Source organism: Gastrolobium bilobum, unplaced genomic scaffold (genome assembly GCF_033153095.1).
Source record: "Gastrolobium bilobum isolate Gb01-03AN ecotype WA unplaced genomic scaffold, APGP_CSIRO_Gbil_v1 utg8088, whole genome shotgun sequence".
NCBI classification, from domain to species: Eukaryota; Viridiplantae; Streptophyta; class Magnoliopsida; order Fabales; family Fabaceae; genus Gastrolobium; species Gastrolobium bilobum.
Window position 1 is genome coordinate 107,736 of NW_026898843.1, and position 72,089 is coordinate 179,824.

The window sequence follows — 72,089 nt, forward strand, 5'->3', positions numbered from 1 at the left end:
TTTTATTGTTACAATAGTATAATTTCATCTTCTCATTACACTTAACCACATGTAGCGTTTGGTAGATGGGAAATTTTTTTTATCCGGAAATCACGATTTTCAAGAATATAACGGGAAGATGAGTTTTCTGGGAATGTTATCAAAAAGTTATTTAGTAGACTAAAACATTCCCGGAAATATTGAGTTAATTTTTTTGATACTATGTTAAATTGTATTAAATTTTTTCTTGCCATAGAAATCTTAGAATACCACCTCCTGAATGGTATTTTCAAAAAAATTTACACATAAAATAAAATTCCGAAAAAATCAGATTCCCGAGAAAATTTTAAAAATCTTGTACCAACCGTGAATAAATACGACGATTATCACTTTCAGTTTCTCCGGGAATCTTAAAACAAACCTTGTAACAAACGCCCAGAAAAGATTTTTCTGCTTTTCCTCTCACTGACTTATGTTGATATAAATCCCGATCCAAGTTCACTTGATCTTAATTCCTCCAAGAAAATAACGTATACATACTCATATACACATTCTGATTTCTGCTTATATATAAAATCATATGTGATTGTTGCCTACGGAGCTTGGGTTATATATTTTATCTCATACAAAAATATGTATACCAGATAACAACCGGCAAGAAATTAAATATGAACTTACTGATAACTGCTTAATTTTGCAGTAAGCATGTTGAAACGCAGTTAGACGAGTCCCTTGGAAATTAAACTATCAAACTAGAGAGACTAAACATTAGACATATAAAATCGTTGAACAAGTATCATGTTAATCTAGATTCAAGATTTGGACGTAACTACAAAGACGCTTAAATTACTTGGGGCCCGCTTTCCCTTGTAATTGAATAATAACTATTAGATATAGTTTTTGTTTTGTATGAGTGTCAACCAATACCTAGCGTAGAAATTTGTAATTACCACCAGAACCTGACCAAACACCAACGTTGATGATATCACTGACGTATGAATGGAATATCATCAGCTAGCATGTCGCTTACTCGCAAACACTAAAACTGACTGAAAAATATTAATATCTTTTGAATGAGAAAAGAGGGAGAACTAAGAACTAAATGATAGTAGCTCAGATGACGCATAGGAGTTGAGGCATATGTTCGATCTTTTCCAGTATTATTTTTTGGGAAGAGTTTAAAGTCTTAATGTTAGACATTTCCCGAACTCCAGATTAGTCCACAAGAACCTATGGGATTACCGAGAGATAATCTAAAAAAAATAGAGAAAAAGGGAAAAGCAAAAAAAAAAAGGAAAGAAAAGGACAACTTGTGGCAAGTGGAAACCTACAAAGTAAAAAAGCAAATCTGCCAGTTATTTTCAGCTGAGGAAGCTAGAAACATGAAGCACTAACCGGATCACTCAGGAAGAAAGGATAATGGTCATGTTTTCCTATAAGAAGTTGCAGAACACGTTTACCACTCTGGATAGTGGAGTGCATCTTTATTATATATGATATGTGTCCACCGCAGTAATTTTGTGCCATTATGTGCAATAAAAATCTTAAGCTAAATTAAATGAGAAATAATGTAAGATGCAAAAGTACTAGCAAAATAACATGATCATAGTCATAGATTTTTTTCCCATACTCATATAAACGACAACAACAATTCACTTTGGCCAGAGGCCTATACATACATTTATTGGATACCTATCATAGTCTATAGTACTAGGCATGATCATACTGAAGAACATAGCCTGCAGTTGAAAATACATCACAAACAAGGACTAAGAGAAAAGAAGAGGAGAGAATACAGTACAGTACATAATAGTGATGTTGCCATTTTGAAAGCACCCTCTAGAGCTCAAATCACAAAGAGTGAAGTGAGATGGAGGAATTGAAAAATGCCAAAGGATCGAAGTTGCCCTTTCCAAGAGAAATTGCCTTCAACAAGGAAGGTTTCATTCCCGGATAACTTTTAACTTATTCTTTGAAAGAAAAGGAGGATATATGAAGATACCATCATACCCACCATCCACATGATCTCCACCACCACCACCCACTGCCAAGTTTTCTGATGGAAGGTGGTGCCATGGGGCAGTTGGAGGTGGCTGAGAGCTTTGGAAGTGATGTTACATGTTTGGGATGGGGTGTACTTCAAAGAGGGTTTGAAATGGTAGCTTGAATTGGTTGTTATAGGATTTGCTTGTTGGGTCATTATGGTGTGAGATGACTTAAGTAGCTTGTGTGGTATTGGGGGTGACTTTAACAAAAAAGGGGACAGAATTAAAGTGAAAAAGAGGGATATGGAGGTTCTTAATTTAGCATCTTCCAAAGGATATGCCATTACCAATTGTTCCACATATGACAAACAGTAACACCTTTCTGTTTCTCTACTCACGTGAATTCATCTTTGCTACACTAAGAGTTATATATTTTAGTCTTGATCAAATTCGCCACCCAACTGTTGTTTAAAGAGAGATCGTTTTATTCCTCACTGCTCAATTTCTTGAAGGATAACAAATATGATGTTGTTATTAACAAATCCTTTGAAGCAGGGGAGTCCTGGGCTAACAAAATTGACCCAATATGATAAACTTCATTTTTGGATGGGAATGACTTATTATTCATCTGGAAATACAAAGTAAAAACAACTAGATCCAATTTATTAAGAAAAAAATGTGTGTCATTTTAAAGGATGTAAAATTATGTCATTTTAAGAGAGAGAAAAAGATAAATAAAGGAGGAGAGAGAGTTGACAAAAACATAAAGATGTGAGACCCACGTCTTTGTGAGAGTAAAAAGATATAAGTTGTGTCATTTAGAAGGATAAACACTTTTTCTATTTATTAATTTATTTCTTTTTCTATTGTTGAGTGTTAATTTTAATTTACTTAATGTTGGAAGTAAAAAAAATAAGTATCTTTCCCATTTATTATTATTTATTTTTTTTCGTTTTTGTGAGTAAATTCAGGGTATCCCTACACCTTAGAATAAGACGACCTTTGAGCTGCAGTGTGTTTACCAACTGAAGTACACCTTGGGGTTATTATTTATTCTTTATACACTAATATTAAAAGCTTGTTACTAAAATATTAAGTTGTCATAGGCAATTCTCTAAGGAGTGAAATTTTAAGAAGGTTGGGTATTTTTACCATGTTCCTAAAAGACCAATGCATAACTCAAGAGTTATTAATCTATAGGCATCTCAGGATTTGACCTACCAAAGGGTACTGGATTCAATTTATGAGAGTTGTAATAACGGGAAAGTGAGGAGGGTAAAAGGGCTCATCTAAAATCGGATTAGTGAATCTCGTTAGGGCTTTGACATAAGTTGATATTAAGAAAAATAAAAATAAATAAACAATGCATAGGTAGCTCACCGAACACCAATCAAATTTTTCCTTTTTTTTTCATCATATTATGCTTGATATATAACCTTCCCAATTTCCCTTACCCTAACTGGAAAAAAAAAAAAAAAAAAAAAACATAGAACCTAACGAAACTAACTACTATACAACTGCACCTGCGTCTGCCATGCGCCACTGAATATTTTACCATTGATTTGGGCAGTCATGGTCTCATCCTTTACTAGGAAATATTACACTATAAAACCTTAGGTTGTGTTATAATAATATTAGGTAACTAGGCATTTCGCTTTAAGCCGCACCGTGTCAGCCTTTTATATAGCTTTTCTTATTGTATGGGTGATATTTCATATTTTTAATGACAACACTCACCATCATTCTTTGTCTTGTTGCCCCACCTTTAGATCAAAGTTTGATAGTCTATTTGCTTGCGTAATGCTTGCCTTCGCAAGAGGATTTAATCTTTGAAGAGCATTTTGAGACCAGTCTTTATGTAATTAATTTGGGGGGTTTAAGAAAGACTCCCTTATCATAAGTCAAGAAATAAGTGGGGTTTACTCATAAATCAATTACCTGATCCTAAGCAAATGAATAGCACCGATAGAGCATAAGCTGGCCTCATTTATTTCTTTTAACCTTTGCCTTTTCCCTTCATCTGTGTTACTAGCATTCATCTAGGTAAAGAAGGGTGAGAAAGAAACAAAAAAACAAAAAAAAAGCAAGAGATATTTCGAAGATGCCAATTACATGAAAAGGTTACAGCTTATCTGAGATAAGCATGTGTTTTTTATTTCCACAACGAAGGAATTCTTTTGTAAAACAAACAACGGTATTTATGCCGGTTGGTATTAGTGGAGACTTTGAACAACCGAAAAAGAAGAATATTATTTGATGCCAAAATAAACAGCATGATACTTCAATTCTTGGATTGATGTTAGATTATTATTATTATTATTATTATTATTATTATTATTATTGGGGTAGGGGAGGGGGTCCGTTTGGTAGAAAAAGGTACTTTGAAAGCATAAAATATTGTGGAAATGGAGATCTAAACAGCCACCATTGTAGTCGGTGGTAGATATCATGGACAAAATTATAAAGTTCTATTGTTATTTTTTGTCTAGAATAAAATGTAGCTATGAAAGGTAAATGACCCAGCAAATATTTCACCGATAACATTTTGATTAAAAGTTTATTTTGACTTGTTAGTCAAATAAATTAATTAGGTACACATAGCTAATAAAGTGTTACCAAGGAAATCAACAAGTTTGACTTAATTCAAATAGTTATAAAAATATATAAGACTTGACTTGGTCAGGGACGGGGATTTAGTATTCACCATTCAGTTTGATTAGGCCACCTCTTTTGATCAATATACCCCTCTTTCCAATTGCCTAGGTCATCCGGCATTTTGGATGATTGCTTGGGTTAGCTCTTAATTTTGTATTGTCTTTTTTTTTTTCTTCCAAAGATGCTAATGAGATTTTATCTATCTTTGGCAACAATTATGTGTTTGTTATTTGATACGAGTTGTTTCAAATCGTATCAAATGCTTTTTAAAGTGGACCAGGACAGTGCGCAAACGAGGTAATTCTATTGCTTGCTCTCCTTTGTTAGTGGGATGGTCACCTGGCACTATGGAAGAGACATTTTCATTTTATATGTTCCTATTTTCTGTATTAAAAAATAACAGCACTTCAAAAAATGAAAGTTGCATGATAGAAATTATGTAATGGGTCCATCCTGTAGATACAAAAAAAGCAGTGTAAAATGAAAGGGCAACTATTGACCGCTAACATCATCACCTGCTGAGTGTAATTCTACCTTCAAAATTTCTGATATTTACAACAACGATTATAGTGATTCTCCTAATCAATGATTCGTTTTAAAAAATACATCCTGTTGCAGATTGAAAAATCTGGGACACTTCAAATTCGTGTAACAAGGTACCTGAGATTGGCAGCCTCAAGGAAGAGTCATTGGACTGGTCGTAGACTCGTAGTTCTATGAGAGCCATCCTTTTTTGTTTTTGGCCACCTTGAGCTTCATGACAAGTTCTTCACGCTCAGCTTCTACCTCAGCATATTTAAGGCTCATGTGGAAGTAGCGCTCCTGAATATCACTTAACTCTGCCTCTAGCATTGATTTGGTACTTTCAAATCTTTCTTTGGTCACTACTTCTCCTTCAATCATTGATTTTACTCGGCCATTAGTCTGGTTGTTTTGGCCTTGAGATGGTGACCTGCAGGACAAAAGTACAAGGAATTTTATAACACAAATGACTTTTTATGAGTAATAAAGCATGCACTAAAACAATACACAAAGGTATTTAACTGGCTGTTTCCTTCTAATGTTTCAAACTCCTACTTTTATAGGTAGATCTAAACCAAAGGTATCATAAGGATATATCTTGTTAACAAAAATATTGGCTTCTAAAATTAACAGCAGAGTAATTACGACTTCTATGAACAATGTACCAATCTTCTAGCATTCCTAACTACTGCATGTTGACTTCAGCTGTTTTAATCGTGGTTCCAACTTCCAAATCCAGTCGATTGCTAAAAGGAAAGCAACACAAGCCTCAATAGTCTAACCAGTAAAAAATGGATCCTTTGCTTTAATATCAAAAACATGTAATCAATTACCGAGGAATTTGACATCATTTTGTAGACTTGTCCTTGACATCAGGGGAAGAATGAGAACACCACTGTTCTTTTTTTTTTTTTTACTCTTTTAATTTTTTCTTTATTTGTTTTTCTCTCTCTCTTCTTTTAAATTTAATAAAAAAAATAGTCTTTCTTGGTTGTAAGCGGACACCCAGCCTTTCATCCATCCGAGGCCTTTCGACCCATTTGATGCAAAATGGAAAAAAATTTAGCAGAACCAAAAGATTTTACTAAAATAATATAACGAGATGCGCATGAAATCATGCAGATGACTTGCACTTTTCGTGTGCGATTTGCCATGAATGCTAAGTGAGAAGTGATATTAGTCACAAGAAGTATGGCATCATCTTCTGTGTAACTCAGATTTTCTTGTATTTCTAGTAAACTTTATGTGGTGTACTTAATCTCAACTGATAATGAATGTTGTGAGCCAAATATCCCACAGATTAATCTCTTTAAGTCTGAACATCGGAACAGTCAAATATGTAAGAAGTTATAAACTTGTCATCAGCAAAATTAATAAAAATAAAGAATTCACACACATAAATTTGTCCTAATCTGTTCAAATCAATCAATGGTATGAATATATTCAAATTTCAAACATATTATATTCTAGGACAGAGGAATTGTCCTGTTCAAATAGTTCAAAATAATCCACCTTGTGGGAAAAAAGCTTTTGTTGATATTTATTAAGCTCAAAAAAAAAAAAAAAAATTCAAACTAATAACTGAAACAGCATAAGGGGTAATACACACAGATTAAAAGCTTTTTCTTTTTTCTCTTTGAATGCATAATGTGTTCCTCTAACCTGTTAAGTTGAATTTCACAGTTGTTATTTGCTTCTTTTGTTTTTACTTGTTCAGGTTGAATCTTCGATGCTGGATCTACTTCAACAACATGAACACTTTCATCAAGAATTCCATGTTCACTCTCCACCTATTAAGAAAAAGGAGACATGAAACAAAAGAAAAATTGAAAAGTACGGTGTCATTTCCAGTGAGACAGCAATAATTTGATGTAACTTTGGACCATACAATTTGAATATAAAATATACTTTGTCACGTTTGACACGGAGGTAAAATTGAATGAAGATAATATTCAAAACATATCACCTCAGTCTGATGTTTTTTGATGTAATAAAGGTCCTCTTGATCTTTCGTGACTTCTCTGTCATTCTTTAAGGATGGTTTTTTCCTATTACTGCGGTTTTGATTGGAATTCTTCCCCACAGGATTCTGCTAAATCAAAAAGAGAAAGAAAGATAAAAAATTAATAGTCCAGTCTTTACAATGCTATCATGCATCAATGAAAAAGAGACACTAACTTTTGAGGCCTTCGGATCTTCGTGAACGGGTAAACATTTCCTGTTTAACTTCAAGACTTGATTTCGTTTTTGTTCCTTAATCAGTTTCAGTTCTTCTTCAAGTGCTCGGGCCTTTGTCTGAAACTCAGCCTTTTCCTGCTCAAGCAGTTGTATGGTCTGTTGATGCTGCCTATTTATTCTTTTGATGTGACTGAGCTCAGTATCCTGGACACATCTTGTTTCTCTTGCCTTCAAGTCATTCTCCAACTGCATAAGCCTTTCTTCTAGGGATGCTCTAGTTCTGTTGCAGTCCTCCAATTCAGACGCAGCCTTCTCCAAGGTTAATATCTTCAGTCCAAATGATGTCTTCTCTGCCTTCAGATCTTCACATAGTTCAGATGTCAGGTGCAATGAGGATTCCAGTCTCTCTTTCTCAGAATTGGAAGCAATGAGTTCATTCTTGAGAACCCTAATCTCATTCTCAAATTGATGTGCCTGGTGCAACTGAACCTTTAAATTTTCAGATTCGTCCATGAATTGCTGTCTTTCATATTCAGTGACTGTAAGTTTTATTTCAAGGGCATTCATAGTGCTTTTTAATTGCAGTTCTCTTGATTTGTAATCCTCCACCAGCTTCAACAACTTTTCATGTTCAGCCATCAGCATTTCCTCCTTAATTTTGAAATCAGCAAGCTCAGTTGTTAGGTCTTTCAGCTTTTGTTCATATTGAGTCTGCATCATATTAACCTCGGTCTTAGACAAATTCAATTTAGATTGAACTTCTTCAAAAGCAGATTCCAGTAGGGCTTTATTAGCGCGCAATGAGGATACTTCAAGGGAAGCATTGGAAGCTATTCTCTCTTTTTCATCATAAATTGCTGAAAGTTTCATGGTGAGGTTCTCAATTTCTAGTTCAAGGTTCTGAATTTCTACCATCTTCTCCAATTGCATCTGATTCAACAAGCTTTGACCCTGCTCCATATGTTTCCTATTTTCATCAATCAAACCCTCTAAATCTGAAGTTAGAAGCTTCTCTTTTGATGCAATATCTTCCAGCATCAAAACAAGTTTCTTTTCTAAGAGTTCCACTCTTTCAGAGCAATCACCAAATCTTTGATCTGACTCCCTCAACCTGGCTTCCATGAGGGAGCAATGCTCCTTTAAATCCAGCTTTTTCTGCCTCAAATCTCCATTTAGCTTCTTACAAGAACTGCATTCTTCTGCAAGATTCTTATTGGTAATTTGTAACTGCTGATTAGCTCCTCTGAGATATTCACATTCTTCTTGTGCTTCTGAACATTGAAATTGTGTCACCTTTAATTTTTGTTTCAAATCTTCTTTCGAAGAATCCATCTCAGACTGCATCTCCATAATCTTCTCTTGAAGCCTTTCAGCTTCATATCTAGAGTTCTCTAGTTCTGATAAACGGGACATTTGTTCATTTGTCAAATTTCTCAGTTGAGCTTCTAAAACAGAAACGTGCCTCGACAATTGTTCTTTTTCTTGTTTTATCTCTGATATGTGGAGGTCCAGTTCATGCTTTCTTGATTTCATCATGACCTCCATGTGTTCCTCTAGTTGACTATTTTCTTGTTCAAGATGATAAACCTTGGCTTCCAACTTACTCACGAGCTTCTGCAGAACCCCAATCTCCTTTTCTTTAGATGACAAGTTAGCCTCGAGATTTTCTGTCTCGGATGTTTTATTAGTTAGTTCCTTATTCAGATCAGTGATTCTGACTTCTAGAGCTAATTTTTCAAGCTCTTGAACTGAAACATGATCATCACTGCTAATCTTCTTGGTGTTTTCCCCATGGAGCTTGTCTTCAGAATGGAATATTCGAAATAAATTGTTGCTTGCTTCAGACTCAAAGCTAGCAAAAGATTGATCTCTGAGCTTGTTCGACAAAAGATCTTCACATGCCCCTCCATCTTTTGAATTGTTCTTTGCTTCTTTTAGCTTGAATAAAAGCTCAAGGTTTTCATCTGTCAGCTCATTGCAGTCCATCTCAAGTTCTTGAACTTTCTCTTTCAGCGCTTCGATTTCCCTCAAAAGATCTGCATCACCTGCATTTCTGGACACAGTCTCCGCATTACAGCTTTCTGGAAGAGATTCAAACAGCTTTGTTTTCAAATTTAAAATTTCTTCCTCTTTAGTAGATAATTTGCTTTCATATTCCATTTCAATATGCGAAAGGGTTTTGTTGTTTGGAAACTTTTTATGATCAGTGTCTCGCCTTTTGTCCTCCAAGGCATCTTCCACCTCTTGCACCTTAACCAGCAGATTTTTCTTTGATTCCTCTAAGTGTTCTAGTTGTTGCATTAAGCTCCTGTTTTCTTCTATACTCAGTTGGAAAGAATTATCCAGATCACTGACTTTTGAGGGCAATGATGAAAGGTTTTCTATCTCAATTTTCTGGCGTTCTATGGTCTCTTCCAGCTCCTGGAGAACAGAAACAAGCTCAACATTTGCTTCTTGGCTCCTATTCAGTTGCAAAGACAAGTTGGCATTGGATTCTTTCTGAAACTTCAATTCATCTTTTAGAGCCTTTTCAATTTCTGGAATACATTCACCTTGAGATATTGAATCTTCCAATGCTTTCTGTTTCACTATTGGATTCTCGAATGACAATTTTAACTGTTCAACTTCTTTTTTCAAACTATCACGCTCTACATATGCTGCTGAAAGGTCCATTTCCAGATCTGCCAGTTTATTGGACTGATCTGAGAATTCTGTCCTTGATATGTCCAAATCACCCATTAGCTTTCGGGCATTCATCTCCCACATCTTTGCTTCTGCGCGTAGCTCTACACTTGAGTCTCCTGCAGCTTCCAGACGGTTATTAGAAGCATTGATCATCTTAGAAGATGATGCACCAACGTCTTGCATACTCTGGGAATTAAATGATGAATGATTTGACTGAGAAGATTTATTCACAGGGTAATCGTGATGGGATACACTTTTCTGGGAACTGGTTGAATCTTGTCTTCCAGTAGGGCTCTGCCCATCACTGACACATGGGGAGAAGTTTCCCCTTCCTGTGGAACCCTCAGCTGAGTTATAGCTGCAATTTGATACAGATCCAGAGAAGCTTGTTGCCTGCAGCCAAGGTGCAACGTATCACTTGTATCATGATAAAGACAGGCCAACAGTAAATTACGTCACAACTGAATGTATGACAACTATGTTTCCTGGACCCTGAATGAAGACAACTATGTACAATGGATGACATATAAAGTAACCATTGGGATGAAATACAGCTACCATCTCCACGCAAAAAAATTTCAAAAATAGTAACGTATGCATACTTGAGGCTCACAAAAGGGCATTTAATTGGAATTGGTGGAGATGGCGCAATGTCTTCTGTGCTAAGTTTTCAAAGTATAAACCTAAAGAGTGCTTCCTGGTACACCAGGAGTCCAGGAGACCGTAAATCTAAACAAACTGTTAAACTAGATAATTATTTTAGTATGGAAAACTAATCCTGATAATTGATTGAAGATTTAGATCAGTATAAGCACAGTATTATATTTATCAATATGCATGCATGGGCAGAAATCTATAACCATTTGTGCAACAGAACAGACATGAATATATGGGGGAATTTTTTTAATTTTACCCTAGCCTCAACTTCTCCAGTGGATAAGAGAGAATCCAAATCGTCAACAGAGGAAGATTCAACACTCTGTACATATGAACAAACAGATCCATTTGACTTGACAGCCACATCATGATTATTTTCATTCTGGCCCTTCAAATTGGTATTTGTCTCACTTGATTCTTGACCCCTGAAAAAGTGTATGAGATAAATACTTACTAGAATAATAGACATTATAATACAAAAGAGTAACCTCCAATACAAACCTGTGTTTCGTTCTCGGTGTAAGGCACTGCACAGTTACCTGCAAAATGCATAACCACTGAATTCCCAACTCTGAAGTTCAATGACATTTTGCTACAGTAACACTATTGGTAATAAGAGCCCATAGTTTGCCTCTATATTGGGAGAGAAAAATCACAGCGAATACTGCTTGAATGAGCAGAGATGAACAAAAGATATCGGGTTCTCAACAAAGCAGGGTAAGGGGGTAACAAATACAATTTTTCATGTAGATAGTTAAAATGAAAGAGCGAAACACATGCCTTCAAAGTGAAGAACCTAGTAGCTGTCTTATAAAAGGAAGAAGTGAAAAACCGTTGCATATGTGATCGTCTAATACTTATGGGGTCATGATCTCCATAACGAAGACCTAAGTCTCATGCACCACTCCTCCGTTTAAGAAAAGTTGAATGAAAATTAAGTTGAAAAAATAACATTCAATCACAAGAAAAAGAATCAAAAGACAGTGCCATCATCATGTGGTGTAATGTTAACGAAACAGAGATTTGTCACAAAGGAATGATGCATTTGCAAGAAGGAAATAAACTATTTCCCAGCGAGGGTAGGAAAGAGGGTAAAGAAGAGAGTTAATTGTACGCATGTTGTATCTTTGCAAAGAAGTTGTTTCTCGTACTCGAAACCGGTGACTTCTAGCAGGTTGTTTATTGTTTGTCCAAGATTACTGTATTAAGTGAATTGGTAACATCACATATCATAATTCATAAGAAAAGGAAATATGTGAAGAAAACCACTTTATGCATATTTCAAGCATCCAAATATTTTATTTGTTGATTCAATTCCCCTCAGCAACATATTCCAGATTACCGACGTTATATTTTCCCTCAATTTGACAAAAATCAACTTCGAATCTAATCCAAAATGACATAGAACTATCCAAGAAATCACAAAGGGAGTGCTTTTTCATTTTCTGGAGTCAGCCAAAAATAAAAATATAGATTCAGTTGTATAACTCACATGCAAAACTGTCCCATGGTTGCACTTTTTCAGTGGGACTGAGAGTGGAATAGCAGCATCTGAACTCATATAGCTGGTCATACTAACAGTGGCCTCCCCCAGGATGCCAGATTTTGATGATCCCTGTCAAGTGATACTATTTATTTGATAATCCAAACAGAGAAATTTCAAACTGATAAAGCTGATTATGATAAAGGAACAACACAATAACAAAACGGACTGCAATGATGATAGTACCATGGCAACAGTGAGCTTGAGGAGACAATCATCAATCTCCTTAGAAGAATTATCTCTTGAAACCCATACAGATTCTGAAAAAGCATCCGACCACTGACAACTTCCATTACGCACGGGCACTTTGCTTGACTTTGCAATTGTTTTACCATTTCCTACGGAGACAACAGAAACAAACAGCTTATCCCATCCCTTGGGTACCTGCTAACATCAGAATCAGCATTTGTTATTTACCGAACCAGCCTTTTTTTTTTTTTATGGCCTCAGACTGAAACATCATTTGAAACTTGAAAGCATTTGGTTATGCAATTCTAAAACAAAATTTTTGCCATGAAATCGTGGAATGTTATAACACTACCTTTTCTCATCCTTAACCACTTGAACACTACACTGAAGACATTTTATAAATTTAGCTTTACTATTAATCCTTGTGACAAAAAATTAATCATTATTCTGCATTCCACGAGAACAGAGACCACAAAGCAGCTAATGCAGTTGTTCATAACAAAGCACCACGATCCGCAACTTAGATTTCATAAACTTTCGAACATGTTCTTTCCATTGAAAATTACCACTCCTTGTTCTTCCCAAAATATTGAAGTGCTTCATATAACAATTTCTTTTTCCAAAATAAAAATAAACACCTTATCAATGTTGATTATTTCCAAATTAAGATCTAAGATTTTCAGTTGCATCAATGAAATATCATTGTGATTAAGCAACGCAAAAACACACACAATAGCTAGTTAGTTAGTTACATTGATGGAAGAGGAGAAATAGTGAAGGGAATGAACCTGAGAGGCCTTGAAATGAGAGATTCTGAACTCAATTCTGTCATCTGATTTCGGAGACCTGTTCTTGTGCAGCTTAAACATTCTCTTTCGCTTTCAATTTTCTCACTGTGTTTCTCTGTGTATCAATGTGTGTTTGTGTTTGTGTTTGTTTGTGACTTATTCTTTCTCAATCACTCTTTCGTGATTATTCAAAAACCACCACATTCATGATTTCATCATCTTCTCCGCAACCACCATCACCAACTGGAGAAAGAGACCAAGAGAGAGAGAGTTAGCTAAGTGGTCATTGTAGCGATGGGTGTTATTTTATTGTTACTTCAAACCATTGCGCACTGTAGCGAGAAAAAACAGAAAGAGGCACAAGAAGGAAACCAACACCCCCCAAAAAAGAAGGGCACAATTGTTATTTTAATTATGCGTGTGTTTCCGTAACATGCAATTGGAGTCTCCGGTGGAGTGAAACTGAACGGAAACAGCTATGACCCAATGCACGTTTTTTGTTTTTTGTTTTTTGTTTTTTGTTTTTCCGTTTAAATGGTATAATCAGCGAAACGATTCTATTTGCTGACGCGTCGCAAAGTTGTTGGCCAAGAACCTAAAAGGTGTTACTTTCCAGATAGGAGACGTTGCAACTTATTACTAATTCCATGTGAAGCAATAACAAACGAAAAAAGGAATACCCTGTTTCCAAAGGTTGATAATATAATGGAATATTTGAGATTCAAGATTCGGCACTCAATTCAAAGAAGAATGAATATATACGTACATATATTACTATGTGAACCAAAAATAGGATACCTAGAAAATATTGATACGAAAGAAAGTGACTTTCCCTAGACGGTATCGCGATTTAGTGATGTGATACCCATGGGAAATGGGAATATTTTGATACAACATGGGATATGTGTTGTGTTCAGCAGTTACAGCGTTGCAACTTCCTCTATAGAACGGGGGAATGAATCCTCTCAAACGAAAAAAATATCATGTGGTCATATTATTTGATCACAATCACTTATTTAAATATTATACACTTTCATTTCTCTTATCTTATCATCAATAAGTGTTTGTGATTGTAACACCCCGTTCTAGAACTGGTTTGTTAACATCGCATTATGATATTAAGCGCAGTTACAATCACACGAGTTCAATTAAAATCCAGTTAAATTTTTCATTTTAAAACATGCCGAATTATAATGCCCAATTGCGTGATCATAACCATATTACATTGCGGAATAAAATGAATTAAGCTTAACATCATACTCTTATATCCTTAGACCAAAGGTTATTAAATGTCTTCTTCTAATCATTAGCTACGCGTGGCTTCGAACCGCGCCTCGTTTGGAGCACTCTAGCCCAAGTTATGACAATTTGAAGCAACACAAGAGGGTGTTGAACACAGGCCCCGCGCACTTCAGCGCGCTACCGGGCGCTCAAGCGCGCGTTATCGGGCGCTAAAGCCTCCATCTGGGCGCTTAAGCGCACGGAGGCAGAGAGCATCAGGTCTTTCAGTGTAAATGGGCGCTTAAGCGCGCACCAGGGCGCTCAAGCGCGATATCTTGGGCGCTTAAGCCCCCATTTGGGACGTTTTAGCGCGCAGAGACAGAAACATCTCCTCCTTCAGTGGCTAAGGGCGCTCAAGCGCGAACCAGGGAGCTCAAGCGCGCAACCCTGGGCGCTTAAGCCCCCACTCTGGGCGCTAAAGCCCGCGGAGACAGTAAGCATCCCATCTTTCCGCAGCGAAGGGCGCTTAAGCGCAAACCAGGGTGCTCAAGCGCGTAATCCTGGGCGCTTAAGCCCCCACTTTGGGCGCTCCAGCGAGAGGAGGCAGAGAGCATTAGCTCTCACAGGGGCAGCAGGGCGCTCGAGCGCGCTCCTAGGTGCTTGAGCGCGCTGCCAGGGAATTCTCCCTCTCTCATTTCTCAAGTCCACAACTAGGGAAAGGGCATCCCCATGGCAAGCCTCAATGGATCAAACCTCTCCTCATGGATTATACTAAAATTTGGGCAGCATAACCTTTGTTTTCTCAACATTCCCCAATTTAGCAATAGGTATATAATCAAGTTTTCCAGCTCAACAATCCAATACATAATGGGCATGCATATAATGAGCTTAAGGTAATCATCAATTACAAATCATGTTCATTACAATTCATGGAACTTAGCTTACAAAACACTATGATCACTCCCTTGGCTCCCATCAACGAAGAGATAACCAAAGGCATGAGCATAGGCTAAGTCCATTCCAAATAAACAGAACATACATCTATCAATTGTCTATTAATTACAATCCTATACATGTGAGCTACAAAACAACATGTATAATATCAAAACACAGGATCCTCATGCATCACTACTAGTCCAAGTATGGCCACTTGCCACTGGTGGCTCCTGCAGCATCCTTACCTGAAAGGGGGTCCCCCATAACACGGGGTGAGATATACAAATATATCCAGTAAACCAGGGGTCCTTGGAGCATCTCTCCACCACACAGTTCCATATCAGTGTAATAGCAATAACAATAATAATGCAGTAAATACATATCTATGCAAAGTGCAATCACATCTCCAGGAGAAATCCCTCGAGCTCTCAAGCTGTCCTAAGGAAACTCAGATGCAAATAGTCCTACTAGCCAGCTAAACTACCAAGTATGATTTACGCATCGTCATGCAACACACCAACATAAGGAAACACCATCCTATGCCACACCAAACACATACACATACGTATAACAAAGCATTACACTATTTCATTGCATTATATACACTATCAACAACCACTACCCTTTCAGGGCTTGGTGGAACAATCAAGGGAATTACACCCAAGGTCCGAAGGTTTACCTCAATGCTTCAGTCAACCTTTGTTTACCACCAACAGGTTCCACAACTAGTCAACTTTAATTCCAACTATTATTTGTAATTTCACCTACATTAAGGTGCCATAGTATTAATCATGCCATCCAATGAATATTCATATATACTCATTAATACCACAACAACTCTACATCACAACTTAGCATGAGCTTACCTATTCCAAGGAGCTAATCAAGCTCCATAGCTTGCTCCAATGGTTGATCACTCACGGTTGGTCCAAATGTCTCAATCCTAGACATCACAGGGACACAATCATCAATCAACCAAGCCAAACCATTGAGCATAATTGCAAGAAAACTCACAACCAAGTATCATATTCTTGCAATATTCAAGGTATAGTCATATAACTATCTAAGCTCATTTTCACCGATTAATCATCATTCTTAGCATTTCTCACAACATAAGCTAAGCTCCAATACGCCTAGAACATAGCCAATCTATCAACATTTCATAAAAACCTTAAAACACTATTCATTAAACCCTAACCATGAAATTTTCCAAGAAAACAAGGTTCAAGGGTTAGAATCTTATCACCAATGGTCACACAACCAAGGATTGATGGCTCCTCAAGCTCCAATGGAGGTTGAAGCTCTCAAACACCTCAATTTCTCCAATGGGCCGAATTTTTGGAGGAGGATATCCCACTCCACAATGCTCCCCACTAAAAACTAAGCTAGGATTATGAAAGAGGAGAAGATTTGGAGTGGTTTAGGCTTTGGAATGAGTTGATTTGGCCAAGGTTTGCTCACTCTATGGTTTCCTCTCTCTCTTTCCCTCTCCTTCTTCTTCTTCTCTTCCCCTTTCTGTCGACGGGTTTCTTGGGGGGGGGGGTTTGGGTTTCTTTTTTGTTTTATCACTTAACATAAGTTAAGTGGTAACATGTGGGTATTAGTTCGTCTATCTATTCGACTCCATTAATTACCAAACTTTACCCAAAAGTCTGGAAGGAATATTTCCACTTTTATTTTTTTATTTTGGGTACTTTTGCCTACACCCATTTATACCCCTTAATTTTCACTGAGTACACTTTTTAACTCCAAAGTGACTCGGATTCATTTAATTAAGCCTTATACTTAATTTTACTCACTAATACATGCATAATTATTTAATTACATGTAATCTACTAATTAATTAGGTGAGGGCTATTATAGTGATCAAATAACATGACCACATGACCACTTTTTCACATGAGAGGATCCACTCCCATAGAATGGATATTTGTTTTTCATTTTTTAAACTCTCATGTTTGACATATATATATATATATATATATATATATATATATATATATATATATATATATATATATAACTAAATTGTTATGGCATTAGAGAAAGGTAAGTGCTAATCAAATGATGGTAGCTCATTTAGCAGATAAGAAGTAAAAACTGAGTAAATGGTGGTGAAAACATGTATTTGATCTTCTTCAATATTATCTATCTTTAGGAGGATTTAAAGTCTTAATCTTGAACCCACCGCAAATAGAATTGTCTTCCTGAAGGATAGCTGTGGTTTATCAAAAAAGAAGAAGAAGATAGGTACGCCCTCAAGGAAAAATACTTTAAGTGCTATCTCATGTGAGACTCACAAAAGGGAAATGTGAATAGGTACAATCTATAATACACTGACACTGACACGGGACACGGGACATGACACGCCAACACGTTAATTCTAAAAATATCATATTTTGACACGGGACACATTTTGATATTAAATAATATTTTTAATATATATAATATAATTTATATTTAATACATATAACAGCCCATAATAAATCATATAAACAATCAAATATTCAAATTTCATAACATAAATATAAACAAAAATAATTTTTCATACCTTGTTAATTTTTCATGTCAAATTTCATGACAGAAAAAATTGATTTATAAATCATTTTTTTATGTTTAGTTAATAAAATAAAATAGCATACCAAAAAATAAATAAATAAATAAAATTTAGAACTAAAAAAAAATGTGTCGAAACATTGACCGCGTGTCGGAAAAAGTTGACTGCGTGTCGGAAAAGCGTGTCGGAACGTGTCGGAGCGTTGACTGCGTAACCCAAAATGTTGACCACATGTCGAACGTGTATCGGAACGTGTCGGTGTCCGACACGCACAAATTTAAAAAAAAAAAAATTGTTTCCGTACTTGTTAGGGTACAATGGCTCTATATTTTGGAAGAGTAACCACCTATAGGAGTGATTGGTTTTAGATGCTTCCATAGACGGTGAGGAGAGAAATATATATGTGGAAAATATTCGCCGACAATGAGAGATAAGAGCCATAAACATTTTCTCTATACCTTATTACGTGCGTGAGGACTATGTGGATGTAGTGATATCTGGAAGGAAGTGGAGGATCCTTGGCATTGAGGTCCTCGTATTCATTATATAGGGTGATAGAGATATGACCATGGTTGTCACACTCGAGATTCTATGCAAACTCGGAAGGGTGAACCAAAATCATAAATAGTAGAATCGTAACACGGATCGTAGACTCGTAGCACAAGATACAAATTATATTTATATATATTTATGGGGAAGGATATACTTACCACCAAAAATTTTTACAACCTTTACAACCAACCTAATCACCATTGATTTCCGTCAACCTAGCGGTTCTAATTTATCAAAAATTATTGGGTCGTATTTATTAATTAATTATTATTCTCAATAAATTAGAACCGTTAGATTGACGGAAATCAACGGTGATTAGGTTGGTTGTAAAGGTTGTAAATTTTTTTGTGGTAAGTATATCATGCCCCTATATTTATATGCATATAAAGTAATATAATAAAAAAATTTAATTCAATCAACCAGCAAAATAATGTCATACAATAGTCATAATCACATAATGTCTCAAACACATAAAGTCATAACACAAAAGATCAAAATCCAACACAATATATCAATCAAATCTCAAAGGAGTGAGATGGAATGCCATAATCATCCTCAGCATCATCATCTTCATCATCTCTTTCATCATCATCATCATCTTCATCTTCATCTCCATCATCTTGCATGATGTCTTCTCTATCTTCCCCACCAAGTTCAGAACCACCATCATCTTCAGGAATCATCACCAAAGCATCTTCATCTGTAGCATCTAAGTTAAATTCAGGTATATCCAAATCATCTAAATCTTCAATGTTGGATGGACTTCCCTCATTTTCCATAATCCATTCATCATCAAATGAAAGATTATCTATGCTATAAGACTCATGCTCTTTCCCAACACTTTTTTGTGTTCCTTCTTCTTGGCCAATTTTAAATTGGCCATCACAAATACAAGATCATTTATTTTCTTCTGTTTCAAGCGATTTCTTTTCTTGGTATGGACCTAAACAAATGCAAACCTAATGAATATATAGCAATTAGCAAGTAATAGGTAGTGATTTTAAATTTGAACTATAAAACAAAAATCATTTACCATCTCAAAAGCACTCCAGTTACGCTCACACCCAGACCAACTGCATGTCAAGCTTGATATACGAATGGCAAATCTTTGTAACTCTGGATGCTAATATCTATAAGATTCCCACCATTGTGCTGGAGTCTTTATTTTTAAGCCTTTTTGAGCTATTGAACTACCAAACAAATATTCTTGCATCTTGAAAATTTCAATTTGCTTATCAATGTGACTTATTTCTTCAATTCTTGTTGTCATCCTATCCAAACACTCATATAGTCCATGCATAACTTCAAAATCTGCTTTAAAATTAGGACCATAATGAAGTTGAGGATTAAGGTAATAGCCTACAGCATGCAAAGGTCTATGGAGTTGTCGATCCCATCTATTATCAATGATTGTCCATAGAGGCATATATCTAATGTGGGAGCAAATTGAGTTAGTTTTAAAACAAAGGATACAAATTTTAAAAGTTAAATTTAAATTCAGAAGTACCTGCTTTCGACGCCTTTGAGATCGCTTTGAATAGTTTCTTTTGCTTTATCCATTGCTTCATAAATGTGTTCCATGGCTGGTTTTTCATCAGAACAACCATACAAAGCACTTTGATTAATGGAAAAAGCACCCCTCAAGCAAATGGCAAGGTTCTTCCAAAACTTCTTGTCCATAACCACATCCTCAATATATTTCTCATCCTTTAATTTTGCACACTGGCTAGACTGCCATTTCTCTGAAGTGAACATTCTTTGCAATAGGCCCTTGTTTTCACCTAGGCAACCCAATGTCAGATATAATGTGGCAAAGCGAGTCATGCCTAGCCTCACCAAATCTTTTCCTTTTGTAAAATGTCGTAATAAACAAATTAAGGAAGCCCTTGAATATATATAAGTAGTAATTTTTCTCCCCTTTGCAATGGTATCTTTATGCATTTGTATTCCCTCAAGATCTTCCAACATCAAATCAATGCAGTGAGCGGCATAAGGTGTCCAATACAAATATATTCTTTTTTCCATCAACAACCTTCCAACAGCTTTGTAATTGGCAGCATTGTCAGACACAATTTGAATAACATTTTCTTCTCCCACCTCATTAATAATTTCTTCAAGCATAGCAACAATGGCTTCAGCGATTTTTGATATATGAGAGGATCAATAGACTTCAAAAAAATTGTTCCTTTTGGGTTGTTTACCAAGAAGTTTATTAATGTCCTCCTCCTTTGATCAGTCCAGCCATCAGTCATTATTGTGCAACCTGTTTTCTTCCAAAAAGCTTTATGTTTCTCCATATCAGTCATTGTCAACTGCACATGTTGTTTCAAATATTTTTCTCTGATTTCATGGTAGGATGGAGGTTTAAATCCATGACCATGTCGTATAACATCATCAAACATCTCTTGAAATTCATCACTCTTCACAACATTAAATGGTATAGCATTGACATAAAAAAATTTAGTCAAATCCTTCTTAATTATACAATTGATGGTGGCTTGAGTAATCACTCATTTTCTCTTGAAAATATTTGGAACATGACATTGAGATTGAGACCTTTCAACTTCATCCCCTTTTCTTTTTTCTCCAAGTATTTCACATTCATTTTGAGTATTACTACTTGATTTCTTATTTTGCAACAACAACACAATATCCCACATTTGTTTCTTCACATTATCAAGAACAGATGGGCAAGCTATCACATCTCTTTTAGTACCAGCCAAATGATGTTTCAATCTATAAACTCTTCCAGTTAGTACCCTTGTACAAAACTTGCATTTAATTTTTTTTGCATTTCCATCTACTACAAATCCATAACTCCATGCAACTTCATTCTTACTTCCAAGAGAATTCTTATGAATTTTTTTAGAAGTTGTGGTTCCTCCACTTCCACATGCAGTAGTACTACTAACACCACTTGAAGATATTTTCTATAAAAATACAACATTCAAATTCACAACAAATAATAAAAAATTAACCACAATTTAATTGGTCCAATAAGCAAAAATTAAGAGAACAAAAAAAGCTTACCACAATTCAACTGAAATTAATTTATACTAATTTTATTTGGATTAATTTTATTTTTTCCTATGAATGTAAAATCAAACAAAGGCAAACATGAAGAAAAAAAATAATTTGATTTATCAAATAAATCTGATTTGATTTACGGTTTACCATTGGACGAAGACACAAAGCTAAGCAAAATTAATTTGCTTTATAAAATAAAATGATTTTTCTTTATAAAATAAAATAAATTGATTTATAAATGAAACGAAATAGAGTACTCAGTAAAGCACTAACAAAGATGAGAAGAGATTGAGACAAAAAAAATGGGGAAGAGATTGAGACAAAGCAGAGCACTAACCAGTGAGGGCGAAGCACGACGGCGAAGCAGAAGCAGGATGGCGATGGCACGTGGAGAAGTTGCGAACGGAAGAGGGAAAGACGCGAACGGAAGAGGGCAAGACGACGAAGTAGTAGCACGCAAGGGAGGGACGATTTGAGAAGACGGTGGCTTGAAGAGTCTTCATGAGTCGCGACGTCGTCTCCCACGATCTGCAATGGTGGTGGCTGAAACAAACCAGGTGCTTTAGGGTTTTTTTTTTGCTAAAAAACCCCATTTATGTACTGGTTTTTCGGGTCAAAAATTCGGGTCAAACGTGTCATTTTTTTCTAGTTAAATCGTTGAACTCGTACGATTGTACGAGTTTGCCAAAAAACCCGACGCTTCTACAAAATAAGAGCCAAAAGCAAGTAAATGTAGAAACGGGATCGTAGAGGTGTTGTTTGTAAGAACTCGCATCGTTAATTAAGGAAGTTAATTAATTAACTATGTGAAATTAGGAAATAATTCCATAATTGACCCTAATAATTATTATGAGGCTTAAATAAATATAGAAAATGATTAATAATGCTGAAAGTCGCTTTTCTGACGAAAAGTGCAGATACCAGTTCTGCTACTCGGTATAAATGCGTATCGGTGAAGTATCCCAGAAAATTATAATAAGTGGATGAATATTCCTAGAATAATATATAGGAGTTGTAAAACAAGTTTGGAGTCAAAATAATGAGAATTGATGTCAGAACTAATACTGTTAGTGTTAAAACGCGTACCGAAAAAAGTGTTGCGAAAAATTAATATAAAAATATGAAAAATACTAAAAAAATGGCTAGGTTCAGAATATGAAGTTTGAGATTAAAATGATAAGCGTAGCTATTATTGGTAATACTGTGCGATTAATCTTAAATGGACTATATATACTTGGGCACAAAGCCCTAGGTCAGAATTTGCATTCCTTCTACATGAGATTCTGAACCCCTTGGCTGCCACCTTCACCTCCATGCAAAGGTGGAGCTTTTCTCCATTTTCTAGCCCAAGTTCCCACCTTTTCCCTTACTTCCTTCTCCAAAGTTCCTTGTATGAGTGTGCTCTAACCATGGGTGGTTGGAATTTTACTCATTTCTGAGTTTTTGGTCACTGGTTTGGTGGGGTTAAGGGCTGCATTTCTGAGTTTGGTGTGGGGGGTCATCTTCTTGGCACTTTTGAGCTTCATGGTGCCATTTTGATAGAGAAAAGTCCAACCTTGTGGTGTATTTTCGTGCTCTTGCAAAGTCAGAATTTTTAAGCATTGTTGGAGAGCTCCAAGAGCCTTCTTTGTTGCTGAGTTTGGACCCCATTGGTATACCTTGGACTTTCGTTTAATTTTTCTTGAAAATAAGCTTGTTTATGTTATGAAATGAGATAACTTTAATCATTCAAGCTTATGGTTGTTAATCTAAGGCTAATAAGTGTTAATGAATATCTGTTTTGGGTCAAAACCGAACCTTGGGTCATTGGGTGACATTTCTGCTTCGGATTATGCAGAAAAATTCTGCAGAAAACTGTTCAGCCCACGTGGTAATCGATTACTTTTGGTTGGTAATCGATTACCATGTACAGTAATCGATTACCTTGCTGGTGGTAATCGATTACCATGTGCAGTAATCGATTACCATGTCCTTGGTAATCGATTACCACCTGTGAAAATGACCAGAAACCAGTTTTATGCGTGGGTTAGTCCCCTTTTGGGCATGATGGCCTAAGAAGTTTGTATTACTGTTGAAAAACAATGATACCTTTAATTATGGGACTTAATACTTGATAATTATGAACTAGAAACGATGTAATCGAATAAGGAAATGTTGTCATAATGAAATGAACCTTTAAAGTATGGTTATTGATGATATTTCTGATATAAACAGATTGTGATTGTGCTGTTTGTGGGCCTTGAGCTTGTGCGAACTCTTGTCTTGGATAGTTAGCTTGCAAGGTAGGCTTTCGTGTCCTCGGTTTAGCCATGTTGTGGTTCCACCATACCCCATGGGGGAATGGTTTATATGCATGCTGTGTTACATGCTTTGGATATTTTGAAACGTTTTTGAGCTGGTATGTGCAATGGCTTATAATATGTATGTGTTGTTTCCACTTAGTCGGTAAGCCTGAGTATGTAGCGTCATACAAGATGGTGAGCCCGTGGGTGGGTGCAAGTAGCGTCTTGCATATTGTGTGGGTAATAGACGTATTCCTTAATTTCTCTGATCAGTAGAATAGAATTGACACATATGACATAATTATCTATTGCATTGCACTATTTTGAAAATTATATTGTTAAACTGCTTTTGAACTTATATTGCACATGTACGTGAGATTGGGGTGGAAGATCCTTGAGGACCCCTTGTCTTACTGAGATTTCTTGTTTAGAGATCTCACCCCACGTTTGGGGGCGCTTATTTCAGGTTCAGGTAATTTGGGGGCTGATGCCTCTGGCGGCAGGAGGCCGGAGCTTAGTTGAAGATTATTGTTGTTTATATGCTGACATGTTTGGATGCTGGATCTATCTGCTGATGTTATGCTTTTAGCTTTATTTTATTATGATGTTGTTGTTGAGACTATGTTGGGCTTGTTGCCTTATTTGTGTGAGCATGGGGTTTGTCCATGCCACTTGATGTTAGTACTTTGGGTTGAGTTGTATAAACTGTTAGTTTGTCCGGTCTACGTGTTGTAGTTCCGTGACTAGAGACATATTTATGTTGTTTAATCAATGAGGTATTTCAGTTAGCTGTCTTTTGCAATTTATATACAGACAATATTTTATTAATTGATTAAGTAAGCAAGTTGGTAATGATTAATGACGTCATAATTGAATAAAAAAGATATTTCGCATTTTTAATTAAGCACGGCTTAATACGATGATATGATAACATTACCGGATATATACGGGTGTTACATTGTTGAAGCGTAAACTCGTACGATTTTACGAGTAAACTCGCGAGCTTGACAACCATGGATATGACGCTTTGGTGGATCTTTGCTGGTTGGCCCAAATGTATTAGGCCGACAAGGATCGATCAGAACAATAACAATATAGTATAATGTTTAAAGGCATGTTTGGTATAAGACTTGATAAGTTAATACTATATGTTATGACATTTTTAGTTGTTTGGTATACTATCGTATAGTATAAGCTTATACTGCAAAATTACTTAATACATCAAAATGATGTATAACTTAATCAAGTCTAATGGATGAGATTAGATCTGATAAGGGGTTAATGTATTAACATCGCTAACTGGTGCAATTCTCAAGAATTAATATATTATTTTAATATTAATATATTAAAATAAAAAATAATTTTTCAATATATTAATTTTTAAAATCTTGTAGATTTTTATTTTCATAAAAATTTATATATTTTTGGATACACTGATCAATAGATTTTTATAAAAATTAATACCATATGACATATTTGGAAGAATTATTTAAATTCTTTATTAAAGGATATTTTTAATAAAAATATTTATCATACAATGCATTATCAAATATTGAATCATATTATCTTATACAATGTATTATCTTATACAATATCATGTCAAACGTTGGATAATATTAAAATATAATCATACCTTATACAATCATATCTTATACTATCAGACCTTATTCTATATTATGCACCAAACATACCCCTAATCACAAAGTAAATTTTTTGTAAAAGAATTTAACATAATATTTTCATATTATGTATTGTCTTACACTCAATAAAATAGGGATAATGGAGAAATATGAGTTATTAGTTTTTTTTCTCTATTTTGGTCCTATGGAAAATAATTTATAACTTAATTTAATGGGTAAAAATTTTAAAAATTATGTTGTCTCTTGAATTATTTTTTATTCAGTATTTATATTATTTGAAGAATCAAATGAGTATAATTTTTTTTGGTGTTTGGTTGTCCTTTATTTTAAATAAATCAAAGGGACCTCAAATATTAAATACAATTTAAAATTCGTGCTATATTAATAAATCAATAGAATATTTATTTTATATTGTAGAATTTTAATTTCTCTAGTAATGAAGGTTTATTAAAAAACTTAAAAAAATCTACCTCTTCATTTAAGTAAGTTTTGTCTTTTCAGGTTTGTTTTGGGGTCGCATCGATTAGCTCTAAGGTTAATCACCAACCGGCCACAAGGCATATCCGAAAGCTGCTGTTAGTAAGAAAAGAACTGTCACATTCTCTTTCCATCAATACACGTTATAGAAGACCTAGGTCTTTCTAATAAAATCATATTTATGTGGCAGGTTTGCATTGGGTCCAATAGTTAGTATATACTATATAGTGTGGCCATGGTACTTACCACTACTAGTCACTGATCACCAACTTCTCCCCAAAGTCAATAACAGAGACCTTTTGTTTCTCCTAACTCTTCATTATCATCGCAAAAAAGTTTTAAAATATTAAATTTGTTTGTTGAATTCAGTGTACTGTCATGTGTTCACTTTGTAAGGAGGAGGGCCCCACGAACTGAGCAAATGAACAAGACATGCCCAAAATGAAATGAAACTCAAGGCAAATTGATGTCGCCGTACTTAGTAAAGGTAAGGATGGAACCAAAAAGATGATCTGATTGCAACAAAACAAAACTACAATTCAGACCCAATAAATTGTCAAGTCATGACATATAGTTTTTCTCGTCACAACAGAAGAATTTGTTATTTATTTTTCGTCCCTTCAGCTATTTAAGTTTAATGTTATTAATTTTTTTTTTTAAAAGTTCTTAAAAGTTAAAATTTAATATAACATATACAAACCAGTCAATTAGGCAAAAATAATATTATTTTGCCAATCTTATACATTACTCTAGGCTTATATGTGCAGATAATATTTCATTTTAGGATATTTGTGTACTTCCCTTAGATGATTTTTGGTGAAGTGAAATCATTTTGTCCTAATTGACTGCGTTATATTTTTATCATCTTTTAACATTACCGGTCAACAATAAAGTTAGCAATGTTAACCCAAAAATAGAGTTTTACTCTTTGAGTTAAAAAAAAGGCTTAATTTTACTTTTGATTCCTCTTTATAATAGTTAATGTGTGATTTTTACCCTCCCTTAATTTTTTAATTAAAAAAAAGGAGGGATTAATTGTTTTCAATTAAGAAAATTGAAAGATTAGAGTACAGAAAAAACAAAGAGAAAAGTATGTATCATTTTTTTTTTTATAACAAGTATGTATCATTTTAAAGGATGTAAAGTTGTGTCATTTTAAGAAAGAGATAGATAAAAGAGGAGAGAGAGTTGACAAAAAAATAAAGGTGTAAGTCCCACATCTTTATGAGAGTGAAAGGATATAAATTGTGTCATTTAAAAAGATAAATATTTTTTTCAAAAACAAAACATAAAATAGAAGCAAATCGCACATGTACCAATTGAGGATCCTGTTAACAAAAGGAATACGGGTATGAAATAATTCTTCTATATTTTATTCACCAACATTCACGCCCTATATATACACAAGGGGATGATTCTAGATCCTATCATCAGTAACAAACTTTACAAACAAACTAACAACCTGCAAATAATACTAATCAACTTAATAGCAAATCTCCTAAGATCTTTGTTATCAGTTGTAACAGATTTACAAACAACCAAATCAAATATAATATTCAACACTCCCCGTCAAGTTTGTGCATAAATATCCACCATGCCTAACTTGCTAATTGCTTCACCAAATACTTTTCCTGAGACTGCTTTGGTTAGTATGTCTGCAAGTTGATCTTCCGATTTCACATATGGGAATTTGATAATTTTCTGGTCTAGATTTTCTTTGATAAAGTGTCTGTCTACTTCAACATGTTTGGTTCTGTCATGTTGAATTGGGTTGAGAGCAATTTCGATGGCTGCCTTGTTGTCACAGTAAAGGTTGAAAGGTTGAGCATGCTGAATTCCTAAGTCCTTCAAGACGCTTTTGATCCATAAAAGTTCACAAACACCATGAGCCATCCCTCTGAACTCTGCTTCTGCACTTGATCTTGCTACTACCTTTTGTTTTTTACTTTTCCATGTAACTAAGTTTCCCTCTACGAATGTGAAGTATCCAGAGGTGGATTGTCGGGTGGTTTTGTCTCCTGCCCAATCTGAATCTGTGTATCCTTCAACTCTTTGGTTACTTACTTTTGAAAACAGCAAGCTTTTTCCTGGAGATCCTTTTAGATACCTTAGAATTCGAAAAACAACATTCATATGGTCTTCACTAGGATTATGCATGAACCTACTTACAATGCTTACTGCATATGCAATATCTGGCCTTGTATGTGATAGATAGATCAGCCTTCCTACTAGTCTTTGGTACCTTCCGATATCAGTTTTGTCTTGATTAGAATAAATACCAAGAGTATGATTCATTTCCATGGGTGTTTCCACAGGTTTGCATGCTAGCATTCCAGTTTCAGCTAGTAGATCCAGTGTATATTTCCTTTGTGATAGGACAATTCCTTGTTTTGATCTTGCAACTTCAATACCAAGGAAGTATTTCAAATCCCCCAAATTCTTCATTTCGAATTCTGCTGCCAGTTGCTGTTCTAATGTGTTTATTTCACAAAAATCATCACCAGTTAGTACCATATCATCTACATAAACTATAAGTATGGTTACCTTTCCTTCTTTATGTTTGATGAACATAGTATGATCTGCATTGCTCTGTTTGTACCCGAATCTTTTCATGGCTGAGGAGATTCTTCCAAACCATGCTCTGGGAGATTGTTTGAGTCCATATAAGGCCTTTTTTAGCTTGCACACTTTATTTCCTTGTATGGCAGCCGTCTTGACTCCCGGTGGTATCTCCATATAGAATTTTTCTTCCAATTCTCCATTCAAGAATGCATTTTTGACATCGAATTGTTTCAAGGGCCAATCCCTATTTGCAGCTATAGAGATTAAGATCCTAATTGTGTTGAGTTTAGCTACTGGAGCGAAGGTCTCTTGATAATCAATGTCGTACTTCTGGGTGTATCCCTTTGCTACTAATCTAGCCTTGTACTTATCAATGCTCCCATCGGCCTTTAACTTTACTGTGAATACCCACTTGCATCCAACGGTCTTCTTTCCTTGTGGTAATGGAACCATCTCCAAGTTGATGTCTTTTGTAAGGCTTCCATTTCGATATTCATAGCTTCCTTCCATTTTGGGTCCTCCAATGCTTCCTGCACACTGTTAGGAATAGATACATTAGATAAAAGATCAGTAGTCAGAGCATATGATTTGGACAGCCTATGGGAGGACACATACTGGCTGATGGGATACTTAGTTTTGATTGTAGGGTCTGGTTCATACATTTGTTTAGGTATTCCTTTAGTAGCTCTTTGTGATTTTCTGGTGTTTTCGGTAGAAAGGTGAAGAGAAGTATTAGAATTGACAATAGAAGAGGGTAATGGAAGGCTAGAAATTACCTCATTTTCGGTTTGAAGTGTCTGTGTAGGGACATCCACTGGTTGAGCCTCGGTTATAGGTGTTACGGTTGGTGTCTCATCCGGCAATAAATTTGTATCATTCATAGATACATCAGGGACTGTTTCTGGCATATTTGAGTGATGAAGTGGTGCGGCAACAGGTGCTATTTCAGGTGCAGTGGGGGAGTAAGTCCAGAATTCTTCTTCTCTATTGTAGATATACCCCTTCTCCCCCTGAGAAGGAGAATTAGAAACTCCCCCTGAGTAGAATGGTGTGGATTCATGAAAGGAGGCTTCCAAAGTAACATGCATCTTACAAGTAAAAGGATCAAAACATCTGTAACCCTTTTGAAATTCAGAGTAACCGACAAAAATGCATTTTTTGGCACAAGGGTCTAGCTTATTTCGCAGAACCTTAGGGACATGGACATAGGCAGTGCATCCAAAGACACGAGGTTCAAGATTTGGAATATGAGGAAGGGAGAAATAAGATTCCAATTTATTTTGAGGGGTTTTGAATTGTAAGACACTTGAAGGGGTTCTATTTAAGAGGTATGCAGCAGAGACAATGGCTTCTCCCCAATAATGTTTAAGGACATTCATATCAAAAAGGGAAGCACGAACAACTTCAAGTAAAAGTCGGTTTTTTCTTTCGGCTAGACCATTTTGTTGTGGGGTGTATGGGCAAGAAGTGTTGTGTCTAATGCCAAGAGAGGAAAAGAAATCAGCAAAGGATGCCTTCATATATTCCGTGCCATTATCTGTTTGAAGAATCTGGATAGAAGAGTGATATTGGGTCTTAACCATGTTGTGAAATTTTGTGAACATAGGAAAAACTTCAGACTTTGTTTTTAATAAAGAGACCCAAGTCATTCGAGTGCATTCATCAATAAACGTTACAAAGTAGAGAGAGTGGGAAAAAGAGGGGACCTTAGCAGGACCCCATACATCAGAGTGAATAACTTGAAATGGGACGGAACTTTTATTGATACTGGGATAAAAGGGAATGCGATGGCTTTTTGCCAATTTACAAATTTCACATTGAAATTCAAATTTATTCAAAGCCAAAAACAACGAGGGAAATAATTTCTGAAGATAACCGAAAGATGCATGTCCTAGCCTACGATGCCATAGCCAGATAGATGCTTGTGCTTGATCAGCAGTGGTAGAACAGGTTCGAGCCATGTGAGGAGAATGAGGGCCATGATTGAGTTCCAAAATGTAGAGGTTGCCTTTTTTAACACCATAACCAAGGGTCGTCCGAGTGGGAATGTCCTGAAATTCGCAATAAGAAGGCCAGAAAGTGACAGTGCAATTTAAAGCATTAGTAATCTGACTCACAGACAATAAATTAAATTCAAGTGAGGGAACCACAAGAACAGAATTAAGAGATAAGGAAGGAGAAAGTGTCAGGGAACCTTGACCAGTAATGGGGGAAACCCCACCATTTGCTGTGGAGACAACAGATTGGGAGGAGGGACCAATGTTGGATAAAGAAGTAGGAGACCGAATCATATGATCTGAGGCTCCTGTATCAATCACCCAGGTATTATTCGAAGAGAGTGCAGAAAGACCAGTAGGTTTTCCTAATATACCTGCAGACGCAGCATTTGCAGTGGGTGTGGGATGATCAGAAGCGGTTGTGAGAGATTTGCTAGGCAATTTCTTCCGTGGGCGTTTGCTAAAGTCCCACCACTCAGGGTATCCAATGATTTCGTAGCAGCGCTGTTTGGAGTGTCCTTTTTCACCACAGTGCAAACAGAGTAGAGCGGACCTATCCTTGTTGAATTTACCAGGATGAGCAGCAGAAGCAAGAAGAGGAACAGAGACAGAGCGAGGAGGATGAGTCAGCAAGGCGGTGTGATCAGAAGACTGCTTCGGGTTACCCATGGTGAATTGTTGTTGAACTTCACGACGAACAAAAGCATAAGAGCCTTCAAGATCCAATTTGGGATCTTTGCGGAGGATTTCCCCGCGAACAGAGTCGAATTCAGGATCGAGGCCACTAAGGAAAATGTGGACCCGAAGTCGTGTCATGGCAGAATGGAGATGAACCACCCCAGCGACGGTGGTGGCTTGAGAATTCATCCGGTGGTCTATGTCCTGAAAGATAGACAACAACTCAGAATAATAAGTGGAAAGGGGGCGACCAAGTTGCTTGGTGTGGAATGACCATTGGTTGAGTTCGAACAAGCACGTCTCGTCAGAGCCGTCGTAGAACGTATGGGAGGCAGCGTCCCAAATTTCCTTGGCCGTTTCCAGGCGAATAAACCGTTGCATCAAAGGTGGGCTCATGGATTCAATGAGCCAACTTTTAACGCGTTTGTTGTCGGCCACCCATGTATTATAGGTAGGTTCGTCGGGTTTCGGTTTGGGAGTATCGCCGGAGATGAAACCCCCCTTATTTCGAGCTCCGATTCGCATGTCAAGAAGTTGAGACCAAAGTGGGTAGTTGGTTTCATCAAGGATAATGGTGACAGGGAGGGAAGAGTGGTCCGGTTGTAGGACGATCTGCGGAGGTGGGGTTGGAGGTGGAAGCTGATTTTCGTTTTGGGGATCATGGTTAGGGTCAACGTCGGCCATTGGGTTGCTAGGGATTCAAATAAGAGAAAAAAGAAAGAGGGTGTGGGTCGGGTCGGGTATAAAACGGATTAAAAAAATGGGTGGTGGTGTGGGTTCGGGTTCGTTTAAGAGGAATTAAAGAAATGGGATTTTGTCTTTTTGTTTGGAATAGAATACGCTGGAAAAAAAAAGGAAAGGAAGCTACCCCAAGATCAGAACGTAGCTCTTTGATACCATGTTAACAAAAGGAATACGGGTATGAAATAATTCTTCTATATTTTATTCATCAACATTCACGCCCTATATATACACAAGGGGATGATTCTAGATCCTATCATCAGTAACAAACTTTACAAACAAACTAACAACCTGCAAATAATACTAATCAACTTAATAGCAAATCTCCTAAGATCTTTGTTATCAGTTGTAACAGATTTACAAACAACCAAATCAAATATAATATTCAACAGATCCCAAAGTATAATTAAGCTAAAAAAAAGGTACATGGTATTCGTATGCATGTACTTACTACTCAAGAAACCAAAAAAAAAAGTTTGTACCTTACTGTATTCATACTGATGCTCTTGCTTCCTAGCTTAATTCTTTTATCAACGTTTATCTGTCCAAAGCACAGATTTTTTATATTCAACTAAAATTTTAAACAGTATCGATTAAAAAAATATTTAAAATAAAAAATAAAACTGAAAAAGATGAGATAGAATCATTTGACATCAGTGTCAAATTTAAATTTTGACAACTCATCTAAGAGTCGTTAGATCAAAATCTATAAGCATGTGACACAATTGATTTTTTTTATCTACCAACTCTTAGACAAGGTGTCTGACAATGATGTCAAAGGATATTACCTAAAAAAGATATATACAATTAAATTAAAAGAGAATTTAATCATATTTTTTTATAATCAAAGTTTATACTTAAAATTTTTGGCTATTTAAAATATAATAATTATATTTTACAATATCGGTGTATTGAATTTAATACTAATCTAGTTTTTTTTTTTTTTTTTTTTTTGAAGAGTAGCATAGGTAATTAAATTACTCTCGTGTAAATTACTCTAATTTAATATACACAGGTAATAATATATCTCACATTTCAGGTAGAGACCAGGATTCTATAAATGGAACTTGTCTCTACTAGTTATTCACTTTGTAATTCAATTAAACTTCTTTACAACATTTAGAAAATATGAACAAATGATTTGATTGTCGAAACTAATTTCAATCAGCATATCAACATAAGAATTTGATATGCTGATAGTAATAGACAATTTTACAGCTTACGAGAAGAAGATGAACTAGATGTTAACTATTTCAACCGTTGGCTCAGTTTCATGTACAGGCCCTGCAAAAAAAAATGTAGAAAAATGTTCAAGATAGATGTAAGTGAGTCTCTGTTCCTTTGTTTGAGTATTTAGGAGTTAGAATTAAGGATAATGAAAGTGAGGAAATTAAAATATTTTATTCCAGTTTTGAAAAAATTAAAGAAAAAAAAATGAAGCTTCAGAAGACCTAAAAACATTTCTTTTGCTCTCATTCAACTCTTGCAAACATGAAGTGAGACTAGCAAAGCTTAGAAAATTGGTACAAGTGGATAACTGTGAGACTAAACAAGTCACTTGTAGAAAACACATATCAAAGACACAAAAGTAGATAACCTTACATTTGTTGTATGTATTGTTGCACCTGTAGTCATACTAATATTCTGATCAGGAACCAGCTCAAAGTTCATGTGCTGTAGAAAGATTGCAAGAGCAACTGTAGCTTCCAATAAAGCAAACTGATCACCAACACACTTGCGGGGTCCTCCACTGAATGGAATGAATCTGCAACAGATTTGAATTACCAAAATCTGAGTTTCACCCCACACAAGAAGAAAAACCTAAGACTAAGAAAGATAAGGTGCATCTATGCAATTTATTAGGAAAATATTGAGCCACTAGCAAGTAAGGCATAAGAAACTAGCTACCACAGTGGTGTGTGTGATTCACACTACTTGTGTGGTGTGCAAGGATTATCACTTTGATAGTGTATATGCACACCTGAAATCCGTATTTGTTTCATTTGGCACTGGACCATCCAAATCAAATCTTTCTGGCAAAAACTCTTCAGCTCTATTCCAAACCTTGCAAAATTATAATGAAACTTATAGAGTAGATTCAAAATAGTGAATTTAAAAGCAAGCAATAACATTCTGATAGTGCAACAACTTGCATATCAGACTAAATCTAGCAAAATGACAAGAAAGAAAAAAAAAAAAACAACACATTGTGTGTATCACATTATTTCTCAATCACCATAGCAAATGCATAACGATAGGACTCATAATGTTTATGTAATATCAATAATTTAAATAAAGAAACTGCTGATCGGAATTTTTTTTTAATAATTATCATGAACAGTAATAATAAAAACAAATTGCTTTTAATGATACAATTATCTCTATACTGGAAACTGAAACAGAGACAGGGGATAACTTTTTTATACTCTCTAAAATCAAACTTGTTTTGTAATCCGGAGTATTCTTTTTTCTTTTTTTTTCCTCCTGTCCTTTAAAACAAAAAGGGAAAAACAAGGAAATAGAAGATTCTTTTTGAAATGGAATCAAACAGGTTCTAACCAATTTAAATTACTCAATTGAAAACCATAATATTAAAGGCTCTATGCTGTCTTCACATGTCTCGTAACCTTGATTGCAATAGAAATAGCCATAATATGCGGTTATTGTAACAAATCAGATAGTTGACCATGGTACAAGTCAGCTACAGGAGGGTCCATATAAAAAAAGAAGGCCAACAAGGCATTCATTTATGAGGTTTGTCACATGATAGGCCATTGTCATTAAAACTTGCAGGCAGCTTATGAAACAAACATGGGTATCCTCTGCTGATTACTCAGCTACACTGGTACTGGACAAGACCCATTACTGTGATTTAAAAATCACATCACCAAATTTTTTAACAAAAGTATACTGGTTTGGCTACATTCAAACAGATAAGCCACAATTGCCACACGAAAGTTTTTTTAATTTACCAACATCAAGTAATACCTCAGAAGAATGATGTATGTTGTACACAGAAATCATAATATCTTGACCAGCATTGACTTTGTAAGCACCAGGAAGCTCATCGGGAACTTGAGCTCTTCTTATCAATACCTTAAGGATGCATAAGGTTATATAAGACCATCATAAACTATAACATTAGTGAAAGATATTTGATAAGGTAAGCTCCAATAAAGCATATTTGAAAAACTAAAACACGCAGCTGTGAACTTACCCTATTCAGATATATTATTTGTTAGAATATCCAGATGATATCATACAATATTAATTATGTCTAAATATAGTTTAGAGTATCCTAGAGGATCTCTTAGATTGGTTTTCCTATTTCCTTATATTTCATGACTTATTTCCTTATTTTAAGAGTCCCCAACTTAGTATAAATAGGGATTAGTGTTTTGTCTTTTGTAATCACATAAATCACCTCATAACACAATATTCAGTCTATGCTATTCTCTCTATCTTTTCTCCTCCATCTATGTCAAAGAGATATAATATAAAAACTATTGATAGGCTTTCACTTACAAGCTTAAGCTTTTAGGTGAGATGGTTGTTTATCATGATATCAGAGCCTACGAGTTCAATCCTCAACCCTTCCCTCCCCAAAAAGAATTTCTAGTGGAATTCAGTCAACACAAGGTAGAACAAACAAAATGAATATGTGCAATATCCACGCTTCAAGCCCAAAGGGCTCTTTCCAGAGGGGGTGTGTTACAGAGATATAATATAAAAACTATTGATAAGCCTTCACTTACAAGCTTAAACTTTTTAGGTGAGATGATTGTTCATCAATCTATACCTGTAAAGAACTTTGGGATACACCACCCCAAAAGCTAGCTCAAAGGGTGGGAGTGTCCAAGGCCTTATAAACTCCACATTAGTTGCACATACAACCAATGTGGAACTATATATCTCAACACGCCCCCTCACACAAGAGCTCCTTGGGCTTGAAGAGTAGACAATGCAACAGGCTAGGCTGTGCTAAAAAAGTCCACAAGAGAAAGTGAGGGGCGGCGAGTAGGGGTGCTAAACGAGTCAGGGGCCTTACAGGGGCCTTTGGCTCGGCTCGTGAAGGCCTGAGCTTACATGTCTAAAATTGATTGTTGAACCCAGGCTTGGACTTGTATAAAAGCTCGTTTAATAAAAAGGCCTCAGGCTCCAATTCAAAAGCTCGGCCTTAGAGCCTCTCAGGCTTGCCTAATATTTTATTTTTTTTATTTATTTTTTTATTTTTTATACTACTTGTGATTGCCCTCTTTCTCTTCTCAATTCATTTAATCCCATTTTATTAATTAAACAGACTTTTTAAATGATTTTGTTTTATATTATGCTATTTGGATATACATTAAATTTATGAATATTTATGGAATTACTAGTACTGTTGATTGTATTTTGTTTGGATAAATTTTTGTTGTATTCTTTTTTTTAAACAGGCTAAACAAGGCTTTTATTTTTTGTAAATGAGCCAGGTCACAGGCTGATTTATATTCGTAACAGGTAACAGGCTAAGGCCAGTCTGACACATTTGAACACAAGCTCGGCCCGTTAAGACCAAAGCTCGGCTAGGCTCGGCTCGTTAACACCCCTAGCGGCGAGGCTCTGATACTATGTAAAGAACCTTGGGAAAAGTGAGACTATATATCTCAACAATACCTAAACCCTATAAATCCAACATGGAATCAAAACAATACCATCTTCCATGACCTGTCTCGTCACTTTTTCGTTGTCGAGTTCCCTAAAATCTGAGAGGGAGTGTTACAATATCTGAATGATATTGTACAATATTAAGATTATATTTTAATATACTTAAGTGTCCTAGAGGATCTCTTAGGATTAGTTTCCCTATTTTCTTATATTTCATGATTTGTTTCCTTATTTTAGGAGTCCCCTATTTAGTACAAATAAATATTAGTGCTTTGTTTTTGTAATCACATCAATCACTTCATAATATGATATTCTGTCTCTATTAATCTCTCTATCTTTTCTCCTCCATCTATACCTAAACCCTATAATTTCAACAATTATAATGATATTTTACAATAGTGTTTATTTAGATTTATCTGATTGGGTTGAGATTTTTCTTCTAAACAATAATTTCTGTAAGAAGATTAACTTATGTCATCAAAGAATACCGACAACTAGCATAGTTTCATCTATAATATTCCCAAAATTTTGCTTTCTTTAGCAGAGTGAGACTTTTATTTAACCTCCTTCACCGTTAGACTTTGGTGAAAGCTAAGGGCCCTTCATTTTTTGTTTATATCTTTCTTCTTTCAGTTTCAACTAAACCATTACCAAAATAGGAGTGATAGGGGAAGAAAAAAAACTTCTTATTAAGTTTCCAAGACAATCTAAACAGAAGGAAAAAGATCTTGTGCTTGAGCACTTGCCACACACAGTAACAGGAGCCAACTAATTTCTGTTCTGATTTCCCTAGCAGTTTCTTAATTTCTATCCTTAACCTCAGGTCCCACGACCAAAGTCACAAATCCTAGAAGCCACTGGCTTTCCGAAATTTCAATAATCAAGATCGTTAGATCACCAAATTTTCCTCTCACAACCCGCTTGTCATATTAGTTTTAACTATCAATTTTCTATGTTACCATGCTAACTTATCTTCATAACAAGCATAACCTTAGACCTGTCATACACAAAAGATAATACAAATTACAATAAATTTTGCATCTCAGATAGATGTCCGTACTAAAAATCATTGTAAGGAGAAACATAGCAGCTTACAGGAGGATGTGGGTAAAGCCGGAGTGACTCAATAATGCAGCGTGTCAAGAACTTAAGATCTTTAATATCTTCATAGGCAGGACGCCTTCCCTGTAAAATTCTGTCTACCTCTTCTTGTGCTTTTGCCAATGAGGAAGAATCCTGCTTATATAGAGCTTATAATTTACCGGGGGAATACCATGGTGGAGCTCTTGTTTTTTGCACAGTACTGACAACTATACGTTATAACACATAAATAGAGACATACAAAATTCAAAATAAGAATGGATAAATGTTCACAAAGTCCATTAATCATTCTGGAAGCTGAAAAAAATTAGAAGGTTATGAAGTCATGAACAATGCTTTTGATGTTAATATCTTTGAACCGGGTTAAACTGGTTGTACAGTTTTCAAATTTCCACGTTAACAGCTAGATTAGTTTTGAAGACTCAGAAAACAAATGCTGTAATTGGATGATTAATTCAAGGTTCGAAAGGGAAATCCAAAGCAATGTAGCAGGATCACAAGAACCATGCATATATTGATTCCCGCATTACCCCTTCAAAAATATGCAACAGCTACTCATTGATACTGATGAGAATTGGAGGGAGTCTTTGCAGGGAATTCATAAAGTTGGGGAAAAAATGAAAGCATTATCTTTTAGAAGGAAAAGAGAAAAAGTAGAGTGAAGAAAAGTAAAATGATACCTTACTTAGAAGATAAATTGTCCAGGTCAACACTGAACCAGTGGTCTCATGACCCGCAACTAATAGTGACAGAAGATCATCCCTTAATTGCACACTAGAAACCTGATATGTAGAACCATCAAGCAAAAATAAACAACATGAGGAACGGAGATTCAAAGAAAAAAAAGTTATTCATACTATAAAGTATAAAGGTAGATTATACAAAGTTGTGATGACTGATTACACAGAAAAAGAACAATAAAAAGTATCATCATCAACAGATATGCCATATTTTCGGAAGGCAGTGATGGCGGAGCAGACATTCATACTCGGTAGTGTAACTAAAGGAAAAATAGAAACTCAATGATTGAGCAATAAGCACAACTACACTAAAAGAACATGAAAAGCCAAAATTTGTCTCCTTATGGAATAAGCACAACTACACCCTAATACACAGAAGACCAGAAATCACAAAATACTACATGGTTGATAACTTTTCAAAAAGTAACATTTCTGACCAAGAAAAGATATGGCAAAAGATGAACATTCTTAAGTAAACGATAAAGAATTACAGGATGGAATTTACTTGGCTGTGCTATGATTAAACAACATCTCAGCTTTAGTAAGTTGAACATAGTGTTAGATAATGACACCACAACCATTAATGCACACATAAAATCAATGCACTGTTCATCTACACCAATGCACCTTAACATTTCCAGAAGCATTCGATAGATCTATAATCTAACAGGAAAAGCAACTTTATATTTCATGTAATTCGTATCAAACCCCCATTATTATACATTCTGAGTATACAACAACCCGCATAAGAACACAGTGATAAAAGCATAGTATATGTCAGGAATAAAATACAGCAAACCTCTTCTCTGCTGGCAAGCAAGAACCGGAGGATACTAGGATCAGTGTCATTCACATATTCATCAACATCAATTCTTTCACCCTCAGATTCTACAATCACTTTACATTTTTCAATAAGATCCTCAACAGTTTTCCTGATAACACTAACAGCCTTTTCAGCCTTTATTTGTCTTGGGATTATCTTACAAAGAAATTTAACCTGCAACAACAAAGAACAGCATTAAAATGGCACAATGAACACAGAAAAAAAAAATCCATATCATAAATGGGAATGAGAAAGAACTTGCCTTCCAATATGGCAAAAGATCAGTTGATCGAGCCTCTGCCTCTTTCAATGCAGTGTAAACAGCATCAATAACAGGGCTCTCCACATTAAGTGAATCAAAGTTGTAGTTGAATACAGATAAACCGATAACATCAAGAGTCAACTGCGAAAACTTGTCCTCCATGTTAACAGCAGTTCCATTGAGTGCATCAGGTTGTAGCTTCTCCACTAATCTCTCAGCACATCTACAAAATACCCTATCCACTATAATTGACAAGTATCGTTTGTGAAGAGATGGAACAACAGCCCTGCGCCTCGCCTAATACATATAAGCAAATAGCTATCAAAAAGAGCCGGTTACCCAAAATAACCTATAAAATCATGACAAGAACAACTAGCACCAATTTAACTACAAATGAATCAAATAATTATAATATAAGAAAACCAGCTATAAAGATTGAGAACATTGAGAAAGAAAGAGTATGCTGTCAAATTTAGATATTGCATCTCATTGCTTAACACTTGTAAAGTCTAAAGCAGAAGCAAAACCACCCACATTGCCATAACACATTGGTTCAGTCTCAAAATTCAAAACAAGCTCATAACCACATAAACCAGAATTGGAATAATCTTGAAGAATTGAACATTACCATCCAGAGTGGACCTTCAGCAATTGCAAAACCAGACCCAAAGAGGAACTCTGAGACCTCAGCAACAAGACCCTTAGCATATTTCCCATAATTCTTGAGCACATGCTTGGCAATGGCAGGGTCACTAACTACCACAAAATTTCTTGGGCCAGCGGCAAGCCGGTAAATGGGGCCATACTCTTTCATCCATTTGAACAAAGGGAGAAAAAGAGCACCACCCAGAAGATCAGAAACATCATCAAGCTTGGCACTTGCTAGAGGAATGCCAGAATCGTCTTTCCCTGTGGTTAGGGACCTAGATAGTGAAGTAAGCCAATCTGGGCTTACCCAGGAACTGGGTTTGGTGTTGTTGTCGGTGTTGGAGTTGGAACTGGAATCGGTGGAGGGATTTTTGTTAATTGAGGATTTCACATTGAGGTGGTGAAGTGGATAAGATTTTAGAGTGAGAGGGAAAGGAGTAGTTTTGTGGTGAGGAAAAAGAGGGAGAGATGACAGAGAGAGTGAACAAGGCATTGTTTAAGGATTTACGTTGGATACTGCCTGGGAGTTTGGGAGTTAAACGATGGTGGGAATGGAACCGTTTCCACTTCCCACTTCCCACTTTCCACACTATGTACAGTATACCATTCAATAAAATGTTCCGTACATGAACTACTGTACTAGAGTGGAGGCCAATTAATGGGAAAGATAACAAGAAATTCAGCTTGGATTTTACAACGTCCCGATATTACACGTGTAAATTACCATCATTTCCTTCATCAAGTTTTGATTTATTTATAAACGATTAAAATCATATTATTAAGTAAGTGAATCAACTAGCATATGATTATTCTATCTTAAAGAGGTGTTTTCAAGTTTGTGTTCTAAGTATATAAATGTGTTAAAAACTTGATATGAAAAATTTTATTGTTCTTGTAATCCTATTCAATTTGAACCGGATTAGTTAAGTAATAGATGAATTAATGGACAAAATTAAAATAAATAAATAAAATCATCTGATCATATGAGATTATGTGACGTGAGAGGATAACATACACTTAATTCTCAAGATTACATTCAGAATAACATGGTTAATGAATCCAAGTTTTTCATCTTGTTTTGGATGTTAATATTTGCCTCCTGGTTCAATTTTTAGGGTTCTGCCTCTTCTGGCCAGCTTTTTTAGACCCAGTAAATTGGGCTCAATATTAATAGCTCACATCTACATGATGAGTCATAAAAGCTCAACATAAGAGATTTCTCTTATCCCTGTATTGCTGCTCACTATACATTGACAGTCGGCGTAGCCTGCCTTATCTCAAAGACAAGGCTTAGCTAGGTGGTATAACTCTGGACACACACATCTTTCTCTCCCCACGCTTGAGAGTGACCTCTCATCTCTAAATAACCCTTTCTCCCATTAAAAGGGCATCTTCTAGTCTACTCTTCTTATGAGCTCTAACTCTGTTAAATGTGGAACCACCTTAGCCAATTACACACACACCCCTATTGCAATATATTTTTCAGTACATGGGAAACTCATGTTGAGCCTTAGTCTCTACCATTACTTTAGAGTACCGTTAGATTGACATATTATACCCCTTGGGGGATACATATATGGCTCTACACAGACAACATATTATACCCCTTCAAACAAGTAACATGTTTATTTTATATTACATGTCCACATTGGTGGGTTATTTTTTCTTGTAGGAAAACTATTGCAAGTTTGAAGAGGAACGGGCTACGCAGTATGTGACAGACCCCATATCCAGCTTCTCTTAGTCTGATAACGAAAACCTCTTCATTAAGGCTGTAGGAGGATTTGACAATAAAGAAAGGGTGTTCGGATTGGGAGTATCTGTCAGCCGACTAAGACCTACCAAGCGCTCATCCATCTAGGTTGGAGGTGTTTATGTAGGTAAACGTAATGCCCATTTCATAATTGTTTTGCATTTTCACTCCCTAGTCCATTTAAATTAAGTACAAAAAATTAACTTAGGTTCTAATGATGTATTTGTATATGAGCATAAAAGGATTAAGGCGTTGGTTACCCACATGGAAGCTGAACATTAGGCGAAGACTTCCAAGCTGGAGACATAGCTGAATGCTACAAACCAGCTAGTGAATTGGCAAGCGGAGATGATGCAGCAGCAAGCAGACATGATGAGGGAAATGCAAGAACAACTCCGGGAACTAATGAAGGAGAAATAGGACAACAACAAGAACAAGGGACCGGCTCCGAGTGCTGATGATGATCACTTATAGGCTGCTACTTTACAGACATTATTTATGATTATAGTTCTTTTTACTTCATTTTGTTTGCAACATTTTTGTTTATGTTTTGTTTGTTTATGTATAATTTTTTAGGATTGCTACTGTATACATTTATACATTTTTTTAATACATCATTCAGTACTGTTTATTCATTAATATATTTTTCTTTATTTGAGTGATTGCTATGTACAAGAAGAAGTTTAATAAGTATATTATTTTTTTCTAATTCATCCAATTGCGATAGACTTTTGTCCAGTTTCAGTCGCAGATTGTGTCGCCATAGTGCAATGGAATATGTTAATTCCCTCGCAAAATTGCGACAGGTTGAGATCACTTATTCCAACACAAGTCTTGCGACCGATTAGGCTTTCATATCACGTCACAAAGTTTGTGATAAATTATTAAAATACTTTAGATGCAAATTTGCGATGATATTTCACCCACTTATCCGACGCAAATTTGTGATGGAAACTTGTGATGAAAAATTCGTTGCATTTTGTGATAGAATAACACTGTAGACAGCTCTGCCAATTGCGACGGAATTATTGAATGTTGCATCAGAATATAACCGTAGCAATTTGCGATGCATTTTGGAATGCCCAAAATCCATCGCAAATAAAGTTTGCAATGAGACTTTTTGCGACAACTTTATTTTTCTTGTAATTTCCATCGCAGATCAAACTTGTAACGGATTATACCTTTCGGGTGACGGATTTTGTCCATTACTAAAAGCTATTTTTTGCACTTATATCAAATGAATGTTTGAATGCTTATGAATGTTTGATTTATTTAAAATGTGGTTAGTATGAACATAAAGATAATATCACATAATATTGAGTATGTTTTGTACTTTCCATTTATTTGGTTGACACATATCCCTTGACCCACACAGGGGTGTTTGGGACAACACCCATGCACTTGCAGATGCCTTACATTTTTTGGGACCTTGAATTCTTTTGATTGTTTGAAATTAGACTCATGAATAATTTTTGCAACTTATGGCTTTGATAATATTTTTATTATTTTACAACAGAATGATTTTAATGAGAGTTGTGAGCATAATAAATAATAAAAAACTATTGTTCGACATAAGCTTAAACTGAGGTGAATTAGGATAAATTTTTTTCCTTTTTTCTTTACTTTAATTGATCGCAATATTTTCAGCACATAATTCAATGGTTGAATTTATTAAATTAATATTCTACAAAAAATTATTAAATAATAAGTATTGAAGATTTATTCCTAAAATGAATGCCTAACTTTTAAATAAAAAGTGAATGAGCTCAATGTTGAGTTATGATTATTACATCCATGTAAATTACTATACAAAAACCACTACACTTGGTTCTTAAGAAGAGTGACTGATAACACATATTGCTCACCATATATATGTAAAACAACTAATGACTTAATCCTTCCACACATGTACATATATTTTAGAAAATAAAAATAAAGAATTGAGAATTATTAATTAAAAATACAATTAATTGGTGTACAGCAAAATGTTTAGTGATAGAAATTCTTAATTAACATAAGAATCAAACATGTCATTCATTTATATATATATATATGTGTGTGTGTGTGTGAAAAATATTTCTCTGGTAACTCGAGATAAGTTTATCTCTGGGCACCCCAAAACTAGGTCGTTTTGTTTATTTATTTTCTTATATTAATTGATTCACCTTTGAATGGTTATGATTCCTTTTCTCTCTCTTTTCCTTCATTACCATTAATTCATCTTTATACGGTTATGATTTAGTAGCCGGAGATAAAATTATCTCAAGTAGCTTGAGAAACGATAAGTCGATATATATATATATATATATATATATATATATATATATATATATATATATGAATCTTTAAATTTGACTCCAAGAATAAGAAAATTTATTTTTCCTCTCAATTGTTGATTTTCATTAGGATTTAGTAATTAGTTAATAGATATTAATGAATATAGCTTAATAAATTACAACTCTCTTATACATATATAGAAGTGGCAAAGCGGGTAGCCCGCCCCGCCCTCCCATCAATCCGCCTACAAACGAGCCAGCCCGTCCCGCCTCGTCAATCCACTTTTTTTTTCATTTTCTTTTAGTAAACCAAAAAAAAAAAGAGTTTGATTGCCCCAGTACTTTTCTAAAAAACTCACCTCGTCTGTCGGCCCAAACCTGTTTTACCACCTCTACTACATATACAAGAACTTTGAAACCATGCTGTAACGGATCTCCCTAATGAATTGGACCCAAGTAAACGGATCCGCAAGAAGCCCCAACACTTGGAGGACTATGAGACTGACTGATGTCTCATTGGGCTGGGAAGTGGTAATAGAAGTACTTTAATTCACATGCTGTAATAAGAGACAATGGTTGATAATTGTAGGAAGGCCCATTATGAATAGGGCACTATAAAGACGTTAGTATCGTATGAATGAGATATGCATATTTTGAATGAATCTTCTTTCTACTTTTTCTTCTTTCGTTCTCTCTCATCCTCTTCTCTTCTAACAACCCCCTTAATTCGGAAATTTTGTAATTTCTCATTACAATTTGGTGCTCTCGTTGCTTACTCATCCTACCCGATCATGGCGGATAACACAAGAATGAGGGATTTAGCCCAGCGATTGGATGCTTTGGAACAACAAAACCATCGATTAGATCTACTAGAACAACAGCTGCGTTCTGCAGAACTGGTTCGGGAGCAGCAACACTTAGGACTCCAAGAGTCTAACGCTCACCTCCAGGAATCACACGCACAAATCCAATAGACATTGCAGTGGATACTTGATGCTCAAAACCAGGGAGCGTATTCTCACTCAGGAATTTTGGGATCTGGACTAAGTTCCAAATCTCACACCAATAATACAGATCTGGTTCCTTCTCACCCTCTTAAGCTTAACTTTCCACGATTTAATTCTAGTGATCCAACTTCATGGTTGTTTTCGGTGGATAGATATTGCCAATATTATAGAATCAGTAAAGAGGAACGTTTATTAATTGTTGCATTCCATCTAGATGACCCTGTAGCTTGCTGGTTTAGGGGACTGAGTGATGAAGGGTTACTACCCACTTGGGCTGCATTTGTCACAGCGCTACACAGACGCTTTGGGCCATCTGAATTCGATGAGCCCATAGGTGCCCTTGCTAAACTTCAGCAGTAAGGTTCTGTGGCTGAGTATAAATCTACATTTGAGGTTGCGGCCAGCAAGGTTCCTGGCCTCTCTGCCACTATGAAACGTGGGTTGTTTATTTCAGGACTTAAATCTCGCATTTGCCGTTTGGTTTTACCTCAAAGGCCAGGTGATTGGCATGAAGCGTTAGCTCTAGCTAAAGTTTTTGAAGACCAGCTTAGTGATGAAAAATCCATACGCCCTTGGACGGCTAAACCCCCTTTTTCTACATCCCATAATTCCCAATTTCCTTCATCGTCCCATACAAAACCCTTTCAACCTTTAGCCCTCCCAAACCCCAACTCCACAAAACCCATCCCAGTTATCCCCATTCGTCGTTTAAGTCAAGCAGAGATGCAAGTGAAAAGAGATAAGGGTCTATGTTTCAATTGTGATGAGAAATTTGTTTATGGCCACAAATGCAAGGCACGCGCTTCATTATTGTATTTAGAAGGACTTGAGGAGGATGAACCCCCTGATACTGGTGATCCAATTCCTGAAACAAATGCACACATAGAAGAGATTGAGGAGATTCCAGAAATCAGTTTTAATGCTTTATTTGGCACTTATTCCTCAAAGTCATTCAGGTTTGTTGGGCACTGTGATGGGCTAGTCGGTCCAAATCCTAATTGACGGTGACAACACACATAATTTTATCACTCCTAGAGTAGCTACTCACTTACTCCTTACATTGCTATCTATTCCACCATTTAATATGCAGGTGGGGAACGGTGACTCACTTACTTATTCAACCATGTGTCAATCGGTTCCTTTAGACATTCAAGGTCACCGATTCTATGTGGACTTATTTGTCTTGGAATTACAAGGGGCAGATATGGTATTAGGTGTCCAATGGCTATCAACTTTGGGACCTATTGTGACTGATTACCAAAAGCTGACAATGGACTTTGAATTTCAAGGGGTACACGTCATTCTTCAAGGAGAGCAACAGATTGCAGCAAGCTTGATTACTTCCTCTCAATTGCACAAATTAGTGGCTCAGAAGTCTCTAGAGTCTTGTATTATGTGCTTGTCTGCTGTGGCTGCACCACCAACTTCTGCCTCACTGAAACAGAATGACAGTGAGTAGAACCCAGAAGTCCAGACCTTATTGGACCAATACAAAGACGTCTTTGCTGCACCAAATTCCCTACCTCCAGATAGGCCCAATAACCATCGCATACCATTAATTCCTGATGCCAAACCTGTCCAGGTTCGACCATACAGATACCCGCATTTCCAAAAGAATGAGATAGAGAACCTGGTTGTCGACATGCTACAAAATGGGGTAATTCGTCCTAGCCAGTCTGATTTTAGTTCCCCGGTATTACTAGTCAAAAAAAAGGATGGGACATGGCGTTTTTGTGTGAACTATCGGGCTTTAAATGCTGTCACGGTGCAGGATAAATTTCCAATTCCTACTATTGATGAACTAATGGATGAATTATATGGTGCAACAATGTTTTCAAAACTCGATCTCAGATCTGGTTACCATCAGATCAAGATGCATGCCCCCATATATACATAAAACAGCATTTAGGACACACCATGGCCACTATGAATTTTTGGTTATGCCATTTGGGCTGTCCAATGCCCCATCTACATTCCAAGCAACCGTGAATCAAGTCTTCTCTGAATTCTTACGCAGATTACGGACTCATACACTGTTTGCCAAATTGTCCAAATGCTTGTTTGCTCAACCTTCTATACAATTCTTGGGCCACATTATTTCAGGCAACGGTGTAGCACCGAATCCTAGTAAGTTCAAAGCGATCTTAGAGTGGCCCATTCCAACCTCAGCTACTCAAGTCAGAGCCTTCCTGGGTCTCTCTGGCTACTATTGCCGGTTCATACGCCATTATGCTTCTATTGCCGCCCCATTGACTGACCTCTTGACAAAGGAAGGTTTTAGCTGGTCCTCAGCTGCTGAAGAGGCATTCACTAAGCTTAAAAAGTCGCTAACAACAGCACCTATTTTGGCTTTGCCAAATTTCAAAGAACTGTTCGTGGTGGAAACAGATGCTTACGGTATCGGAGTAGGTGCGGTTTTGCTTCAAAATAATCATCCTATTGCTTTCTATAGTAGGAAGTTGGCCCCCACTATGCGCACTAAGTCTACGTATATTCGCGAAATGTTCGGTATTACATCCGCAGTGGCTAAATGGAGACAGTACCTATTGGGGGTACCTTTTACCATCCGGACAGATCACAAGAGCTTGCACAACCTCATGAATCAAGTTGTTCAAACACCGGAGCAATAGTCCTTTTTGTCAAAGTTCTTGGGCTTCGATTACTCTATCACATACAAATCTGGTAAAACTAACGTTGTGGCAGATGCCTTGTCCAGGCATCCAGAAGGGGATTTCGACACTACAAAGCCCCATTTGTCTGCTATGAGTGGTCCCATTAGTGATTACAAAGCCCTACTACTACAGGAATTACAACAAGATTCCTACTGTAAGAACATATTACAAGATTTACAGACTGAACCGGCCAAATGGCCCACATGGAAAGTAAAAGACAGATTGATGTTCTTCCGCAGCCGCATCGTTCTCCCCATGAATTCCTCCATCATTCCCCACTTATTACATGATTTGCACACCTCGGTCCAAGGGGGTCACTCTGGTTTCACTGGTACTCTGCAATGCATTGCCAACAACTTTACCTAGAAAGGAATGAGGAAGACCATTCGTGAGTATGTGGCAAACTGTGAAATTTGTCAAAAGATAAAACCCCTCAATCACTCACCCTTCGGACTGTTAACACCTATCAAACCACCAGAAGAGACTTGGACTGACTTGAGTATGGATTTCATTACTCACCTACCCCTGTCTCATGGATCTTCAGCAATCCTTGTCATTATGGATCGCTTTTCCAAAGGTGCCCACTTTGTAGCCCTTCCACCACGTTATACCGCAGCAAAGATCGCACAGGTGTTCTAGGATTCGGTCGGAAGACTTCATGGCATTCCTCGATCCATCATCTCCGACCGTGATCCTTTATTTTTAAGCAATTTTTGGACCACACTCTTTCGCTTGCAAGGGACCACATTACGGTTCAGTTCAGCTTACCACCCTCAGTCCGATGGCCAAACAGAAAGGGTAAACAGATGTGTGGAACAATTTTTAAGGGCTTTTACCTTTGATAATCCATCTTCTTAGTCCAGATATTTGGCGTGGGCAGAGTATCATCATAACACGACTTTTAATAGTTCAACCGGCATGACTCCGTACCAGATTACGTTTGGCCGGCCACCTCCCAATCTACTGGTTTACACGCTGGGATCCTCCTCAAACGAGGCCGTGGACAACACCTTAGCCTTTCGAGCTTCCTTCCTCGCCACCGTGAAAGAAAATTTGGTGAGAGCTCAAACTCAAATGAAACATCAAGCTGACAAGAAACGTAAAGACAAGATTTTTACTATTGGAGAGCAAGTTTTACTCCGTTTGCAGCCTTATCGTCAGCTGTCCGTTCAGCGAAGATCGTCTTAGAAGTTCGCGCTGCGCTTTTATGGGCCCTTTGAAGTGCTGGAACGAGTTGGGCCGGTGGCTTACCGCCTAAAGCTTCCACCTTTGGCTCGCATCCACCCAGTGTTCCACGTATCCTTGTTGAGGCCCTTCAAATCGGATCGTCAGTACCAGATCCATGATCTACCACACGCTCCACGTGATAATCCGATGGCACATACGCCAGCAGCAATTGTGGGGAACCGGGAAGTATGGCGCAAAGGGACGAGGGTAGCACAAATTGTCATGCAGTGGCACGACTTACCCCCTGAGGACAGTACATGGGAAGATGAGGATTTAGTTTTGAATCAGGAACCACAACCTCACACGAAAACTACATCAGGGTTCAATCTCAAGGAAGGTGACCAGGGAAAACTGGGACAAGAAGACGACTCAAGGGGGGCCAAGACTCTAATGGGAGGAGAAGTATCATCTGAGGAACCCAAGCAATCTGATACAAACGAGGAGCTTCTGAACAAGGAGTTAATGGGTTGTGTTTACCCAAAGACTTTTCAGCTTCCCTCGTTTAACCAACAACCAATGCATGTGCCAGCTATACCTGCTGTAGACGCGCCTAGCTTTAATGAGGGCAGCTACTTCCCACCTACTCATCTGATCCACCTTTCACAAATATTAAGACCAGCTGTGCGGATTTTATTGGACCGCCACTTATCCTTGAGGACAAGGATTCGCTTGAACCAAAGGGGGATGTAACGGATCTCCCTAATGAATTGGGCCCAAGTAAACGGATCCGCAAGAAGCCTCAACACTTGGAGGACTATGAGACTGGCTGATGTCTCATTGGGCTGGGAAGTGGTAATAGAAGTACTTTATTTCACATGCTGTAATATGAGACAATGGTTGATAATTGTAGGAAGGCCCATTATGAATAGGGCACTATAAAGATGTTAGTATCGTATGAATGAGATATGCATATTTTGAATGAATCTTCTTTCTACTCTTTCTTCTCTCTTCTCTCTCATCTTCTTCTCTTCTAACAACCCCCTTAATTCTGAAATTATGTAATTTCTCATTACACATGCATAGTTTGGTCTTGATTAACGAACGATATATATTTATTCTGAGTAAGTAATTTACTTGTCCTATTTAGTATTTTATGGTTAATTAACTTGTGAGGAAGAGAAGGCGAGAGGAAGAAAATGTCCAAAAGAAGAGAGTACTACAAATTAATGCATGACAGCATATTATTCCGTGACAGTGTGAATATGAAGGAAAACTTCGGCGATCTAATATTAAATTTTGTTTAACAATAATTAACTAAGTACCATCCATATGTATCGAATTATATATGTTCCTTTACCTAGCTAATTATGTAGACCACGCTTTGCCAAAATTTTCTTTCAAGATATAGCAGAGGTAGGGACTTTCCAGGCTAGCATCTTTGCTCACGAGACTGATCACGAGTAAACATATATAAAAATAATACAGAAAAAAAGATAGCGAAAATCTAAGTCTGTGATATCAGTGACAATCAGAGTGGTCCAACCAAATTATGATTAATATGTTACATATATTTCTCCCCTAACAATTAATCAATTATTTGTGCGCAATGGCACTTCAATTCAATATATATATATATAGATATATTTTATTTTATTTTTTATTTTTATATTTTTGTTCGTTCTAGTCATGTAGAAGTCAATTTCCTAGAGTCAAGGAAATCTTTTCTCTTGGGCTCTGTGGTGGAGACGTAAGCAAGAAAAGTATCAAAATCGGTGTCTGCGTAACGTTTGGGATTGGCTTCATTAATGAGTTTGGGTGACGGTCTCACTGTGCAATTGAAAGGAAGGCTATGAAGTGAAGCCACCGATGTCCTACTCTTCACTGCATTCACCACAACCCTATGTAACACGCTCTTGTATTTCCCGTTGCTATATATCTGGCAAATCAAATAGAAGAATCAGCAGCAGCTTAAATACATAGAACCCGCAAATATCACTTTTTGACATGTGCATATATAGACTCAATATTTGTATTATTAATACTTTGGAAATTTAAGGGTGAATTAAAAGAAATAGACTATGTAATGATCACACAGAAGTAAAAAAAAAAATTCATAAATTCAACGCAATTTTTTGGTTGAGATATGTGGTTGAGTTTATTTTATCCTAATATGTATTTCCTACTTTGGCATAAGGGGGTGTTTGGTAGAAGAAAAAAAAAATTTTACTAGAAAAATACAATCATTAAAAATATGATGAGAAAATGAGTTTGGTAAGAAAGTTAAAAAAAAGTTATTTGGTAGGCTGAGATATTACTGAAAAAATTGGGTTAATTTTTCTGAATCTATGTTTGGTTGAAAATAAAATATTGATGAGAAAGTGGACTGAAAAGACGAAAATACCATCTTCCATCTGGTTTTTTTTTTAAGAGACTCCACTTTTCCCAAAAGTAAACCAGCGGCGTTTTCATCTCCAAATTTGTGCTCCATTTTTTGTTTTCCGAGCAAACGAAAATACCACCTTCCATTTGGTTTTTTGAAATAGTATTTTTCATCAAATTTTGCAAACAAAACATAATGGCTGGGTAAAGCATTTGCATGGTTAATTTTTTTTGAAACTTCTACCAAACATAGTTATGTTAAAATACCACTAGAAGTTGTCTGATTATCTCCATCAAAAATCTCTACCAAACACCCCCTAGATGTTTAGGCTCCTATTTGTTAAGTTTGAATTTAAATCCATAAATAATTACTGCAGTTTAGAGTTTTCAAAATTTACTCTCTTTTTTTTTTTTGTAATTGAATACATTATCATGGGTATAAATAGGTTAAGCTAGGTCAGACTTTAGTTTATATAGGTCAGATTTGTGTAAAAAACATTGAGTCTGGTCTGACCTATTAACCTGTGTAAACTCCAAATTACAAGTCTGGCTTGACCTATATTTAAAAAATAAAAGTCTTGGCCTAGGCCTATTAGTTTTTTTAAACCTATTAAACATTCAACAATTAAAAGAACAACTAAAATAATATTACTCTATTATTGAATTTTATTTAAAATAAATAATATGATATAGGCCGGCCTGTAGGCTTATAGACTGACATGTACAAAAAAGTCTATAGCCTGTTTTTTAAATAGATATTTTTAAAAGTATAGACCTGTTCTATTTTACTATTTGTAATAAGTTAAGTCTGACCTAATATAAGTTAGATCATAGGCCTCTGTAGACCGACTTAACCTATTTACACCCCTAATTATAACAAGTGCAGTAACAAAAATATAATAATAAATTTATTAGACATAACCATACATTGATGTCAAGTGTCAACTAAAACAAACTTTTTTTCTTTACCTTTGATTATGTGTGTTATTGCTATAGTCCTTATACCATCTCTTAAGTTCTAATAAAAGATATCATATACAATGGTTTGAAATTCTTATTAGACAATTAATGGTGGGCTCTCATGTTTCATGACATTAATATTTTTTTTTGTTGCAAAAATGGAAAATGAATTTGTGTACCTCTAGGTGATCACCAACGTTGACAACGAAGGCGTTGTTAATAGGATGAACAATGAACCATTTCCCTTGGAATTGGATCTGCAAACCCTCCACCTCATCTTGTAGTAGGAGTGTGAGGAGGCCATAATCAGAGTGAGGGGGTAACCCAAGGGTTAGGTCTGGTTCAGGGCATGGTGGGTAGAAATTGGCCACCATCATCTGGCTCCCATCTTCCAAGTCTTTCATAATATTGTCCTTTCCTTCTGCCTCGTTGGCTTCCGTTATTCCTAAGCTCTCTATGATGGCTTCCATTAACCTCAGGAATAAGTTTTTGGTTTCTTCCGCGTAGGTAGCCGCCACTTGCCTTCATTTAATGTAAATCAAGAATAAACACACTCACACATTGTATCTGACGAAAAAAATACCAAGAGAAATTTGTCCTTATCCTAGTGTTTATGTTATTAATATTTTTTTAGTTCTGGTTGTTCCACATATTTGAGTTTGACAAAATAATCTCTTTATAAAAATGCAACGGTGTAATTGTATACAATCAACTTTCATCCCTAATCTAGTAAGTCGAAAAAGTGTTATGCATCGAAATTTATCCTACTCAAAGGAAGCTTAAGAGAAAGGATATTATTTCATTTCAAGATACGATGGATGAGGAAGGATCCGTTTTTTTTTTTTTTTTTTAAATTATACTAAGTATGACCAGTCATATATTCTTGATTGAAGTATGATCGATCATACTTAGTGTAGTTTGTAAAAATTTGTAAAAAAAAAAATTGTAAATATAACCTTCCTTGTGATATGGATATATACAGCCACATTTCAAGGTTCAGTTATTTTACACGACCCTACTTTTCAAAACCCATGTTGTATAATTCTATCGGAGTCAATCTCGTTGGTATAAACTTAATACTTTTCCGTAGAAAAATTAAATAAAAAAAATATGTATACTTTTAAAGAATGTAAACTTAGATCATTTTAATACGAGAGACAAATATAAAGAGGTGTGAGTCTCACTGCAAAAAAAAATAAAGAAATGAGTCTTGCTTTTTTGTATTTATCTCTCTTTTAAACACACTTTTTCCAAATTAAATATGCCATTTATCAAATTAACAAGCAAGTATTAGTACATAATTTTAAAAATGTTGTCCACGTAGACAGAGGAAGAAAGGGAGAAAGTGGGAGAGTGAATTGATTAGTCAAATTAATTAAATATAGTATAGCTTAATTAATTAAGGTGAAAGAGTACATACCTAAAGTCCACGGGGGAAGAAGGCCAATGGGGTAGGAAATGAGGCAAGGGATGGCAGAGGAGTTTCAAGAAGTCCCTCCAACAGAACACGGTGTCTTTGGTTTGGCTGAAGCTAGTTCCATATCGAACCACTGCTTTCATATCAGTTGTCATGTACTTGGCTCTTTCCTCAAAAGGAAGATCAAAGAACCTTCCACTCACATCCATCATGCTCTTTATAATTTCATCTGAGATGCCATGGTTCACCAGCTGCATCAATCAAACAAATACAAACTTTCAATCACATCATTCTAAACAATAACTACTTTTTCTCATCTATCAAAGAGTCAACTCTACAAGCAAGCTTAAGTTTATTTTTGGACACTATTTTGCTGGTAAATTGTTTTATTTATTTATTTTATTTATATTCCTGGTCCTTCAACTACATGTATAGATTATAAAGTTTTAGAGCTTCATAAGTTCATAAAATTTATGTTGCCAGTTACTTACCTGAAAAAATCCGTACCGTTCACAAGCATTGGCTAAGGATTGAAGGGCTTGGGGTCTACTTGGACCAAGCAAATCAGAAAAATCAATGATGGGTAGCTCAAGATTTTGCTTAGCAACATTTGGATGTTCTGTATTTGTAACAGGTCGATCTGAAGCAGGAAGTATGTACTTTTTAGGTATCGTGTGAAGGCCACTTTCAACAAGCTGCTTCACCCCTTTCTGATATTGATTTCCTCGTGTATCATCATCACCACCACTTTGATCACTTACTGCCATTGCAGGAGACATGTTATACCCTGCATATGTAAATAAATTAAGAACATGTGCAAAACCAAAAAATTGAAAAATGAAAGAAAATGTGTATTATGCTCAAATTCATATAATATACTAAGTAAGTGCACAAACATATCAAAATGTGCTTTTTCATTGAGGATATTAGAAAAAAGAGCTGAATTAATTAGAGTTATATTCCCCACTACCTTGGTTGAGAAATATATAGATAATGAATGTTGGGGGAATAGGGTAGGAGGTGATGGGAAATGAGAAACCAAAGTTTGGATGGATGTTAATGTTGTGTTCATTTTGATGTATATATAGTGAAGGGAAGAGGAAAAGAGTGGGGTAGGGAACAGTAACAAGTTTTGAAGAAACCGTCTTCAGGTTTTTGAAGGAAGAGGACTGATTCTATAATATTCCATAAACAAATCCGTTGACAAATGTTCAGTCAGAAAAGGGAAGAGTGAGTAGGTTCGGGACTGATACAGAAGACCCCATCCATCGTCTTGTTCTGAAAACTTCCGTTAATTCAACTTGTGATGCATTAATATGTTGTCCCTTTCCTATGACCTACCTTTAGCTAGCTCTATACATTTTTTTCATGCCATATTATTTTGGGTTATATTAACAATTTTATTTTTACACACTTACAAACTATATTATGTCTGTAAGACATAATCTAGTTTGTAAAAGTTTATAAATATAACTTGAAGAAGGATTCGTTTACAAATTCTTTTTACAAATTTTTGTAAATTATACTATGTACTCCAGGAAAAACATAGTATAATCTAGTGTTCTCCCAGAAGAACATACTATAACATAGTATTCTCTCGGAAGAATATAATATAATTTGTAAGAGTCTATAAATAAAAAGTTTATAAATATAACCCTCCTCGTGTAACCTTCCCCTATTTTGATAACTGACTTTTGTGTTTTTTTTTTTCTTTTCTTTTTGGTTTTTCGGGGATGTACCTACTCGAGACTAATTCCCCTTGTGGTATAAAGCGCGATGATTTTACCATTGAACCCAAGTTACTTCGCCTAAGAAATTTTGTCTTACTCTTGGGTTAAGGTGCAAATTGTCACCATTAGTTAAGTACTCTTGGGTTCAATTAATTCACCCCTGGATTAATTCAAAGCAATCTAGAAGCCTTTACAGAGTAATTTTGAAGGCTTCCCCAATGAACTTTTCTGATAAATGAGAAGGGCAGAGGATGGAGGAAAAGAATAATTCAAATATTTTGTACTACTTTTTAATTTAATAAATAAAAAATAATTTGGAAAGAAAGTGTTTCTTTAAAAGAGAGAAATTCTTTTAGTGAACTATCATTATTCAATTAGAAGGATAAGGAAAAGGGCAACATATTTTATTTTGAAGGAAAGGAAAATATTTGCAATGAACTATGTTGCTCAACTATAAAATAATTACCTTGAACCAGCAATATATATGACTTATTTATTTTTTATCTTTTGGTTAGGAGGAAGCAATATGCCTTTTTAAGATAATATGACCTTTCTAGAGAACTAGATTTATAACTGGTGTACTTGATAGAGGAAGGAAAAAGAACCATTTTATGACTTTTTGGTTATTATTTACGACGGTTATATAATTAATTTTTTTATATTATTATATGGTTATATTTTTCCTTTATATATTATTTTTTATTGTTTATTTTTATTTTATTATATTTCCTTTTTATTTATTTTTCTCTTTTCTCTATCTTTTTTTTCATTTTCATTTTTTGTATTTTGTATTTTATATTTTTCCCCTTCTTGTCTCTCAATCACCATCCATCCTAACTAGTTTGAAATAAAGATATTATTGATGTATTCACCAAAAAAAAAAAATATTATTGATGTTAATGTTATACGACTACTTTGCCCTCCAACAATACAAAACTGATTGAGAAATAAATAAGAAAAATATATTTCTTTAAAATAAAAAAAAACGAATTGATAAGCACTATTACAAATCAATTGTGAAAATAAATTACCTTCACTTTGATAAGAGAATTTGTTTTTACTTACGGACTAAAAACATAAAAGGATTTTATTAAGATCTTTCTTTCTTTTTTTCTTTAATATTGTGAGTTATCCAGTTTCGGTCAATTTATACTCAAGCATATAAGCATTTTAATTTCCTTACCAAATATATATATATATATATATATATATATATATATATATATATATATATATAAGCATTTTAATTTCCTAGAGCCCTTAGATATACGTACAAGATTGAGAGTGTAACTTACACTGGTGTAAAAAATATATATATATATATATATATATATATATATATATATATATATATATATATATATATAAATTTAACATAGAGGGCTTATGGGGGTAGCCTTTTAATTCACCGTTTCTTTTTAAAAAATAAAATAAATTACAAGGGCATAGATTGAAAGCCTTTTTTTTAACAGAAAAAAAAAATTCAAAAGGCTAAAATGCTCAAGCACAAAAGTTCTTGAGCATAAAATAGCTTAAATCCATTCAATAATGCTTATTACACATTAGATGTATTTCATATATCTCATGTGAACTGACTGGTCGTAGGTTCGAATAGGCTTCTATCATGCATGAGTGGAAGGATTATTACTCAAGGTGAAATAATACTTATTCCATATTACTTGGGAACACATTTCCTCACATTAAGGATACGTAGCAAAAGCATATATATTGTATGTATATAGAAAATGATGTGAGGCCAGTTGCGATTAGATTGTGAAAGATGTAAGATGATATATGCATGATGCATCTCCCCTATCTTCAAAAAAAAAAAAAAAAAAAAAAAAACACACACACACACACACAAATATACCATATTTAAAGCTGTTCAAAACAGTGTTTTAAAACCCCGTCTCACTCCGGGTCACTGATTCCCTTTCTCTAATGGTTCGGGTTAGCAGTTAGATCCTACTTGCACGTTGACCCTCTCTAATTCCTAAATCCCCTAGTTGAACTCGTGACTCCCAGGTCAGAGGAGTCAAAGGGGTGAATGCATTTTTTTTTTAAAAAATTATACACGAAATAACATCGTTTAATGTGTAAAAAAATAAAAAATAAAAACTCGTTGCTGCTTAGATTTAGAATTAAATCTGAAATCTGAATCGTTTGTATTCTTCTCTTCCGATCTTCTCTCTTAGACCCAGACTCAGTCTCCCTGATCCGGTGATCTCCTCCACCGTGCTGGTTCTTCTATCCCCACCGTTAATTTGTCATGTCGCGCCTCTCTTCCATTATTCTCTATTGGGTAAGGGATCTCCTTTGACATACTGTAGTAGGTGCATAAAAAGGACAAGAAGGGTCTGAGTTTGTTGATATAACTTTTTTTTTTTTTTTGGAGGTCACAATTGATATAACTTTTTATTAACTCCATTGTAATATATTTTATACTTTGATAGTTTGATACTTTTATTAGCTTGTGAATATTGACTTGTGGATGTAATTGGTTGAATTATGTTAAGTTTATTTTGAATTTTTAATGATTGATGCTTTGATTTTTTTAAATTTTTCATATAGGTTATATATTTATATTTTTTTAATGTATAAAATCGGGTCAACAAAGTGACCCCGATACCCCTCGATTGATCCTGTGACCCCTAACCTCAGCCGAATTGATGACCGAACCAGGTTTTTAAACACTGGTTCAAACGTAACCTCGAAGGTTTCATCATTAATACCTCATCGGCTCATCGCTATCCATTTCTATTTGTGGGCCTTTTAAGCATGTATTGAGTGTTCGACTCTTTGGAGAGATTCATCCTACGTACGCATAACTTGTCTTTTCTTTTCTTTTTTCAATGAAGCATAACTTGTTGTCTTCCATCTTATTTGAGGGGCAATATTCTTTTCATCTTCAAAACACTACGAGAAAAAATCTTATTAGTGTCGCAAATTTCGTCATTACATATGAAATTTCGTCTCAAATTTCTGAGTCGCAAATTTATTTGTGACGAAATTTGATTATTTGTGTCGAAAATTGTCATTTGTGACAAAATTTGTGACGAAAATTTTTGTCACAAATAAACTTTTTTCTTGTAGTGAAATGTGAATCCATTAACTAGTTTCATACACACCTAGGTCCTCCACATATCATACCTTAAGAGACCCATAAATAAAAGAAGTTCTAATAATAAATCGTGAAACGATAGCACATGTCAATATATCAAATAACTATAAAATTGCTCAGTAATTGAATTGTAGTGTAACATATATCACCATTATGAATTACAATACGCCAATCTTTTGTATGATTCAAAACAACTTGTGTATGTGATTCTGTAGCTAAATATATATCACTTGTCGTCTATATGGTTTGGAATATTTTATATACTACTGTTACGTATTGGTTGTCTGTTTCATCAGCAGATTAATTTATGTAAAAATAATGTTAAATTTGCACACCATTTTTTTTGTACAATCTGATATAACTTAATTTTTAGATAATAAAATAAGAAAACACACATTTTAATATATTTTATTTTTGACTCATAAAAGGGTGTAAAATGATGTAACAATTGTCGTGTCCAAATTAATAACAAAATTGTTTATTTAACCATTTGCATCCTATACCATAAACTAGTCGTTTTCTTTCTTTTGTGTGTACCCATATTCTATTTTACTCTTTTCTTCTATTCACGTGAAATATTCCCAATTGGGAAGTGCAAAGCTGAAGATATTAACAACAAAATTGTTTATTTAACCATTTGTGCATCTACCATAAACTTGTCCTTTTCTTTCTTTTGGATGTATCCATTTTTTACTCTTTTCTTTTATTCACGTGAAATATTCCCAATTGGGAAGGATAGAATTGAATAATTAAATTAATGACTAAATATAAGCACCAATTTTGTTTTTGGTATAAACGTGTAAGCTCAAATAGTGATCTTATATACATTCATGTACTTCACTTCTGCCGTCAAGCTAGTCCAGGGTTTACAAAAGGCTGTCTTTATAAAGACAAGTAAAATTACTAGGAGAAAACTTCGTAACTTAATTGGCACTAATATTTTTATTTAAATAAGAAAATCTTTTATCGTCTATTAGCCTATTAAAAAAAAAGAGTAAATATCTTTTTTGTCCCTGCCAAATTTCACGAAGTCCTTTTTGTTCCCCCGCAATAAAAAAGGCTATTTTCGGTCCTTGCGTTTTAAAAAAATGTGTCACGTTAGTCCTTCTATTAGTTGGCATCCAACGGCTAAACTAACGGAGAACACATGGAACATTAGTGAGCTGAGTCACTTTAATCACAAGCCACGTTGGAGTGTTGAACGACGTCGTTGTCAATGGTAACCATCTGTAATTAGAAGCGGACGACGTTGTTTCTGTACAGGAGACATCCTCCACCTTGGTCATAATTGATTTGACACACTCACACAACAATTAACTTCTACATAGCCCCCTTTTGCTTTGCTCGTAAGCTACATTTCCGGTGAAGGTTGTGAGGAACGGTGGTTTGTGGGTCAACGTCTCCTCTGCACTTGCAAGGATTTGGAAGTCGGCTGGTTGTTTGGTGGTACATCAGAAATACGGTTGTGAGTGTGGACTGGTTCGAACAAGGTACATGCAACAACTCACTTGTTTATTATCTGTGGTCTCCCTTGTCAATGGGTCATTGATTTATATTTAATGTGGTCCCTCATGTGTGGTCCCTGCTAAAGATATTGTTAGGGTTTTAAAAGTACAGAACTTGTTGCATGTGGTCCCCTTTGGTGTATTATATTTGCTATCTGTAGTGTTTTGTGGACCCAAGTGTTGGGTAAATCGACTGCATGGCCATTTCAAAAAGCATTATGTTTTTGTTTGTTAGCACATTTTTTTGTTTGTTTGTCCCTGAGTGTTACAGTAATATAGTAAAGGTTTAGTGTGGTTTGACAAGGCAGTTGTAGTGTGAAGTCAAAATGATTGGTTATATGCTACTGTAAAATAATGCAATGGTAGTGTAAAATATGTTTGGGTTCTGTTTTGTTTTTTTACAAATGGATCAATATATAGTGATAAGATATCATCATGGGGGTGTGTTGGTGAGGAATGATGAAGGGGAGCTTACTTATGTAAATAGACTAGTGGATGATTTACCTGAGATGGATGTTGATTATGTCAACCTTCATGACCTTGAAACTCTGTTCAAGGGGTATGGATATAAAAAATGTAGACAGATGTGGTGGCTTAAGCCTAATGAGAGTGATTTAGAGGTAGGTTTAAGACTTCTTGATAAGGACTCAGACATTGTGGAAATGGTTAAGGCTGCCTTAGCTAATGGGAACAAGGTAGATATTTATTTCGAAGATTGCATTACAGTTCCTGACATTGTAGCACCTGCACCTGCAGAAGGGAGTGATGGGTTAGAGTGTGAAAGTGGTGATGAGGAAGGGTGTTAGCTTATTCAGTTGGCAGTGCAAGTGACTTGCATATGACTTCTGCTGATGAATATGAAGAGGGAGATGGCAATGGACTGTCCAGTGATTATATGACAGTGTAGAAGATGAGCCATATAAGCCTCCTCCACCGGGTTATGACTTATAAGGACCAAACAGAGGATGAAGAGGATGAGCCATATAAGTCTGGAAAAAAAAACATGAATTAAAGAAGAAAAAAAAGATGTTAACCAGCATGACAGGGAACAAAACTTGGAAGAGGATGACCAGAATATGTCATTTGAAGAGCATGGGTATGGATATAATTCTGAAGAGCTGAAGACTCATCCTTCAAGTGGTGATGAGGAGGTTGAAAGGCCTGTGTTTTCGAAGTTTAATGCAGAGAATACATTTGGTCATGTCCAACTAGAGCTTGGAATGGAGTTTGTCAATTTAGACCAATTTAAAAATGGTGTGAAAGACTACAATATTAGTCTTGGGAGACAATTTAAGTGGGTTAAAAATGACAAGGTAAGAGCAAGGGCCAAATGCTCTAATGAAGACTGTGATTGGATGATATATTGTGCTTGGAAAAACAAATTGAATAGTTTCCAAGTGAAGACATTCAATGATTCACATTCTTGCTACAGAATTTTCAAAAATAAAAGGGCCTGCAAAGATTGGGTTGCAAAAAAAAATTAGAGAAAAGGCTGGTCACACAGCCCAACATGACAAGAGTTGAAGCTTATGAGCATTTAACAGAGGAATACAAGGTCCATGTACATCTCAAGAAAGTTAGCAAGGCACTTCACAAAAGCCAAAGGCAGAATTGAAGGTTGTGAGAAGGAACAGTATGCAAAGTTAAGGGACTACCTAGCAGAGCTTTTGAGAAGCAATCCTGGCTCCACTTGCCAGATGCAAGTAATACCACAGCCTGTCCCTGAAAGGCCACCAATATTTTATAAACTGTATATATGTCTCGATGCCTGTAAGAAAGGGTTCAAAGCTGGTTGTAGGCCATTGATTGGCCTGGATGGTTGTTTCTTAAAAGGATACTATGGGGACAGTTGTTGAGTGCAGTGTGAGAGGATGCAAGCAAGAGCTTTTATGTCATTGCTTATACAGTGGTGGACAGTGAGACCAAAGAAAACTGGAAATGGTTTCTGAACTTGTTACAAGAGGACATTGGTAATCATGCAGTCCACAGTTGGAACTTCATTTCTGATCAGCAAAAGGTATGTTTTCTGAAACTTTCTTTGGTTTTATATGGTTAATATATAATATGATATTAGTTAAAGGTGACTGTCTTGCTTGATATATGTATGCAGGGTTTGATACCAGCTTTGTAGGAGATGATGCTTGGTGCACACCATAGGTTTTGTGTGCAGCATGTGTAGAAAATTTCATAAAGAAGTGGAAGGATAAGGCCATTAGGGGAATTATTTGGGAGTGTGCAAGATGCACTACTGTACATCAATTCCAGAGAGCTATGCAGAGATTGGAAGATTTAAATGAAGATGCTTGGTCATATATACACAAGATTGATCCCTCCTACTGGGTGAAGGCCTATTTTAGTCACTAGCCCAAGTGTGACAACATTACAAACAGCATGGCAGAGATTTGGAATGCGAAAATTGTAGGATATAGGTCCAAGCCCATAATCAGTCTATGTGAAGAACTAAGGTGTTACATCATGAGGAGGATGGCAGCACATCAAAGAATTCTTGGAACAGTTAAGGGTAAAATTGCCCCTGCACAAAAGAAGAAGCTTGATCAGTTGAAGGTCCTAAGCAATTCCTGGACTCCTACATGGACAGGGAATTTGAATCAAGACATATATGAAGTTAGTAGGAAGGGTGAAAGGGTTGGAGTAAATTTAACATATAAAACATGTGCATGCAATGTCTGGCAGCTGACTGGACTGCCATACGAGCATGCAATTGCAGCAATATGCCACAAGAATGAACCTGCTGAGAATTATGTGCATCAATAGCTGACAGTGAATGTTTTGCATGCCACTTATGCACACACATTAAACGTTGTCAATTTTGACAAGTATTGGCCTACCTCAACAGAGCCTAAACCTATTCCTCCACCATTGAAAAGGCCAATTGGCCGTCCCAAGAAACACGGGAAAAAGGATCTAAGTGAGGAACATGGTAGCAATACCAAAAGAGTGAAAAAGACATATGCTGCTAAATGTCCTAAATGTGGTCAGGTTGGTCACTATGCAAAGACATGTAAGGGACCAGCATCAAGTAAGAAAGGGAAGAGACCAGCAGCTCCTTCAACTCCAGTCACTGTCAATATTCCATCCAGACCTGAAGAAGAGATACCTCTCAGTTAAGGAGGACCTACAGTAGCAAATTATCAGGCAGCTGAAGAATCATTTAGAGGCAGCAGCCCACCACCTTCTGCCCTACCACCAGCTGAAGTTTTGTCCAATGAAACTCTCAATGCAACAAGCAGTGGCACAAGGACCAGGCTAATGGCCTTCATGTCCACACCTGGATATAGGCCACCAAGGCCAGCTTCAAGGAAATGAATTGTAGGTTCAGTGTTTTTTGTAAAGGCAGCACTGGAATCGTAGGCAATTTTTTGTATGGTTGGCCATTATGAATTGTAGGCCCACATTTTTTTGTATTCAAGGCCATTAGGTTAATTACAAAATGTTTTGTATTACATTTGACAGACCCTCTTTTTGTTTTTAGTCAGTAATCATGACTTAGTCGTGTGGATACAGTTTGATGGATGGGTTCTGAATTGTAAATGCCTTCTAATTTATATAATGAATGCATATTGTGGATACAGTTTGATGGATACAGTAATCATGATTTATATAATGGGTTCTGATTTATATAATGAATTGTAAATGGGTTCTGCATTGTAAGATGGTATTACAATCTGATGTCTATTGAAGTTAGTTGCAGTTTCTGTTTATAGTCCTTAGTTAGTTAATCAGTTTATCAAGCTTTTTGTATAGCTTTCTTTCCCATTGTTTATAGTCCTTAGTTAGTTGCATTGTAACCAAGCTTTCTGTTTACATTAGAACATGGTATTACATGTACTATATATTTGAGCTTGTAAGTCACTGATACAATAAGATTCATAATATGAAATTCAGTCAAATTCGCTTTGATAAGAACAACAAATCCTTGAAAGAGTTTGGTCCGTTAAGTTTGTACTTTCCAAAAGGATCCTGTATGTTTGTACTTTCCAAAAGGATCTTTAAAGTCAGAAAGTAATAACTCAACCCATTTGCTCTATCTTTTTGGCACTATTAACAAATGTTGCAAATTTCACAACAGATTTAATACTCATCATAGTTTGTTTTATATATGACAGAATATATTGGTTCCATGCATGATTAACCTGCACAGGGTTCCATAAATTAGATTTATTTTAATGCCTTCATGCATGATTTATTTCCATAATATCAATTGGGCTTGCTGTACGAATCACAGGGTGCTTAAAAAGCACTTCATGTCATATGCCTGTTGTCTTAAAAATCAACATGGACAAATTCATCCTTCATGTAGTTATGTGACAATTGTGATTAAAGTACCTCAACCCGTGCAAAGTTTGAGCACACACAGAAAGCAAAAATAATACGAATTGAAACCAAAAAAGGAAAGTCATGCTAATCAACCTTCTCATTCATTTATAATAGTACTCATTACATAGATGCATTTCAGCCAAATTACACAAGGTACACTTTCTTCCTATATTCCTCTAATTCCAACATAAATACATATGATGACCAAACCAACAATGATAGCACCTAAGACTCTAGCTACCCTACAAATATGCCTATATTCCTTCTCCATCCTATCTAACTCTGAATACATCTTTAGTGAGAGTTCCTTCATCTTTCTTTCCAGGTCCTTCATCTTTCCTTCTTGCTCATTCAACTTAACATGTAATTGGTCACTCAACTTCATGTCCACATACTTCAACTTGAACTCCATCTCAGCTACATCCAACTCAAGCTTGTTTATTCTTTCTTCTTCTAGCTCCATCCTTTCGTTACATGCATCATCCACCCATCTAAAAAAATCACAATATGGCTTCCTCTCCTGCCACCAAAGGAAACAAGTTGCACATAAGTTTGAACTTGAATCAAAACAGATTGCAATCTCATACCTTGAAATTTGGACACCCAAAGAATGCTCTGTTTGGGTTTCTGTCAGTCTTGGAGGTATTGACAATAGTTGGCCTCCCACATTTACACCCTCGACCACCATTCTTTGCAAAAGATGAACCACCAACTAAAGAGCTTCCACTCAAGCCCCATTTGCCAGAAGAAACACTCATCTTCTCCAAGTACACTGTGGGTTAACTTATACCTTAATTGTTTGCTTTTGAACTGAGCCTACAATGTGATATAGATTTGGGGAAATTTTACCCCTGCAAATTTTAAGGGTTCTGCCTCTCAATTGGGATGACGAACGTTGATGGTTACCTTCTGATATTGACAACGACGTCGTTCAACACTCCAACGTGGCTTGTGATTAAAGTGACTCAGCTCACCAACGTTCCACGTGTGCCCCGTTAGTTTGGCCGTTGGATACCAACTAACAGAAGGACTAACGTGGAACATTTTTTTAAAACGCGAGGACCGAAAATAGCCTTTTTTATTTCGAGGAACCAAAAAGGGCTTCGTGGAATTTGTCAGGGACCAAAAATGGTATTTACTATAAAAAAACACGAACAAATATTCATATTATACTACCACCCCTAAAATAACCAATCTTTCTCTCTACTGAATTATTTTCATTGTTTGCCACTCTTTTTAAAGCTGAACTGAACTCGTCGATTCAGATAAATTAAAAGCTGCAGTCAGTCCAACCATGCAATCCTTAAAAATCATAAACTAAAAAAATAGGGATTTGAACCGGTAAATTAGTAGTGAATGAATAGAACCATATGAATTACTATTTTGGCCTTGCTCGTTTAACTGCCCTGATTTTTTATAAAATAAAAAAGAAAAAATATTTCTCTAGTCACTATAGATAAAGTTATTTTCAGTAAACTCAAAACGACGTCGTTTTGAGGTTATAAAATTAAAATATCACAATGATAAAGACTAATATATGTAACCCTACAATATATTAAAATTACAAAAATACCTTGATTTCCGCTCCAAAACGACATTTTGGGCTTACCGGAGATATCTTATCTTCATTGACTGGAGAAATTCTTTACCCATAAAAAAGTAAATAAACAAATTTGTTGCTAAAAATGCATTATTGTTTGGCTCTTAATTTATTATTATAATTCAGCATCACCCTTATTAATTAACTTGTACAATTTAGGACAAATAGAAATTGTATCGCATAAAAAAATGATTTGGTTTCTACCAGTGGCGAATTCAAAAAATATTATTTATATTCGCACATTTAGTGACGGGGTTCTGCCCCAAAAAAAAATTTTAAGGAAAGTTTTTTAAAAAAAATAGGAGAATTGATGCAAAAAGCTGAATTATAATCAAATTAGTATTTAAAAAGCTTCACAACACATGGCTCGTTTGAAGAGAAAACAAAATGAAAAACCTGAAAGGGGCAGAATTGATGCAAAGGTGGTTGTAGGACAATACATTCTAATCATTTCGGTGAACAATGCTATCCAATGGGATATCAAAGACCTTGGCCTTCAGCTGATAGTTCTTCAAGTAGTTGCACAGAGGAACTAATTAAGAAAGTGATTAATTAGGAGAGTCTGGTTAAACAAAATCTATTGCCAGACAAAAACATTGAAGGATTGGATTCAGCATAAATATTTTAGGACTTTATAACTGCACTTGCACACAGTGGCATAAGTGTAAGTCCGCCAATGGTTCCAACTTGTAATAAAAACCTTTTCCTTTTTTTTATCTCTTCTATTTTACTTATTTGATGTAGGATTAATATAGAATGAGAAGTTTTATCTATTTAAGAATTTTTTTTAAAATTATTAATATGAGACTATATATATAAAGAGAACTAATATATATATATATATATATATATATATATATATATATATATATATATGATTTTATGTTTGTTATGTTACATGATATAGCATACATTTTCCACACACACAATTAAGAAGAGAGAGGAGAGAGAAGAAAGAAGAGAGAGAAATCAAGGGATGGGATCCACATAAAATTGTGTGTGTAGGAAATTTATGTTACATCATGTAATATAACAAACATAAAACCCATATATATATATATATGTGTGTGTGTGTATATATGGATAAGATCCTTTGACATCAGAGTTAAATTTTGAAATTTGACACCAAATCCTAACCTTTAATTTTCGTCAATCATCGGTTATCATTTATTGGGAATCAAACTATTTAATTAATATTAATTACCAATAAATGATAACCGTTAATTGGCGGAAATTAACGGATATGTACGGGTTCATTTTTCCTGCAGTCTTATCTACATTGAACTCAAAATGACGTTATTTTGGGGTGAAAATAAAGGTATTTTTATAATTATAATTTATTCAGGGTTATAACAGTCTTTTTCATTATAATTGTTTAACCTAAATGATGTTGTTTAAGGAGTGAATGTAGATAACTTTTTTATAGTAATTATAGAAATATTAAAGCTTATATATATATATATATATATATATATATATATATATATATATATATATATATATATATATATATGGGCTTATCGTTTCTCAAGCTGCTTGAGATAATCTTATCTCCGGCTACTAAACCGTACAAAGATGGATCAATGGTGATAAAGGAAGAGAGAGAAAAAAGAAATCATAACCATTCAAAGGTGAATCAATTAATGTAAGTAAATAAATAAACAAAACTACGTAGTTTTGAGGTAGCCGGAGATAAACTTATCTCAAGCTGCTTGAGAAATGTTTTTCCTATATATATATATATATATATATATATATATATATATATATATATATATAGGGGAAAACATGTTTAATTCCAAATAATGATAACAGTTGATTGGCGAAAATTAACGGTTAGAATTTGGTGTGAAATTTCAAAATTTGATCAAAAAGATCATATTCCATATATATACACTACAATAAAATGGGTAAATACCGACGGTTTATCTGAGGCGGTTTCAGCTAAGCCGCCTCCAAATATCATATAAAGGCGGTTGTGAAGGCGAATGAACAAATTGCCTTAATATTGAATAAATTCTAAGGTAGTTATCTTAAAACCGCCTTCAAATTAGACATCTAGAGGCAGTTGTAGAGGCGTTTTTCAAGTTCGCATCAAAAGTAATGATATACCGAGGCGGATATGTCAAACCGCGTCCTTGTTATCAATTAGAGGCGGTTTCAGAGGCGTTTTTTAGGTTTTATATATACTCATATAGAGGCGGTTTTGAAGGCGGTTTTTTTTAACATAAATATTTATAGTTCATGTTTATATTGTAATTATATATCTATTTCATATTTTTTACCATATTTTTCCCATTTCATATTTATGTAATTGAAAATTGACACAACATAATTATCTCGTGTTATTTACTCGTAAGTTTAGTTGCTTTGATTCAAAAGTTACTATGTTTAATTTATAAAATTAATTTTAAAAAAATAATTTTCCTTACAATTTAAGTTTAGAGCTATTTATCATTTGGGTGTAGTACTAAGGAAGATCTTTTAACTAAATAAACTATTTGGAAGTTAAAAATAAAATTCTTTTTTAATGTATAAAATCTTTAAAAATCATATGCGAAAACAAATCATGGGGGCAAAATTAGTTGTGGTAGATGTTGTGGCCGAAGCGGTTAGGCCGATGGTGCATGGTTTTGGGGGCCGGGGTGGCAGCAACAATGATGACGTATAGGTGGTGGGAGGTTGGTAGTCTATGAAGCACCTACTCCGACACGACATTTTCGATACGTTCCCAATACGTTCTCGATACGACCATTAATTTGCCGATACGATACAATACGTTTTCGATACGTGTATCAGATATGTTGGGAAAAAAATTCAAAGTATCGGTGCTTCATAGGTGGTAGTGACGATGGTGGCGGCGATGATGATGTGGTGGTGGGGTCAAGGTGGGATGGTAACAGTGACAATATGGTGGTGGCGACTGTGGCAAAGACAGTGGTAGTATAGTGTTGGCAATAAGATTGGTTGGGTTGGGATAAATTTGGAGTTGAAAAAAAACTCATCCGAACGAGTTTATATTTACCTAGGTGGGATGAATATTTGTTAATATGCATTACAATTTTTAAATCATTCGTAGATGAATATAATATAGTTTATGTAAATCTTTGTTGATATGCAATAGAGTTTTTAAATTTAACCCATGAATAATATATGTGTGTGTGTGTGTGTATGTGTGTGAAGCAGATTCCATGCATATGAAGCAAATCAACAAGCATAGATAACCAAACAAACAAAGAAACCAACAAAAGAAAAACGATTCTTGGAAACTGGATTGATTTACATGAACTGAGCGAACAACGAACCCTTCCCGTCTTGCATATTCATCATAAAAATACTTAGCAGAATCTTCATTCAGTTTTCCATGTATCGGAGGTTATTTGAATTTTGAATTTAATGTAATAGGAGTTGATTGTGATTTGTATTTAATAGGAGCTGATTGTGTTTTGTATTTAATAGGACGCAATCAGCTCCTATTAAATACAAATCGTAATCAACTCCTATTACATTAGATTCAAAATTCAAATAACCTCCAATACCGTATTTGTCTCATTCAATCAATGCTTTCACGCTCATTTGGGATATTTAATAGATTAAATATAAGTGTTAATCGACTAAATCAATTAAGAGGGATATTTAATTGATTAAGAGGGAGATTTAATCGATTAAATCTTCAAGTCAACCATTTTTTCAAATTTTGACAATTTAATCGATTAAAGAGGGGCAGATTGGTAAATAGTTTTGTAATTTTCAATTTTAAAAAACGGAATACATATTTGATTTATGATTTAAATTAAAAAATCTAAAAAATTATTATTAATTAGGAAAATAAAAAAAAATTGATTATACTAAATTTTTTTTGCCGCGATTCGAACCCGCACCAACGTTGTTGAGCGTTTGCGAGTAAACCACCAATCCAACTTTAGATTGCAATATCGAGTTACAATATTTGTTTGTTATTTAAAACATTGTCCTTTCACTTTCATTGGGTGGACTTGTTTCCCTCCTTGCAAAAATTGTTTTAAGTATATTGCAATATTGTCGACTCTTAAACTTGAAAGTAGTGATGTTTAAGTATATTCTCTTCTCTCTGAATTTGCCCTAACGCTTTTTGTTGAAGGACCTCAAGGCCAAGCTTGCCTTGCTCCCTCGCTAAGGTCACCATCGGTGGTGTAAAAATAACTGCTTTTCTTTAATGGTTTCTTTATTTGTGTTTGTGTTTATGCTTTCTTTTCATTTGGGCTTGCAGAAAGGTGGTGAACTAGGAATGTCCGGTAATACCCTAACCCTAACCCCCAAAAATGGGGTTGTCTTGTTTTGTATCTATTAACATCGCTGGTAATCAATCAATCTGCATTGTGCGATGTTAAAATGGACGACTTTGGCATTCTCCTTTTTCAATTTCTCAATAACCAGACAACGTAGATCTCTATTTGGCTTTTGGATTTTCACCTGTTTCAATGTTCCACCAATTATAAGCTATTACGGTAATGAGATGGCATGACAAGTCCCTTGATATTTTTTATGATTAAATTATTATCATTAAAAAAAATTTGGTGGAAGATTGAAATCTTTTGTATAGGTACAACTGTGATTATGAAGGTGAAACAAAGTTTTTGAATTTACTTAGCAGAGGTTAAACCGTTTTGCTTGAGCAATTCTTTCAGTAGTAAAGATTAGACAAATTTTTGAATGTGTACTTTTTTTGATTTTCTGTGTGTTTTGCTTTAAGTTTCTGAATTTTACTGTCACTGTTTCTGCTTGTTTGTTCAGATTATGCTTTGCTATGGTGTTTTGGTAGTTGCTGATCACCTGTGTCTATTTTTTTTTAAATGAGACTTACATTATCAAATGGTGAGCTGTATTTCCTTTTCATATTGTTATACCTTCCATGTGACAGTTTTGTGTCCTTTTAAAAATGAGGGTGAAAATTTCAGGGATGAGCTTTATATAAAAAATTGTATAACTCATCCTTGAATATTTGACTCCCAATTTTAAGCACATACCATATTGGCTGTAGGTGTGAACCAAAAATGTCTTTAGCTTATGAAAGCTGATATAAAATATCTATGGTCTAGCTTAACCAAAAGATTGAATTTACTTTTGGGTTTTCTTTGCTGTTATTTTGTGAATGTTTGATACATGATATGTCCATGCAATTGAATTTACTTTTGAGTTTTCTTTGCTGTGTTGATTTGTATAGGAATTTCCGTGGTTAATTCTTTTGTATGCAACTGATTTGAGTCTCTTCAGAATGTGGTATAAAACTATTTTCGAAGAGCTTTGCTAAATTGAGTACGCTTGTGCTCTGCATTTGTTGTTTGTCTTTAGCAGTTTTTAAGGTTTCTTTGGGGGTCAGTTAGTTTGGTAATTGAGAAGTGAAAAAAACTATTTGGATTTTGTCCTTTGGTTGATTGGTACTCTAAAGAGTTTAGTTACAATGGTCTCTATTTTTGTGCAGGCATAGTAGCTAATTCAATTGGGTTTAACTATCATTTTGCATTGAATGGAACACTTCAAATTGTATGCAACTTTGTCCATTAGGAAGCTAGAGTAAAGAATGTATGTATTTTATTTGTGAATGAGGAAGTTATACATGCTATTTGATTACATGTTTGATGTTGTATTGTAGGACCAATTACTAACAGAGATGGAGGAAACATCTTCTAAAGAAGAAGCCTATGAACGTGTCTTTGGGAAGGAGCATCCTGGACGCGTTAGAGGAATGGGGTTCGGGGTGGTTCCAACTCAAATGCGTAAGCGTTGTGGTGATTCTGCATCATCTTCTAGTGCCGGTCCTTCGCAAGCAGAGTATGATTCGCTCAAAGAGGAACTCGACACTTTGAAAGGGAAAATGAGAGAAATTGATACCTTGAAAGCACAAATGACATCAATTATACAACAAATTGGTGCTCAACAACCTTGTCATATAAATGAGGTAAATCTTGGGTCATAATCAAATGGATACTTTGTATTGCACAATTTTCCTTGCAAATTTGTTTCCACTGGTTGATGAAATTAGATGACTGACTTATCTGCATTTGAATATTCATTTCGTATTCCATATGGGTCATGTAGTTTAAACTGTGTTATTG

General features: G+C 35.4%; 5 protein-coding genes across 7 annotated transcripts in view; 2 read left to right on the forward strand and 3 right to left on the reverse strand.

The window, feature by feature from the left end:
• Positions 1–5,333: 5,333 nt before the first annotated feature.
• On the reverse strand, positions 5,334–13,262 carry LOC133284659 (uncharacterized). The gene is made up of 9 exons (XM_061481728.1): positions 13,182–13,262; positions 12,397–12,588; positions 12,154–12,276; positions 11,163–11,200; positions 10,918–11,086; positions 7,320–10,397; positions 7,108–7,230; positions 6,804–6,931; positions 5,334–5,571 (listed from the first exon to the last, which is right to left on the reverse strand). Exons 1-9 carry the CDS (start codon positions 13,260–13,262, stop codon positions 5,334–5,336), a joined length of 4,170 nt encoding a protein of 1,389 aa, XP_061337712.1.
• Positions 13,263–15,522: 2,260 nt separating this feature from the next.
• On the reverse strand, positions 15,523–40,688 carry LOC133284643 (carotene epsilon-monooxygenase, chloroplastic). 3 transcript variants are annotated; one of them, XR_009747919.1, is made up of 11 exons: positions 40,050–40,688; positions 39,422–39,718; positions 39,136–39,333; positions 38,277–38,378; positions 37,591–37,731; positions 34,840–34,947; positions 33,833–33,915; positions 33,454–33,616; positions 33,075–33,135; positions 32,334–32,392; positions 15,523–15,583 (listed from the first exon to the last, which is right to left on the reverse strand). XR_009747919.1 is itself a non-coding variant. In XM_061481708.1 (9 exons), exons 1-9 carry the CDS (start codon positions 40,560–40,562, stop codon positions 33,100–33,102), a joined length of 1,641 nt encoding a protein of 546 aa, XP_061337692.1. In that variant the 5' UTR covers positions 40,563–40,688; the 3' UTR covers positions 32,884–33,099. The 3 variants fall into 3 exon arrangements, 1 of the variants encoding a protein (XP_061337692.1); XR_009747920.1 differs by lacking the exon at positions 15,523–15,583 and adding an exon at positions 30,415–30,486; XM_061481708.1 differs by lacking the exons at positions 15,523–15,583; positions 32,334–32,392 and having other exon boundaries at positions 32,884–33,135.
• Positions 40,689–45,534: 4,846 nt separating this feature from the next.
• Positions 45,535–47,735, forward strand: LOC133284661 (uncharacterized). The gene is made up of 3 exons (XM_061481729.1): positions 45,535–46,086; positions 46,196–46,556; positions 47,209–47,735. The coding sequence occupies exons 1-3, from the start codon at positions 45,535–45,537 to the stop codon at positions 47,733–47,735; spliced, it is 1,440 nt and encodes a 479-aa protein (XP_061337713.1).
• A 2,883-nt stretch (positions 47,736–50,618) lies between these two features.
• LOC133284666 (probable 2-oxoglutarate-dependent dioxygenase SLC1) lies at positions 50,619–54,479 on the reverse strand. Its single transcript, XM_061481734.1, has 4 exons — positions 54,192–54,479; positions 53,704–53,951; positions 52,463–52,805; positions 50,619–50,880 (listed from the first exon to the last, which is right to left on the reverse strand). Exons 1-4 carry the CDS (start codon positions 54,477–54,479, stop codon positions 50,629–50,631), a joined length of 1,131 nt encoding a protein of 376 aa, XP_061337718.1. The 3' UTR covers positions 50,619–50,628.
• A 15,665-nt stretch (positions 54,480–70,144) lies between these two features.
• The window catches only part of LOC133284655 (uncharacterized), a 3,464-nt gene continuing 1,519 nt past the window's right edge, over positions 70,145–72,089 (forward strand). Inside the window, exons 1-2 of the mRNA XM_061481723.1 lie at positions 70,145–70,166; positions 71,627–71,932. Of these exons, the coding sequence (XP_061337707.1) occupies positions 71,645–71,932 (288 nt within the window). The 5' untranslated portion in view covers positions 70,145–70,166; positions 71,627–71,644. The remainder of the gene's footprint in view (positions 70,167–71,626; positions 71,933–72,089) is intronic.

Excerpts from the sequence above, each read along its gene's own strand:
- LOC133284659 (XM_061481728.1), bottom strand. The coding sequence starts at position 13,262 with ATGTTTAAGCTGCACAAGAACAGGTCTCCGAAATCAGATGACAGAATT. Across the intron at positions 12,277-12,396 it reads GTCTCCTCAAGCTCACTGTT|GGATCATCAAAATCTGGCAT; the intron begins GCCATGGTACTA and ends ATCACTTGACAG. Across the intron at positions 7,231-7,319 it reads AAGATCCGAAGGCCTCAAAA|AATCCTGTGGGGAAGAATTC; the intron begins GTTAGTGTCTCT and ends TTGATTTAGCAG.
- LOC133284643 (XM_061481708.1), bottom strand. The coding sequence starts at position 40,562 with ATGCCTTGTTCACTCTCTCTGTCATCTCTCCCTCTTTTTCCTCACCAC. Across the intron at positions 39,334-39,421 it reads ATCTTTTGCCATATTGGAAG|GTTAAATTTCTTTGTAAGAT; the intron begins GCAAGTTCTTTC and ends TTGTTGTTGCAG. Across the intron at positions 37,732-38,276 it reads CAATTTATCTTCTAAGTAAG|GATTCTTCCTCATTGGCAAA; the intron begins GTATCATTTTAC and ends CTATATAAGCAG.
- LOC133284661 (XM_061481729.1), top strand. The coding sequence starts at position 45,535 with ATGAAACGTGGGTTGTTTATTTCAGGACTTAAATCTCGCATTTGCCGT. Across the intron at positions 46,087-46,195 it reads TTGGGCACTGTGATGGGCTA|GTGGGGAACGGTGACTCACT; the intron begins GTCGGTCCAAAT and ends TTTAATATGCAG. Across the intron at positions 46,557-47,208 it reads CTCACTGAAACAGAATGACA|GCAACGGTGTAGCACCGAAT; the intron begins GTGAGTAGAACC and ends ACATTATTTCAG.
- LOC133284666 (XM_061481734.1), bottom strand. The coding sequence starts at position 54,479 with ATGTCTCCTGCAATGGCAGTAAGTGATCAAAGTGGTGGTGATGATGAT. Across the intron at positions 53,952-54,191 it reads AACGGTACGGATTTTTTCAG|CTGGTGAACCATGGCATCTC; the intron begins GTAAGTAACTGG and ends TGATTGATGCAG. Across the intron at positions 52,806-53,703 it reads TCTTCCCCCGTGGACTTTAG|GCAAGTGGCGGCTACCTACG; the intron begins GTATGTACTCTT and ends CATTAAATGAAG.